General features: G+C 38.8%; 5 protein-coding genes across 6 annotated transcripts; 1 reads left to right on the plus strand and 4 right to left on the minus strand.

The window, feature by feature from the left end:
- Positions 1-6,581: 6,581 nt before the first annotated feature.
- LOC140860059 (uncharacterized) lies at positions 6,582-18,524 on the plus strand. The gene is made up of 16 exons (XM_073262822.1): positions 6,582-6,901; positions 7,658-8,258; positions 8,513-8,642; positions 8,760-8,961; positions 14,941-15,027; positions 15,112-15,171; positions 15,284-15,370; positions 15,755-15,826; positions 15,901-15,956; positions 16,384-16,469; positions 17,136-17,226; positions 17,293-17,450; positions 17,582-17,673; positions 17,752-17,826; positions 17,930-18,003; positions 18,119-18,524. Exons 2-16 carry the CDS (start codon positions 7,700-7,702, stop codon positions 18,192-18,194), a joined length of 1,905 nt encoding a protein of 634 aa, XP_073118923.1. The 5' UTR covers positions 6,582-6,901; positions 7,658-7,699; the 3' UTR covers positions 18,195-18,524.
- A 183-nt stretch (positions 18,525-18,707) lies between these two features.
- On the minus strand, positions 18,708-20,585 carry LOC140865261 (large ribosomal subunit protein eL28z-like). 2 transcript variants are annotated; one of them, XM_073269840.1, is made up of 4 exons: positions 20,456-20,585; positions 20,204-20,369; positions 19,479-19,639; positions 18,708-19,087 (listed from the first exon to the last, which is right to left on the minus strand). In XM_073269840.1, exons 2-4 carry the CDS (start codon positions 20,349-20,351, stop codon positions 18,965-18,967), a joined length of 432 nt encoding a protein of 143 aa, XP_073125941.1. In that variant the 5' UTR covers positions 20,352-20,369; positions 20,456-20,585; the 3' UTR covers positions 18,708-18,964. The 2 variants fall into 2 exon arrangements, with proteins under 2 accessions (XP_073125941.1, XP_073125942.1); XM_073269841.1 differs by having other exon boundaries at positions 20,204-20,353; positions 20,456-20,534.
- A 754-nt stretch (positions 20,586-21,339) lies between these two features.
- Positions 21,340-25,245, minus strand: LOC140866217 (ELF3-like protein 2). The gene is made up of 5 exons (XM_073271143.1): positions 24,479-25,245; positions 23,522-23,708; positions 22,761-23,418; positions 22,600-22,651; positions 21,340-22,477 (listed from the first exon to the last, which is right to left on the minus strand). The coding sequence occupies exons 1-5, from the start codon at positions 24,719-24,721 to the stop codon at positions 21,590-21,592; spliced, it is 2,028 nt and encodes a 675-aa protein (XP_073127244.1). The 5' UTR covers positions 24,722-25,245; the 3' UTR covers positions 21,340-21,589.
- Positions 25,246-25,831: 586 nt separating this feature from the next.
- On the minus strand, positions 25,832-29,037 carry LOC140860065 (IAA-amino acid hydrolase ILR1-like 4). The gene is made up of 5 exons (XM_073262829.1): positions 28,566-29,037; positions 27,986-28,111; positions 27,181-27,495; positions 26,680-26,808; positions 25,832-26,410 (listed from the first exon to the last, which is right to left on the minus strand). Exons 1-5 carry the CDS (start codon positions 28,920-28,922, stop codon positions 26,003-26,005), a joined length of 1,335 nt encoding a protein of 444 aa, XP_073118930.1. The 5' UTR covers positions 28,923-29,037; the 3' UTR covers positions 25,832-26,002.
- A 2,028-nt stretch (positions 29,038-31,065) lies between these two features.
- LOC140860064 (uncharacterized) lies at positions 31,066-38,385 on the minus strand. Its single transcript, XM_073262828.1, has 10 exons — positions 37,953-38,385; positions 37,435-37,677; positions 33,931-34,092; positions 33,334-33,443; positions 32,851-32,959; positions 32,197-32,352; positions 31,984-32,099; positions 31,736-31,902; positions 31,485-31,615; positions 31,066-31,404 (listed from the first exon to the last, which is right to left on the minus strand). Exons 1-10 carry the CDS (start codon positions 38,331-38,333, stop codon positions 31,297-31,299), a joined length of 1,683 nt encoding a protein of 560 aa, XP_073118929.1. The 5' UTR covers positions 38,334-38,385; the 3' UTR covers positions 31,066-31,296.
- Positions 38,386-72,089: the final 33,704 nt, after the last annotated feature.

Genomic DNA, 72,089 nt, shown 5'->3' on the forward strand with positions numbered 1-72,089 from the left:
TATTTGTTTTTGAATGAGAACCTTTCATTTGTCAAACACAACTTTTGATCATAATCACATTATGATTACTTTTCATAATAAGCATATCGTCTATGTATAAATATACTATGATGAAAGATTCAGGTGTGTCTTTGAAATAACTTCATTTTCATACTCGTTTATCTTGAAACTATTTGACAACATAGTTTTGTCAAATTTCTCGTGCCAATGTTTTGGCGCTAGTATCAATTCGTAAACGACTTAACGAGTTTACACACCTTATGCTCCTGTCCGAGAACCACAAACCCTTCAGGTTGTGCTATATATATTTCTTCATCCAATTCACCATTTAGGAACGTATTTTTCACATCAATTAGATGCATCTCAAAGTCTTGCAATGCGGCAATGGCGATGAGAACTCAAATGAAAGTAATCCTAGTCACTGGTGAATAAGTATCAAAGAATTTCAGGCCTTATTTTTAATTGAAGCCTTTAGCCACCAACCGGGCCTTATAATTGTCTATAGATCCATCAACCTTGTATTTTCGTTTTAGGATTCACTTGCATCCTAAAGGCTTTGTTCTTTGTGTAATATCCACCAATTCCCATGTATGAATTTACATGATGGAGTCTATTTTTTTATTAATAGCTTTTCACAATAGAGCCTCGAGACTTGATAATGCTTTCATTATTGTTCGAGGTTCATTTTTCAATTCATAAGTCAGAAAGTCAGGACCAAAAGTCTTTTTCTTTCTAGACCTTTTACTACGTCTCAATTCGTTATCATTTTCATGATTTTTCGCAGTTTCATTTCCTCTTATGTTGCTACGATTCTCTTTAGTAGCAGTTTTTTTGTTATATTCAAGAAGAGGTAGTCCATTATCATCCATATTTTATCTAGGATGAGTTTCACAGACATTTTTATCCACGTATTTGTCGTGACAACATTCTGTCTCATTCTTGTCCTGATACATGTTGCGACATGCTTCGGGACACAGTTAATTTTTCTCTTCTTTGTTAGGAAATGTATCCTCAAAGAGCACAAATTATGTGAATCAATTGTCGTCCCTCTGTGGACATCAGGAATGTTTGACTTGTGCACCAAAAATCAATATGCAGTACTATTATTGGCACAACCAATAAAATACAATTGATTGTCTTTGGTCCAATTTTACTTGTTGCGGCTTAGGATTTCTACCTTAGCCAAACACCCCCACAATTTTAGATATTTGTAGGCAGACTTGTGGACTTTCCACAATTTATAAGGGGTCTTATCTATTTTCTTGTGTAGTTTAAATTATGAATACAATTTGTAAATTCAATCGCTTCCCCCACATTTTTGGGTAATCATAGCTTTTTGAATTATAAGCATTAAAACTTAGAAATCCAAACTCAAGATTTTATATCTTGTTAAATTTGGATTTAAGCATGATTGCGTAAATAATTCAAAGATCATACATTGTCACCAAATTTGACAATATTGTATTCTCCAATTTATCACTTCACTTGTTATAGGATTGGTGTTCAAACTTTCAAGTTTTCCAAATTTAAGCGTTATAGCTTTAAAATTCTAAATTCAAGATTTTATGTCTTGCAAATTTAGATTAAGCGTGATTGCTTATCAAATTTGAACTTGAACTCTCGAGTTTCATTCGCAACATGAATTTTAAGCGCAAAATACTTATAAAACTTGATTCAAGATTTTATTTCTTGTAAATACAAGTTCTAAGCGTACAAAGTTTACAAAATTCACTTCGAATGAAAAGACAAGTATCACAACAACTTGTCACAATAATACAACATTTTGTATATAGTTGACACACCGTTCCACTTGGTTTCAACAAGTTTTTCATCAGAAATAATCAATAATGAAGTCTGTCTCACAGTCTGTCTCACGACATGTTGCGACAAGATATGTAACAGTCATGTTAACTTGACTTCGTTTGCCTTTATTTGGACGATAACAGTCTTTGGCCACGTGATTTGGCTTATCACAATTACAACAGTCCCCATAGAACCTTTTGACATTGCACTTGTTAGGATACTAAATCTTTTTGCTAGAATTTGTTTCAACCAAATTAGCCCTTCCATATATATGGATAATTTCTCTTTTGGTTCAGATTTCTTGCGTTGTCATATTCAATACGCAGTCAAACAATCAGAACCTTGAGACCAATTTCCTTTGGTTTATGCTTTCAATAATTTTTGAAATTCATCCACGAAGATGAAAATTTCTCAATTATTGTAGCAACTTAAAATGGTTCACTTATTTGCATACCCTCGACATGCAAATTATTTCATAACACTTGCGATTCCTGCAATTGGATCATAACAGATTTGAAATCAACCATTTTAAAATTGAAAAACTTACCGATTTTTTTTTCATACTTCATAAGCCATTATTTTTCCACTATCAATTTCCTTATCGGATATTGTAGGAGCCCTCTCATGCATAAACTTCACCAGAAGCAATGTAGTATGATAGAACATCATCTTTTCAAAGTTATGGCCTCCAAACTTCTATAATTTCTCAATATGTGTTGCTGGAACGGGCAGGAACATGGGCAGTAGATTAGGATGACATTTCATAATGCACAGTCAAAATTCGTCTTAAGATTGTTGGTGTCGGAGTACTGTGCAAATATAAGATGATTTTCTGGTTGTTGTCTTGACTGATGTCGGAACACGACTTGAGACAAAGACAGAGATTTGATCTGAAATTTTTAGTCGAGGCTAGAGTTAAACTCTATGTCCTTAAGACGAATTTGCCCCACACACGGTGCTTATGGAATATGACAATCATCTCCCAAGATACAACGACTTTGTTTTGTAATAGGAGTACTCCAAATTACAAAACCCGAAGAACTTTGAAAATGTTTTTTGAACTTTCTGAAAAATGATGAACAAATATTGAATGCAACAATATGAACAGTACAAAATTACTGTATATTCGAATTTTCAGAATATCTCACTTTTTTCATTAAACATATGGGTTTTATTTATAAAGACTGAAAGACTTGAATGAAAAGGTGCAACACATCAATTAAAACTCTTTATCAAAAGATGTCAAGTAAGCATAACTACCCCTCACATGCAACCATTCGGCTGAATGGATATTTTCAATATGAATTGCCGAATTCAAATTTGAATTCAAATTCAATTTCAATTTAACAAATCCAATTTGATTTGTTACAAGAGGTTTCGGTGGCCTTTGCCACTTGTTGCATTTTTCATTTTCTTTTTTTTAATAATATATATTATATAATATATAATATATAATATTTTTCTATTCAATATTTTCACTCGATAAAATTCGAACAATTATTTGTGAACATTTTATTAATTTCTCATTCACCCTTAATTGGTAATCGAGAAATAATTTATCACAAATATTTTATCGATTTTAAATGAGTACACAACCCAATTTTTCCAACAACAAACCCTATAACATATATATCTGCCATAAAATTTTAATCGGATGTGAGGAATGTACAAAATCCTTGTACGATATATATAAATAATTATAATGAAATATTATGAGATTTACCGTATTGTTTCTTTCTGTTATTGTGATTGTGATATTATATATTCAAAGCTAAGAAAGGAAAATCACATTCATTTCAGACTTCGTTCGAATGCGACCAAATATTCGTATTCTTATTATGTTAGCCACGATATTTAATTTACAAAATCCAATTAATATATATATATTTGACCACGCCGGATGCGGTTGCTAGTCTCATACCCCTTCCTAGCTATATAAAGACCTTCCGTGGGGCTAATTAATAAGAAAACGAAGGCCGCTACTCAAGAACACTGCATATATATTAATTAAGGGTCATCCTCTCGACCCTATATTTTTACCACAATTATTATTAATCCAGAAATGGACAATAAATATCACCCCTTGACCCTATAAATATTTATAGGCCGAGATCGAGACTTCCAATCTAGCCTTGCGATTTGCTCCAAACGCCACGTATCATGCTCCTAGGAAATGGAGAGTCACTGCCGACACCATTTGTCCTAGACGTACAAGTTTCTTCTGTAGTTTCTTTAACACTCCAGTCCAGTGTGCATATGGTCAACATATATTGAAGTTCAATTATTTTTGAACAAATACAGTCATTAATTTATAAGTCATAGATAAGTGAATTAATTAAATTATGATAATTGATAACGAATATATTACGAATAATAATAATATCAATAATAAAAATAACAATAAATAACGAGAAATATATTGATATTGTTGTTAATAATACAAATAACACATTTGAATCTACTTTTTGACAATGCTATATGTACAATGTGAATTACAAATTGAGTTACATATAATTCACTTTGAAATATCAAAATTTAAAGAGAGCAGCGAGTAAGGACCGAGCTATATCAAAAAAAAGAGGCGTAAAAATCATGCGAGTAACAATTTTAAAACATCCAAGCTGCAAGAAAATCACCAATCTTTGGTCAAGAATTTGTCATGAGTTGTTACTCATCTTGGTTGATGTATATAGTTATGTATTATTTATCTAATGCATAAAATGATACTTTCTTAAAAAAATGATAATAATATAATAGGTGAAATCTTCTTCTCCACCTTTTCTTTGAATTCAGCATAATTAATTAATAATATTAGAAATAAAAAATCATGACTAGATGTTTTGACAATACTATTTTGCTTTTTATTAATAACTAATTTTATCCGTGCATGCACGGTATATATCGCATGGGTATATAAATGTATGTGGTTATTATTATAATTCGTAAATTTTTATTAACTATTTAAAATTATCATTATAATATAATTAATATTCAAAATTTAAATTTTATTATAAAAATATTTATGTCATTTGAGATAAAACTCAAATGCAATAACTCAACATTTTTTATTTTTCATTTATTTTTTAATATTATTTAATGTTTTATATGTTAAGATATATCCTGATATTTATTTATTTTATTAACTTGTTATTTTGACACCAATTTACTTTTGTTATTTTATTACATATGTTTATGCATAAGAATATATGTATTTTTAATTTTAAATTATCAATTTGAATTTATGCATTCATACTATCTATATTTTTTGAAATATTACATGATATTTTTTCATATATATATATATATATTTATATATTTATTTATTTATTTATTTTTGAAACATGTACCATACATTTTAAAGTCTAAATTTATATGATGACTTTTGATATATTTTGCCACCATAATTAATAATACTTTCTATTCATACTATTAATTAAGTCATACTTGCATTCTATAAAACAATTTATATATACAGTTCAAAAAACAGTTCAAAAAACTATATATATGTGTGTGTAGATATTTTGAGTGAGTAGATTATAAGTTACTAATAAAAATAAATAATAAATTAATTTTAAAAATCACATATTATTTTATTTTTCAAAAATTTACAAAACAAATATTTTTTTAAAAAATAAAATTCAAAATGATGACCAAAATAAATGATATATAATAATAAAATGTAAATACGTAAATATAAAATTATATTTTCAAGGAATTTCACATGCTAATTGTTTTTATAAAAAAATCGATTTTGATTAACACTTTGCATTATTTGCTTTTTATTTTTAAATATTTAATTTGAAAAATATAATTATATATTTTGATAATTCATTTTAAAAAAAAAATGTGAGTTTGAGAGAATTTGTTATTTTTTACATTTTTTAACAAAAGAATCCTTGGATTATTTAAATCATATTAAAATTTAAAATTTAATTATATATTATTTAAACTCTATTACTATTATTTATACATATTTTTTAGTAAAAGAATCCTAAAATTATTTAATTCATATTAAATTATGAAATTTAATTATATGTATATATTACTTAAACTCTATTACTATTGTTATTATTAAAAATAAATATTTTGAATATTTATGCAAAATCCAAAATATTTATTTATTTTGTTTTGGAATATGTGTAAAGTAGTTTTCAATGATTAATATATTTCACAATAATTTTTTTTTTTTTTCATTAAGTATCTTTCTATATTGTGAGTTTGAAAAAACTTGTTATTTTTCACAATAGAATTCTTGAATTACTTAAATCTTATTAAAACTTTAAATTTAATTATATATATATATATATTTAAACTCTATTCTTATTATTATTATTATTATTATTATTATTATTATTATTATTATTATTATTATATATTTTTTAACATAAGAATACTTGAATTATTTAATTCATCTTAAATTATAAAATTTAATTTATATATTATTTAAACTCTATTATTATTATTATTTAAAAATAAATATTTTGAACATTTATGCAAAATTCAAGAAGAAATTTATTAATCTTGTTTTGAAATATGTGAATAGTGTAATTAATATTATTCACAATAATTTATTATTTTTCTATCATTAATTATCTTTCTATTTTTAGTAGAAAAAATTTGTTGTTACTTTTTTTGGAAGACTATTTTGTTTGTATATATAATAATAATAATAATAATAATAATAATAATAATAATAAAGATTTACAAATAAAATCAATTTCATATATGTTCAGGGTTGGGACTTTTATCAGTTATATATATATCAAAGAGTTCCATTTTCTTACCAGCTCAATATATACTGTATAATATCTGGGTCGTGTTCGCTCAATCTTTAGGGTCACTTGCCCCTAATAGTTTCGCAAAATCACCCCCTTTCTCCTTTATTCAAATTGAATTCGCATCCTTTTTTTCGAATGCTGACCCCTTCTTGTTCTTGGGATTACTACTTTGGAATCATTTTCCACTTAAGATAATCCGATCCCGGCTTGATTCGGTTTCACCTTGTGTAGACACGATCCTTTTCTTTAACTTATTTATAGCATTTGAAAGATTTTAAGTCCAGTATCGTCACTGGACTTCTTCAAGACTTTGATTTCAGGTACAATCTTTGTTTTTTTTCTTTTTCAACTATTTGATTTTGTGTTTAGAATTTGGAGGTGTGTATGTATGTATTTTTCTAGCATTGGGATAGTTCGAAGATGTGGCTTGCCGCTTTGTTTAATTTAATGTAAAGTTACTTTCTTTAATAAGAGTAATTCAATTGGAAAAACTTCGTTTCTGTTGTATGATTAAATAGGAAATCATAGAATATTTTATGGATTTCTCTCCTTTTTATTGATGTTGATCATGATGCTACACCACCTGATATTGCAAATTCCGGGTACAGAAAATTACAAGTCAGTTTCGCATGGAGTGATGCACAATTACATGCTACACTAACAAGCTTCGACGAAACCATACATCATTTTTAAGGAAGATTGTTGTATATGTCATTAAAATAATTGTGTTGCATGTTCATTGGTGTGGATGATGAGCAAAATTTTAGTACAAACATTGGATTTACATGATAAATGTCATACCCTGTGCATAACACACAAATTTCAAATACAAAATTGTGACGTTATAGTCTCTGGGCCCCCAGAGAAGTGTCAGGGATGATTAACTCAAGATTGTTCAACTAGGCTTTTTTTCTATTGCATGAGAAGAGGGTCTCATCTTCCCACTGGATTGAAGTAGGATATGTATGAAACATGCTCATCCTCATTTAAAGAGCAAAGCCATGATTTATAGTGGCAGGGAAGTTTCAGTCGGCGCTGATTTATCCATGAAGATTTGAGTGTGCTTGTTTTTGCAGAAACTAAAACATCATAGCTCAATAGTCAAATTGTGATGCTGAATGTTGCTTCCAGCTGGTGGGGTTGGGATGACTTCTGCAATGGATGATATAAATTTGATCCAGCAGTCTCAGAGGCATCATCTTGTTGTCAGGGAACTTGGTGAAGAAATTGACTTGGAAATAGGCCCTGGAGATGATGACCCAACTTTTCACCAGAACTCTCTTCTTGGTGTTCAGCCGCATGAATCCTCTGCCAAAGAGCTCGCTGAAAACAAGCATTTGATGGGTTCTCAACTTGCCAGTGAGGATCAAGATTTGTCGAAGTCACAGACAGGAAAGAGGAAAAAGAAGGTTGTGAAAAGATGGAGAGAGGAGTGGGCTGATACATATAAATGGGCATATGTTGATGTAAAGGAAGGGACAGCGAGGATATTCTGTTCTATTTGTCGAGAGTATGGAAGGAAGCACAGGCGAAACCCTTACGGAAATGAAGGCAGTAGGAACATGCAGATGAGTGCGCTGGAGGAGCACAATAACAGCTTGCTTCACAAAGAGGCTCTCCGTCTGCAGCAAGCATCTGTAGAAAAAATAATAGTTGATAAGCCTATTTATGTGAAAAGTAAGTTTTTTGCCTTATTTCCTGATAAAAGCCTTTCGTTTTGTTCAATTATGTTATTCTTTAACTTATTGGGGATATGGCACCTGCATTTTTTTCCTCTAAATTCGGGAAAAAAACACATTCCTTAGTTTTTCTGCACTAAAAGCCAAATTATAAGTGAATAGGTGATTTAATTTCTAAATCAAATTTTTGTGATGTTTGAAGTGATCTCAGTAATTTTCTTGGCTCTCTCACAATGGTTGAACTCGTTCCAGCTCTTATGTCTAAAACGGCTGGATCAATTGTTGAAACTGCATTGAGAAGAGACCCTCATGAAGCTGAGTTCATACAGTCTGTTCAAGAAGTGGTCCATGCTTTAGAAAGAGTAATTTCAAAAAATTCCAAGTAAGTTAGCTTCGCTTCTATATATATTGTTGAAGCCAGCTTTAAATATTTCAGATGCTCATGGTCTACTAGATGATTATATTAATTGTTGTGACAAAAAAGTTAACCATATCGCAGCTATGTGAATACCATGGAGAGATTATTAGAACCTGAGCGCATAATTATCTTTCGGGTTCCATGGCTTGATGATAGAGGTGAAACACATGTTAACCGTGGTTATCGGGTTCACTTCAACCAGACACTTGGCCCATGCAGGGGTGGTCTGCGTTTTCACCCATCAATGAACTTGAGTGTTGCCAAGTTTCTTAGTTTTGAACAGGTGTTTCTCATTCTGTTATGCATTCATTCTGCGGGGTTTGATTTCATGTATCAATTGCTTAGGCCCTTTTTGGTAAAATGGTGCATAATTTTATCCATATTTAGCTCAGATTGCCCGTGTATCTTTCAGAATTTTTGGTAAACATTGGTAGCGTTTTTTAATGTTTTAGGGAAAATATGGAGAATATGTCAGTGCTTTTGGTTTTAGTTCTGCAAGACATTTTTTTACTGTAGATACCATATCGTGCAATAATCTGTTGGATGTCGTATCATATATTTTGTTAGTGAAAGAAAACTGAATTACAAGTAATGGTTGTATTTTGAGATGTACGATTGAAAGAAGATAGAATTTTGATAGTGTTAGGCTAGTTTATGCAAACTGATAGTATCTTCCCAACAACACACAATAAAACAGTAAAGGAAAATGAGAAATATATTTGATATTGCTATCAAATCCCCAGAGAACTCTCTGTATATTCCCTAGCAATGCTAGTACAAAGTAAACACGATGATATCAAAATCATTCCTAACTAACTCCTTCACTCCCTGCCCTATAATATTCCCTCATCCCACGTGCATTCTTAATGGGCCATTTAATTGGGCCTCTTGTGCCTTCTGGTGTATATATATTTTATTTTGGGCTTAGGATTCTCATCCAGGCCTCTAACAATACCCTCTCCCTCAACATTAGCCTTGTCCTCAAGGCTAAAGCTCGGAAATTGAGATGAAACTTCCGCTGCATCTTCCCATGTAGCTTCTTCCGTAGGTCGACCTTTCCATTCAACCAACACCTGCAATCTGTCTTCGTCCCCTGTTTTTTTGTATCTATTCGCGAGAACCCTTTGAGGTTCAAAACCCATTGCAAAATCTGTCTCCAGACCCTTTGGCAGCTCCTGCGGTACCTGCCCCACCCTTACTGCCTGCTTCAACAATGACACATGAAAAACTGGGTGCACTTTTGAGTTCTCAGGTAGTTGCAACTTGTATGCCACTGCACCCACCCTCTCCAACACCTTGAATGGACCATAAAACCGAGGAGCCAACTTCTGAAATACCCTCCGGCATACGGATTGTTGTCTATGTGGCCTTAGTTTGAGGAATACCCAATCCCCTACTTGGTACGATACATCTCTTCTCTTAGCATTGGCATACTTTATCATCCTCTGTTGTGCCCGTTGTAGATTATATTTAAGCTGTCTCAACACTTCATCCCGATCGAGAAGCTCAAACCCCACTGCCGCCACCTTAGTTTCACCTGGCACAAATTGTGTCAGTACCGGCGGCTTCCTCCCATAAACCACCTCAAAAGGTGTCATACCGGCTGAAGAATGATAAGTGGTATTGTACCAAAACTCAGCCCAATGTACCCAATGAGCCCAATCTCTTGGTTGTTCAGCAGAAAAACACCGTAAATAAGTCTCGAGACTCCTGTTCAACACTTCGGTTTGGTCATCGGATTCAGGGTGATACGCTGAACTCATTGCTAATCGAGTACCATACAACCGGAATAGTTCGGTCCAAAAGGTGCTCATAAAAATAGGATCACGGTCGCTTACAATGGAACGGGGAACTCCATGCAAGCGAACCACCTCTCGTGCAAATATATCAGCTACTCCTTTCGCATTGAAAGGATGTTTCAACAGGAGGAAGTGGCTGTACTTAGATAAACGATCCACTACCACCATTAACACCTCGTACCCTTTGGATTTGGGCAACCCCACAATAAAATCCATAGAAATGTCTTCCCATATAGCCCCAGGAATAGGTAGGGGCTGCAATAATCCTGCCGGGCTCATTGCTTGATACTTCTGTGTTTGACAAATCTCACACGCTGCAACCATCTGCAACACGTCTTTTTTAATCCCCACCCAATAAAAATTGCTAGCTACCCGCTTCAGTGTTCGCACAGCACCTGAATGTCCTCCCGTTGGGGTTATGTGGCACTCCTCCAATAGCTTGTGTGCCCATGTCGACCCTTTTGGGATCACTAATCTGCCCTTGTGTAGTAAACATCCATTAACCAGCGAATAAGGGCCAGTGCTCCCGTTGTTTATTATTATCTTGTGAATGACTTGTTGCAAACTAGGATCCTTGTTTACCGCGTTCTTCAACTCATCAATTTCTGCCCAGAGTGGTACTGAGATGATGTTCAATTCAGCAGCCTCGTCCAACGCGTCGGCTGCCCCATTTTGCACCCCTGCTTTATATTTGATCTCAAACTTATACCCCATTAATTTAGCTAACCAATGCTGCTGATTCGGGGTGGTAATGCGCTGTTGTAATAGGTGTTTAAGTGATTTATGGTCGGTCATTACGGTAAACCTCCGACCCAACAGATAGGGGCGCCAGTGTTGTATAGCCAACACTAGGGCCATCATTTCTTTCTCATAGGTAGATTTGGCTAATGCCCTTTCGGCCAACGCCTTGCTAAAATATGCGACGGGCCTGCCTTCTTGAGATAAAACCGCCCCGATTCCTCTTCCCGATGCATCACATTCGATCACAAAATCTTGGCTGAAATCTGGTAGTTTCAATATAGGAGTTGTGCTCAACAGTCTCTTAAGTTGCTCAAAAGACTTCTCTGCCCCTTCATTCCATCCAAATTTATTTTTCTGCAGCAATTCTGTCAGCGGTTTTGCGATCTTGCCATAATCACGGATGAATTTCCGATAATACCCCGTCAAACCCAAAAAGCCCCGAACCGCTTTTACATTCATAGGCCTCGGCCACAACTGAACACTGTCAACCTTGCGAGGATCCACTGCCACCCCTTCCGCAGAAAGAATATGTCCCAAATAATCTATCTTCCGGACCCCAAAACTGCATTCTTTTTATTTAACAGTAATTTTTTGTTGAACAGTACGTCGAGAATTACTTGAAGGTGATACAAGTGCTCGTCCCACCCTTTACTGTAGATGAGGATGTCGTCAAAGAACACTAGTACAAACTTCCTCAGATAAGGCCGCAACACATCGTTCATTGTGGCTTAAAAGGTCGAGGGTGCGTTTGTTAACCCAAAAGGCATTACGAGAAACTCGTAATGTCCCATATGTGTCCGAAAGGCAGTCTTGGGTACATCGTCGGGTTGTACCCTAATTTGGTGGTACCCCGACCTCAAATCCAATTTGGAAAAATACACCGCACCGTACAACTCATCCAACAGCTCATCAATGACTGGTATTGGGTACTTATCTGGAATTGTGATCTCATTTAAAGCCCGATAATCCACGCAAAATCTCCAACTCCCATCTTTTTTTTTAACCAATATGACTGGGCTCGAGTAAGGACTACAACTAGGTTGTATCACCCCTGCTGCTAACATCTCGGCCACTAACTTTTCAATTTCATCTTTTTGCCGGTGAGCGTACCTATAAGGTCTCACTTGGATCGGACCACACCCCTCTTTAATCCTGATTGCATGGCTATGATTTCTCTCCGGTGGCAATCCCTGTGGACTCTCAAATACCCCTCCGAACTGTCCCAGGATACTTCGTAAATCTGGAGGTTGTGACATTTCCCCATCTTCATTGTTCTCCCCTGCATTCGTTTGATTAATCGAAAGCAGAGCCGCACAAAACTCTATCCCTACCGTTTTCACAAGGGAACGAAAGGAAACCAGGGACCGTTGCAAAGTAGGATCCCCATGCAGCACTACTTCCTCTCCAGCCTTCACAAAAGTCATCCGCATTTTACCCCAATCGACTTTTACCTCCCCTAAAGTTCGCAGCCAATCAACACCCAAAATCACATCGACTCCCCCCAATTCAAACAAGTACCCAACAAGATCTAATTGGCATACCCCGAGGTTCAAGCCAAGATTTGGGCAGACCCCTTGACACGATAGCCTGCACCCATCCCCCAAGAATACCCCGAATTTCACAGACTCGTCTACCTTCAAGCCCAACTTCTCAACTAAGGTTTTTGATACAAAGTTATGGCTAGCGCCACTGTCGATCATCACTATCACCTCTTTTTTCCCAATCCAGCCTCTTAATTTCATCGTTTGGGGGTGAGAGATTCCACCCACCGCAAATAACGGCAATTCCAGTGTGCTGTATTCTTTGATGGGCTCTCCTTTGATCTCACCTTCTTCAAAAAAACCTTGCTCTCCTTCTGACTTTTCTTCGTCCTCCACTTCGTCCTCTGCTAGTAACGTCACCCGTAGAGATTTGTGAGGACATTTATGGAGTGGGTGAAAAGGCTCACCACACTGGAAACACAAACCCTTCTCTCGACGATGCATGTATTTTTGGTGGGAGACAATTTTTCCATCTCGCGGTGTTTGATTCTCTCCCCGACCTCCGCTATTTCGATCTACGGCATAATTTCCACCAGCCCATCTCGCTGGCGTATAATTGGGGGACTCACAAGGTTTTGGGCCCTAGAATTGGAGTAATTGGCTCCTTTCTCACCTTTTGGGCCGACCTCACTGGTTGGGCCGAACAAAGAATTGTGCTTATATTTTTCACTGTCACTTCTCCCAGTTCTCAGCGTCGATCCATACCCCTGATCATGTCCCCTACCTCCCCGATGGCCTATCACCGAATACCATGACCTAGAGGAGCCCTGATAACCGACGAGCTCTTCCTCAATCGCCCGAGCTAAATCCATGGCTCTCATAATTGTTCTTGGTTCATGAATCCCTATGCGGCGGTGGATCTCCTCCCTTAACCCACTAAGGAAGTAACCCAGACATTGCTCCTCTGGAAGATCACCTACTTGCGCCAGAAGCACTTCGAATTGTTCAATGTAAGTCTCCAGCGGTTGATCATCCTGTCGCAGCGAGGATAACAGCACAAATGGATTAGCTGCTTTTCTGCCCCCATAACGTTTAATCAACTCCTCTGCAAATCTGTCCCAGTTCATGCTCGGGATTTTCTGTCGAAGCCACTGGAACCAATGATATGCAGGACCCTTCATATGAATGTGAGCCAACCGTAGACGATTATGCATTGGTGTCCCATGTAGTTCGAAGTATTGCTCAGCCCTTCCCAACCATCCTCTAGGGTCAACACCATCGAAGCCAGGTATGTCAACCCGCTTCAACGCCTGTCTCATTTCATCGTCTTGGTAATATTTTTTTTCTTCTCGATACGGCTCTCGTCCTCCACCTCCCATAGAACCGCCGCCCATCTCCTCGTTCTTTCCTCCCTCTGTCTCAAACGGATCCTCTGAATCTCCTTTCACCTTGCCGAACACCCACTGTTCCATTTTCGCCTGGGCAGCAAACATTTTTGCCTGAGACTCGGCGAAGCTGGCTACTGCCTTGGTGAGTGTATTGATTGCCTCCTGCATCTCATTCACCGTCTTCTCCAGTACTTCCACTTTTACTTCCGATCGCGTCATGGCTATATTTTTCTCGATCGGATCCCGGCGGGTCGGACCAAATTGTTAGGCTGGTTTATGCAAACTGATAGTATCTTCCCAACAACACACAATAAAACAGTAAAGGAAAATGAGAAATATATTTGATATTGCTATCAAATCCCCAGAGAACTCTCTGTATATTCCCTAGCAATGCTAGTACAAAGTAAACACGATGATATCAAAATCATTCCTAACTAACTCCTTCACTCCCTGCCCTATAATATTCCCTCATCCCACGTGCATTCTTAATGGGCCATTTAATTGGGCCTCTTGTGCCTTCTGGTGTATACATATTTTATTTTGGGCTTAGGATTCTCATCCAGGCCTCTAACAGATAGATTATGGAAGATTATGATACATGTTAGGTTTTATTTTAGGAGAATTAAAACATTACTAAAAATGTTTCCTTTAGTTCTATGTTGGGCGCCTACATTGATATATGTCTTAGTTGAACGATCGTCTACTTGTGTGGTTTGCACTACACGTCGAACTTGATATGTAACATTGAGCATCTGAAAAAGTTGATAAAATGTATGATTTAAGCATCTCAGTATTGAGGACTTTTTTAGCAACTCAGTATTAAGCATTTCATGCTTGATTTTTTTGTATGCAGACGCTAAAAAATGCGCTATCTCCATATAGACTTGGAGGCTCTTCTGGTGGGAGTGATTTTGATCCAAAAGGCAAAAGTGATAGTGAGGTTATTTTTGTGGCAGTTATTTACAAAGGTTTATCTTTGAAGTATTGGTCTTTTTCTTATGTGGGTCCTGAACAACACTTGTAGATCATGAAGTTTTGCCAGAGCTTCATGAGTGAGTTGTATCGGTATTTGGGGCCTGACAAGGTTTGCAAGATGATTTCTTTTCAAAATTTTGAAGCCTTCTGAGATATCTTTTTTTTGTTTGGAACATGTTTCTGAGATATCTCTGATTGCTAACCTTTTTCTTGTAACCTAGGATCTTCCTTCGGAGGATATGGGAGTTGGAACCCGTGAAATGGGTTATTTATATGGTCAATACAGGCGCCTGGTCGGTCACTCTCAGGTTAAAGCTGTGTACTTTGTAGAGACAGTCACTTTACTTACTTATTTTCACACCTTTTTGTTGCCAAGGATCCCTGATGGCCTGATCCAATGTATTTTTCTTTCTGAAATAATTGAAAATTATTGTTTCATTGTAAAATCTGTTTTAGCTTTTGTATTTTCAATTTAAATGACTGGTAAGTACTTCATTGAAGATGGTACATCTAGCGGTCTTCCATGTTGGCTTAGATCTGTTAAATTGAGGATGAGTAGAAACCTGTTCAAGTGATTCTTTTATCTTTGTACTTGGTCATGGTTTTAATTTTTTTTCATCACCAATCTTCCTGCAAAAGAATTTTATGGTTCATAAAATGATGGTCTCGATGTGTCTGCTTCAACCATGCAGGGAAGTTTTACTGGTCCAAGAATAAATTGGTCTGGCTCTAGTCTTCGAACTGAAGCTACTGGATATGGATTGGTGACAAACTTTCCGCTGTAACTTCTTTGCTTTCATGTCTGTTTTTATTGATTATATCCTCTTGTTTCTTGCAGGTATTTTTTGCCCAACTTATGCTTGCTGACATGAATAAAGAACTGAAAGGGCTAAGGTGCTACATATTTACTTCTTGTCCTTGGCTTGTACTTTTGTTCTCCGAAGCTGTACTTATAAGAATATCTATGGTCTTGCTTTTGTTTTTCCTTCCCCATGTCGGTCACCCAGCCTGTCTTATTATCAGTTATCGCTGTCTCATGTAGACAATTGAAATGATAATCTGCTTTGACTGATTCATGTAAGTTTATTTATGGATGACTGTATCAATAGGATGTAATGAAGGAGAAATCAAGATTATTCTTGAGTCACAAGCCTTTTATCAGGTCTTTACCACTCTTGAAATTAGTATGGCTATTCATTGCATAAAAGTCATTTTAGGGAACAAATTTTACCGCAGGAAATCCGTTTGAAAAATAAATTAGATTCTTTATGTATGAAGTGTCATGAAATCTATTTTACCTTATTAATATCTTCTTCACTAGATGTACTGTTAGTGGCTCTGGAAAGATTTCTATGCATGTCCTGGAGAAACTTATTGCTTATGGTGCTCTTCCTATAACGGTATCAGGTAAAGCACTGTATCTTCCTTATTGGTATTTTTCTTTAAATTTATGATCATGCAGTTCGATGCTCTGAAATTTTTTCGTCTTCTGATTCAATATCTTTGTGTACCTGTTGATCTCACTATATTAAAGAATTAAAATGAGTAAATAAATAAAAATGCAAAAATATATCCATTATTGCTTCCCATTTAGATTGTAGGCACTTTGGAGAGCACTCTTGTAGTAATTTTCTGTTTTTCAAGTATAATGCTCTGCAGTAAGCTCAATTTTCCGTGTTATGAGAGAGCTTATATTCTAACATTTAATATCAGCACCTCTTGATGATACTCTTCTTAGGATAAACCTTCACTAATTTCTTGTCCCTATGAATTTAATCATTTTTAATGTTGTGACGAAGTTGGTTAATTATTTTTTTTTTCTCTTCATCAGTGTGACCTGAACGCAACATCAGTGCCTAATCCTTGAAAACGTGATTTCTACCACTAATTAATTGGTGCCATCGTAATATGCGTAAAGTTGGATGTGAAAACATGTCTGCTTTTCATGTGGATTTCTAACCACCAAGATTTTATCTTTACATTAATGTCTGAATGCTTAAAGCATGGAAAATGATTTTTTTCCGTTTCTTCTATCTGCATATCATCCTGTATTCAGTCTGTTTGTATATACAGATTCGAAGGGTTATTTAGTGGATGAGGATGGATTTGACTTCATGAAAATATCCCTTTTGAGAGACATTAAGGCTCAGAATAGAAGTTTGAGGTTTGTACGTTTCCTGCCCCTTGCTTCAATTTTCATTGTTCATCAGCTTATAAGTAATGTTTTCAGAGAATATTCAAAAACTTATGCCCGATCAAAGTACTATGATGAAACGAAACCTTGGAATGAAAGTTGTGATGTTGCATTTCCATGTGCTTATCAAAATGAGATTGATCAAGCTGATGCCATCAATTTGGTAAACTCAGATTGCCGGATACTTGTAGAAGGTAGGTACCTGTCACGGTATCTTATAAAATTCTATTTGCGGACTTCCTCTTATTTACGGAATCTTCATTGTCGTCTTTTGAATCCGTTATTGTCTTCAGATTGTAGCTAACTACCTTCATAATGTTTTTAGGCTCGAATATGCCATGCACCCCTGAAGCTGTCGATATTTTGAGAAAAGCCAATGTTTTAGTTGCGCCATCTATGGCTGCTGGTGCAGGAGGGGTACATCTTTTAGTCCTCTAGATACGGTCTGCAACAACTGTCATGCTGTGTAGGTTTATCTACCGGAATTTTTTTCAGGTAGTCGCAGGGGAACTTGAGCTTAAGGAGTGTAGTTTGAATTGGTCTCCTGAAGATTTTGAATCTAAACTACAGGTTAGTACTACTCTTTTCTGTTGGGGAAGTACTTTGTGTGCGGTTTTTCGTTGAGACTTGAAGTTATTTCATCCATGTTAAGTTTCATTTTACTTAATGACAGGAAGCAATGAAGCAAACATATCAGAGAGTGCTTAAAGCAGCAACTGATTTTGGTTACCAGAAAGAAAGTCCCGAGTAAGACTATTCCTTTTGATTTTGCCTCAATGCTGTGGATCATAGAATTTTGATCCCAGATCTGGTCATATAAATTGCCTTGTTTATTGAAATATTCATTTTTCCTTCGACGCAGGGCTTTGGTACATGGAGCAGTCATCTCTGCTTTTTTGACGATTGCAAGTAATATGACCGATCAAGGTTGTGTGTAAACCATCTGCTTTCTTGATGATCACAAGTGAAATGACCGATCAAGGCTCGTGTTTAGACCACCTTGACACTGTAACAAGAAGCCGCTGAAATAATGTGGTCAAAGATCATTTGCCAAATAATTTACGGATTTCAAATATTGTAAATCCTTCTTGTAACTTGTTTTGTAACTTCGACAGCTTAGGCTTTTATCATTGTCTGTGACTTGAAAGAAACAAATTGTTATTTTATAGAATGGGGAAATGATTCGGGTGTAGAGGATTGGTATTTATATGTATGGGGAAATGATTCTAGTGTAAATAATTGGTATTTATGTGTAACGATTTACATTCCGCACCGACTATCGTTTTTGTTCAATACGTCTTTTCCTATAATTTGGGCTCAACGTCAGTTCCTTTAACCTTGCCTTTTTCTCTCTGATCTAATCACTACTTAGAATGCGTCATGCAGTATATAACTTTGAACTTTTTACTTAGAGGTAATCGATGGAAATTAAGGAGATAAAAACAAGTTAATAAAAAAAATAATAATCAACGAAGCTCCAAGCCTCCACCATCGAGCAAAACAAGAATATCAGCCAACTTAGCCAAGTGCATCAATCACATCACAACATTTCAATCAGAGAGGATCCAAAAACTAAGATCAAACACAATTCCATTAAAACTCAAAAATGGAGAGGGGGTCGAGATTTAATTTAGTCCATAACAGTGTGCCGCGCAACTTAGAGAAGTTGTGAAAGGGGAAGAAAACTCCATTAACATAAGAAACTATATCAAGCAGCCTGCCTGTTCCTCTTCTTGACTCCAGACTTGGCAACTTTGAGACTTCTGTTAACAACACTCAACCTTGCAAGGGCTGCCTTCTTCAGATCTGGCCTGTAATAGTTATCTGCCACCTGCACTCAAAGAGGTTTAATTACTACACGGCCATATCTCAAACCCATAATTTGCTGAATGGCGCAAGTGAAAATTAACCCAGCGTGCTTTTCTCCACAACAAATATCTGACGTGAACAAATATCTAGGGCATTAGATACTTTTATCTTTTACAAGTAGAAGTCATTTTAAAGAACAGTCATGCACTTTAGGCAGATTGCATCTGGATCAAAGGAAAGACTTTCTGCTGTTTGCTGGTCAAAAGTAGAAATCATAGCACATTAACTTTTGAAAGAAGACTGGAAAGTATATAGATCTTTTCCAACACAAACACAGATTTAAATAAGAAAAAGCAGTAATGAAGTATTTAAGATAGAAAGCAAACAAAAAGGAGTCACTGATGACTATGTACCTGGTTAGAGACAGCCTTGGCCATGCGACGGAACTCCTTCTTCATGACAGACTTGTGAAGCAAATGGCGAGGCTTGTTCTGTTTCTTGGTCTTTGCAGTAGCAAGCAAAACCGACTGGTCCTTGCTAGGTTGAATGGTCACAGTTTTCTTGTTTGCCAAACCTAAAATAATCCACGAGAAGGCATAACAGAGAGTTCAACTGCAAAGAACCATAGCAAAATACTCTCTTCCAAAAAAAATAAAATATAATAAAAAGATTCTCATTATGAATACAGAAACTTCGTGCGTCTTCATTTACAAGCAAATGCAATTCATATTCAGAAAAACCAACAGAGATTAGTCAAGCTAGAAATTGGCATAGTTGTTATAAAAGTTATGAGTAACAATAACATCAAGAGGTTCTCTCCGTCTCTAATTTGTATGATATGAAATATGCACTAACAATCGTACAGTAAAAATCATTTCTTTACGTTAACTAAACCTAGAAAACAAAAAACAAGGCGAACAAAAACCATATTCCAATAAATCTGGGATAACCATATTTCCATTCGATTTTACTGACAACAAATGTAGCAAATACTCCCACACAAACTGCTAAACAATCAACGGATCTCTATCCCCTAACACTAAGGTAAAATTTACCTTGAAAACAAAATAAGTCATTATTTTCCATATCAGACAAGTTCAAGTAAAACCGAACAAAAATTCCAGCACATGAAACTTACCAGAGTACTTGTATGAATGGATGTTGCACAGATTGTTGGGTTCCTTGCTGAACTTCACTCCCGCGGTTCCATTTCCGAATTCCTTCACCAGGAAACAGTTGTTTTTTTTCACGATCTCCCAGATCAACTGCCCTGGCACTGTCACCATCTCTAACAAGCAGAAAAACTAATTGGAGGAGAAGAAAACAAAATCCAACAAAATCAAAAGTTAGCAATAACAATTCCACAATTTGCTGGGGAGCTAGAGTTTACCTGGAGATTGATTTTGCTGGGACGGCTAGAGCAAGGAGCAGCAGCTGGTTTCGGAGGAAGCAAATATATATGAAGGGACGTTAATCAAAGCCCTAGTGATAGAGCTGTCAACGGGCGGGCTGTAAATGATTCAACGTGGGTCACAGGTAGGCCCGAGACCCGTGCCTCTGGCCCAACCCAATTTAATTCTATGGTGTCAAAAGCCCAACCCAAATTGATGGTTCGTCATGAACTGAATGATCCAGATTAATTTTTAATTATATTGTAAATGATAAATAATGACGACTTAGTTTTATTTTAGTATAATCTCTAAAAAAATAATTTTCGTATCTTTCAAAACAAATTAATTTTTAAAAATTAGTGTATTATTATATTTATTAAATTTTAAAAAAATAGATTTAATTCACCATGAAAATAATCAAATATTATATATGACCAACCAACAAATTGTTGCTACTATTTGAATTTCAATATAATGATAAAAAAATCCTCTAAGTTAAGTTTCTGACTGATATTTTTTTTTTGTGAATTGGGAATGATTTCCAATCAAGAACTTGTGATTGGAGAACTTGATGAATAGTTTAACTCTATAGTCTATAGCCTTTATCCACGGTAGAAATAAAGCCAATATTATTGATCTTGAAAGATGTTTACAAGTACAAGTTTTGATCTCTATAGTTTCTGATTTTAAACTCTCTCTCTCTCCCTTGGATCACCATGCAATCTCTTGTTTTTACAGTTGCGCGAAATAACTTGTGTCTCTCTTCCTCTGGTTGCACCTCTATGCATCTAAACTCGTGCTTCCAAAGGCACATTCTTCAACATTATTTGTTAGAATGAATACATGAAAAAAAATGTTATGTCCACCAAGAATTGAGCTGATACCAACTCTGAATAAGAGTGTTAGAGTGAGCACTCACATAGAAGTCACAAGCCGTTTTGGACTAAAATGGTTTACAGTGTCAACTAACACATATTGATGAGAGTCGTAATAATTCACTTGAGCTACTTGAAAAAACAAAAATATACTCGACTCAACTCTAAATTTCTCTTTGACCCAATGTGGCTTCATCAGGGGTATGGATAAAAAAAATAAAAATAAAAGGTTTTGATCAAGAAAAGCTTCAACAAAAGCTAATCTAGTCTCTTTCTTTCTTCTTGTATAGACCGGAAAATCCGAGCTGCTGATTCTGGTGCTGATTTGGGGTTGTGAGGCACAACCTTTATCGCTTGTATCCTCGGCTCATTGCTCGAATCCTTTGTGGACGGTGTGGTAGGAAAAAGAGGTAGCACATCTACTTCCAACTGCTCGGCAGGACTACTTGTTCTACTGCCTTCGGATCCATGAAGTTTTTCACCAACATCAGAAAATACACCACTCTGCTGGCTCGACCCATACGAGTTTTTCTGAGGTTCATGCAATGGGATTGCTTGCTTGATTTCAACATTTGAACCACCGGTACTCGGTACAGGCATGGTGTATTGTTGGAAATAGCTTTGCCGGAGTGGGACGCCAGAAAAACGTCCATTACTCTGATGGGTCAATGCAGGAACACCATAAGCTGTTCCACACACTGTGCTTAAACTTAAAGGTGTGTAGTTTCCATATACAGACGCCATGAAGCCAACAGATGGAGGACACAGCCCTGCATAAGGCTTGTAGATTAGCCCCTCGGAAGGAGATCTTACCGGAACTAGCCATTGATTTCCGGGTGGTGGGTAGAAACCCCAAGGTGCTAGTTTACCATCTGTGGGAGTGGATGCTGGTGTAGATGGTGTATTTGAAGCTGATGGCTGAGTAAAATGTCGTTTTTCAGCAGCGTTTAGGGGCGGTGGAAGCTTTCCATCCTTATCAGGATTTGACTTTACTGCATCTACTTTTGGTTTGGCGACAATCGGAGAAGGATCCAGAGGAGTAACAAAGAGAAGCTTATTCATGGGGGGGAACTTGATAGATGGCTTTTTGAGATTGAAATTGTTTTCGAATATCACTTCTGGTGATCCTGCTATTAGTTTCTGCACCTGTTAATATTATCACTTGGAGATTAGTAAATAACTAAATATATCATTCGAAGAGTGAAACTAACACAATTTGGACAGATGTGCCACAGAAGAACTGCTTAGTTGAACACAAGCGCACTTACCTTTAACAGTCTGTGCAACTCAAATATCTGAACCGCGAATATTTTTTGCTGACTGCAAAAAAATGAGTGCAACAGAAAGACTAAAAGTTCAATAAAACAGGAGGATAACCTCAAATCTGAACAACTTTTCTGCTGCAAGAACAAGCAACCGAAGTACTTACTGCGCAATTGTTCGCCTTGCTTTCCAGAAGAATCTCTGACCAATCACTCCTGCTACATCATCAGGAGTTAAATGCAGACCATGTATACAGTCTTCCACAGAAGTGTCTGAATTTTCTTGCTTCTTGCCAGTACTTCCTAAATTCATTGCGTCAGAATCCTTATCTTCATAACCCTCCCCAATCCAGTCAATCCCAGGTGGCCTATTGTTGTCGCTAAATCGTGAAAAGGAATATGTCGAATCATCCATTTCAGAAGCATGTCTTTTCCTCATCGTTGTTTCAGCCTTGTTCTCTTGCAGAACTACTTTACATTCTTGAAATGGTTGTGCATAAGAATCATATAATCTGCTAGAATCACAGATCAAGCTAAGGTCTCTAGTGTCCGTTGAGATTTTATTTTCACCAAGAGAGGTTGAAGTTGCATCTTCTGAAGTTTTCTCAACTATTAATATCATGGGTTTTTTTTCCTCTTCATCATCAATATTTTCAAAAAAATTACTGATTTTTGCAGTGTGATTTTGTTGAGCCGCAGCACATTTTGTCTCGTCTGGTTGATTCAACTGAATATTATGGAGTTTCCCAGAAGCAAATGAACTAAAGGTAGCATTTCTTTCATTATCCAAGCATAATTGAAGTTTGCAATAATTTTGTGCCTTATCTGCTCGAAAGAGGAAAACTGAGATAGTTAGCATCTACATCTCCAGACAAGTTAGCATAGCTATTATTGAAAGCTGGAAAGACCATAAGGCTGAAAGACTTACAGTCGTTGATCTGTGTTGAATTTCCCAAAACTCGGGGATTTGGATCATTTGTATTCCCTGAAGTCGGTGGCTCGGATTTCATTAATGAAATGTTCAAATTTAATCCACTAGAATAATTAATCATGTCCGCTGAGTGAGAAGATCCTGACAAACTACAGAGAGGAGGAAATGCTTTGGAATTTCCAGCCTGTTTTCATCAAGAATTTGAGAGACATCACGGAGAATGTTCGAGTTTGGGGAAGAAGTAAGGATAAAGAATTTGTTCTTTAATGAAATGTTCAAATATCCACTAGCATTCTTGGTAATCATTAGCTAAATAACAGGAAAAATTGTTCATTGGCAACGACTTGCCAGTCCATGAACCTTCGATTTCTTTGTTTCTAGCTTAAAACATTTTGCCTCCCTTTTTAGCATCCACTCAATTCTTTCCTAGAGTCGGATACTTGAAATAACATCCTTCGATTCTCGTAGAATAGGATATGATCGAGCAAGAAGGTAAATGAGGATGCTGATATATGTGTACTTGTGAATAATATCTTTGAAACACGGGAAGACTCAATAACTAGTACGGGACTGGTTCCAATGTGCTTGGGGGCGAAATCTCATTTTTTAGACAAGTGTCTCATAAAATATAAGTTTTTCAACAGAGGAAAGCGAGTGTCAAGTTCATTCACCTCTCGCTGAATCGAAGTACATGTAGCTATCCAAATGCAATCAATGTCAGCAAGTAATGACAATGCTGTTTCAGCTGTAAGATTCATGGGGTAAATCTTCCCTTTAAATGCCCAACGAATGCAAAGTTCACACATTTTGATGAACATACATAAACTTCAACCAAAGACACTCATGCAAATGATTCAAGCAAATCCTCTGATACAGACAAATGAACTCAATAGATAAAGATGAAAATCATGATAAAGGGAAAAATAATAAAGATCGGCGATTTTCATAGCTTACATTGCTTGAGGATGGTGGCTGGACATAGGTACTATATCCGTTACTCGGTTGAAGAGGCAGCAGTTTCATGGATCCAGACTTGCACCTCGGATTTTGAGTAGGTAAATTATGCTTATACTGTTCAGAAAGAGCCATTTTATTCCTCGGGGGGCCCCTTAGCCCTCCTCTATCAGCATCATTGACATGAAATCTGGGAAACAGAGGATGATCCATTTGTTTCCCTTCATCTATTACACCATTCATCTTACAATTATCTCAAAACTTGAACAAACAAATCCCACTTATGTCATATACAAATCCACCCTTACCAAGTTCTAAAAACAGCCAAAATTAAGGAACTGGAGATAAAATATGAAACTTGGGCAACCAATCGACCTCAGAACTCAGTTCACGTGGCTTGAATAGCAATGAGCAAAGCACGTGAAATGACAAGACAAAATCTATTCTTGAACGCAAAATCAAATCTTCAAACAAAAAGAGCACGGACTAAATATCAAGTTTCTAGGTGGGATATTTATTATTAACGCATGATCCCAGATACACTCACTTCAAGAAAACCCAACTTCCAACCAGTAAACTCACACGGGTAGGCCCCAAAAACAAGAAAACTATCCCATCACTTTACGAATCACCAAATGTAAAACAACCCCAGTTAAAAAAAACAAAGGCTTTTAACTGAAACCAATAAAAGAAAACGCAGCACTATATGGGACAGGAGATCATGTCATACAAAGTGAGAGACAGGTGGCTAGAGTTAAGGCCTTAATCCACAGGTGGAGAAGATAGATAGATGAGAATCAGCGAAGGACGAGGGTCACCTTAGAATCTCAAAAGATCGCAATGCAAAAAAGTGGAAGAGAGATAAATTTGTTGAGGAATTTGTGGGGTCGGTTTTTCGTTTGGAAGTCCCCAAAATGGAAATCTTCCTTGGTTATAGTTAGAGAGAAAAACGAAAGATATTGACTTTAGACTCTTTTTGCATTTCTTTTTATTTTATTTATCTCCATGCAAAAAGTATATATAAAGAGATATTTTAGAAAAATATTTCTATCACATGATTTTAATTATTATATTATAATATTAAAAATTAGAAGCAACAGTTTATTTGGTTATGATTCTAATTTTTTTAATGTAGAAAACCGAAGTCTAAAAATCATAATTTCTTCTTCTTCTTTTGTTTCCAATTATTAAAAAGCTTTCCATTTCTTTTATAATATATAATATTATAGCAGAATTATTCAATTTCTCCCTAACAAATTACAATAAATCAAGGTCCACTTGCTCGCTCTGTCCTCACGTGGTTGGGACAACATAAAGGTATATAGATATTTGTAACTTGTGACACCAAAGAAATGAATGAGAAATCTCCATACAGATAGTCTTCTTGTAGGTTGAATTCCCTTACATACACATAATTCTTCATTTTACAATATAATCATCAAAACTAAAAATCAGAATTTCCATTATTTTATGGTTCTTGATTCACTTGCAGTAAATTTTCAGAAAAGTTGATAAAAATGTGCATCACAACTCGTCGTGATAGTATCCATTATAAGTGGTTGTCTTGGTCTGGCTCTCCTCAAGGTATCTAACAACCAACGATGCATGAAATGCAGCACCAAAAGGAAGTGCAGCTTCGTTGATTCTGAAATAAGGCGAGTGAGCATACGTTGGCTGCTCCAGCGTTTTATCCTCCATTCCGAGAAAGAAGAAGTAACCAGGAATAATCTCTTGATAGAACGAGAAGTCCTCAGATCCCATTAATGGCGGCATATCTTTAATCCCGGTACTGCCTAACATATCACCTGCAACTCTGTGAAAGAGTTTATGCAGGCTGTCATCATTTACAGTAGGAGGGAAGAAGATCCTGTCTTTTGAATCAAAAGTTACGGTTGCATTGCATCTTTGTACTGCGGCTTGTCCAATAATAACCTATGAGCGATAGGAACAAGTTTTTATTATTCTCTCCAACTTGTATATATAACAAAGCAGAAGATACGAGTACAGGGAATGCAACCCGACTTTCGGCAGGAAAAAGTACAATTACAAGCTAGTGTAAAAAGGAAAAAGAGGCTGAATAGCATCAAAGAATTTCAGAGCTGCCAAATATTACGAGGTACACAGAGCAAGTCATACATATGTGAGGGAACAGGGACAGACGAGAAATGTTTCGATGGCTTAAAGCTACTCTGAGATGTTACCTCTTTAATTCTCTGCTTAAGTTGCTGTAAGCTCTCCCTTGAAAAGGCTCGGAAAGTTCCACCGATGGTAACTGAATCTGGAATGACGTTAAACGCAGAACCTCCTTGGAATTTAGCAACTGTAACTACCTGTACGATTGAATCTAGTAGTTAAAGTCATGCATTTAAGCTTCATCATTTAAGGAGTCAAGAAATTGACAGCTTTATCGATGATGAAAGATTCAGAAGATTGATGGTTTACTATATAATAAAACTGCATGGATTATATAGGGCATTAAGAATGCTTTTGACGTTTTGAGAACAATTCCAATTTATATAATGTTTCAGGGAAAATGTCGAATTCTAATCTAATTGGCAAAACAATCAGAGTGGTAACTATGGCATTTTCCAATTACAATTCACTAAGGAGGTTTAATCCAGCTTTTTTCAAGATTGCTTTCGGTCATCAAATTCTATCTGCAATAAAGTGCAGCCCAAACATATGTAGAGGCACGTGAGTACCTGAGAGTCAAGAGGATCAGCTTCTCGTGAGACAAGATGTTGTAAACTGACAATAACACTTGATGCAGCTAATATGGGGTCTATTGATTGTTGAGGAATGGCTGCATGGCCCCCTTTCCCACTTATTACGGCTTCAAAAAAGCCACTGCCTGCTAAAATAGGACCAGACCTTGACGCCACCTCACCCAATGGCAATAGAGTACTGGAATGGAGACCAAAAATGGCTTCCACATTCTGAAGTGCTCCAGCTTCTATCATCTTTTTGGCTCCACCACCTCCTTCCTCTGCTGGTTGAAAAACAAGAACCACGGTTCCCTGTTGTGATTCAGGAAGATTTCAGAAAAGTTTGACTCAATCATTCAGGAGGGATGCAGTTGATGGCACGAGGTCCATTTTAAAGTGAACTCACTGAACTGGCATCTGACTTTATTTTCAGTTTGTAATGGAAGAAAAAGTTTCTGAAACTATAATTTAATCCATACAACTTGGGATAGGACGGTGATGGATATAGCTACTCTAGTTTATCACAGGCTATTAACACATGTAACAAATTATATAGAATTCCAAAGCAGCCGAAAAAACAGAAACTAGAGAAACAAGATGTCGCAATGAATTGTCATATTGACTACAACAGAGTCATTAGACTATACTTATCAACTCCAACCTCGGCGGCGTATTAAGATAATCTACCACGTGCAAAGTACTTTCAGTGCTTGAAGTATCATTCAATACCAATGGAATAAATTAATCAAGTAAAACGAAAAATGAGAAAACCACAAAATCAAAAGGTGATGGAGACACAAACCTTCAAAGAATCACGATGCTCTTGAAGTATTTTTGCAGCACCCAGAAGCATTGCGACATGTGCATCATGTCCACAAGCGTGCATTTTTCCAGGATTCTTACTCTTGTGCTCCCACTCCACCAATTCCTATGCAAAATGAACTTGATAAACTGAGTAATAATACATAAAAGTAGCACATCTCTAGCACAAATCTTAAAGCCTCAAATTCGTAAATTCATCTTCACCACAGAAAGTGTCAACATAAAACTAATAATAATGAAGAAGAAAAAGTCTCAACATTAAATCAAACGGTTTAATAAACGGCATTTCAATCCTTAGAAGCAACAAGGGTCGTCAGTCGTCACCCATTATTTATAATTCATAATTTATAAATAAATAATAAAGAAAATTTTCAGAAAACCGAGATTCACAAATAAAAGAAGCTCTCCAGCTGAAAGCCTCAAATTCAGACATTGATCCAATCGGAGAAAAATTAAAATCAATACCAAACAGTAAAAATATCCAAGATTTTGATAAGAAATAAATAAATCGCAATCTATGACCTTAGAACTTCCAACAAAACATTAAATTCCATGCCAACCTGTAAGGAAAGAGCATCCATGTCAGCTCTTATTGCAACAAATGGAGGCTTTCCCGAACCAATAAAGCCGATCAAACCAGTACCTGCAAGAGGATACTTGTATTCAATCGCCATCTTTTCCAGTTCCTCTCTAATAAGCTTGCTGGTCTCAAATTCTTCATAGCCCAGTTCAGGATTCTCATGTATCTTCCTCCTAACGCTTACCATCCAATCAAAGACTTCAGCTTTCTTTGCAAATTGGAGGAATTTCAAGGGAATTTCAGAGACCTCCTTTGAACTAAAACTAAGCTCTGACAAAATGGGTTTGAATAAAATCAAGGAAATAATGGAAATCCAGAAAGCCCGCTTGGAATTCATAATTATTTGACCTCTTTCTCCCTCGATTCTCCTATCTATAAATCTTTAGCGTTTGCTTTCCTCTATTGGAATGGTGGGAGACTTCTCTGTGGTGAATGTGTGCGCCTCTGGTCTCTCTGCAGAGCTTAAAATGTGTGGAAACGTGTCAAAATAAAAATATTTGTTTTCACCACGTGATCAAAAAAAATATACAGTTTTGGAAAAAATATTTAAATTTTAAAATATTATGTATTCTATTTTTTATCTTACTATCTTACTTCCCCTAATTATACTAATTGAAATGTAAAAAAACCAAAACAAAAAGATAAAAAAGGTAATATTTTATTCTCACTATCACATTTTCTCAACCTCTCTCTCATGTTCATCACCACTATTATAAAAACATAAAACATTTCATTTCCTTTTATCTTTTTTTCACTCAAATTTTTCTTTCAATTATTATATTTTATGTAATTTTCACACACAAAAGTGTGCTTTTTTGCTAATTTATATAACATATGGACTTGGATCAAAATTTATGTCCTTATATTGCAATAAATCTTTCACTCACAATAAAAAAAATAAAAGGATTTTTTAAAGACAAAACAAAAGGTCTACATTTTTTTGAATGGTATTTATATTTATAGTTTTTTAAATTTTTAATTTGTTTAAATCCGTTATGTGATTTAATTAACTAATGAGGGCTCGTATTAACTCATAAAAAACTCATCTATATTTACCTAAGTTAAACTTTAAACCTTGATGATTTATCACAAATAAATTATGTGTTAAATAATTATTTTTAACTAATTATGTATCCAATTGAAACTTACACTAATATCCTTAATTTACTTGCCAAAAAAAATAATATATGAAAACCCCATTTAAAAAAAATTATATAACATGAATATAAATTTCAAATACTTTAAGATATATTAATACATTTCATTTAATTTTAATATACGAAAAATTCATTTAAAAATTATAAAACATGAATAAAAATTCTAATAATTTAATATATGATTAATACATTTCATTATATTTTATCTTTATACATGGAAAAAAATTTAACTCAATTATTAATTTTTATTTTAAAAAATAAATAATTTTTATACTCAATAATTTTGGTCAACATTCTTCAATAAAATCATAATCTCAATTTTACAAAAAAAAAAAAAAAAACTTAAAATAAGATTATATATTATAAACAAAGGGCAAAATTATAACTCGTCACTTTATAATAATATCAATCACAAAATTGATTCATCAAAGTAAACATGTGATTGTTTATGTATCATCATTTAACATCTTATAAAATTAGTTTAATAGTCTTAGTATTATTTATCTATATATAATTAATCTCACTAAGTAAACACAGTCTAACGGTACGCACGCGTATTATGTGAGCATAATTATTGTATTAATAAAATAATATTTTGTTATTAATAATTTTTAATAGTACATGATTGATTTAATTTGAAATGAAAAAAGTGTTAAATGATTTGTATAGAATGAGAGATTGAAAAATGAAATTAGGGAAAAGGAAAGTGGTAGAATTTGGAAGTTTGGGGTAATTATATAAAAAAAGTTTCATCAACACACCAAATATTTAATATTGAAAGTTGAACTTCAATATAGTACCATAAACGAAGAAACATAAAATTAAAAAAAAAAAAAAAAAAAAAGAGAGATTGATCAACACCACCACAAGTGTTTAAAAAAAAAAAAAAAAAAAACACCACCACAATGAAAATATCTAGGTGTGAGTCACTTTGTGGAAGTCCTTGTAATTGGAAAAGGATGAAAGTAATGTGAAAATGACTTGTTTGTATGTTATAATCCGGTTCCTGAAATTCGGAGAGTCAATATTTGAATGACATAGTTTAAATTTAATATGCTGACATTAGTATAACAAATTCATTCTTTAAAAAAATATATTAAGAACGTCGGGACACAAGTTAAGTTCAACCTAACATTAGAACATTGTATGAAGTATGTATCCAACAATCCCCGTTTAACGAAATATGTTTCTTTTGTAAACCAATGTATGTTCATGTTCAACAATAATGTCTTCCAATCCATGCTTCGAATAATGCAAGTGGTTTTATTTCTATTTCACCCATTTAAGAAGGATGGAGCACAGAGGACAAGGAACTCTAAGAGGAGAAAAATGCTATATTTCATTAACTAAGAACCACCATTTTAAATCCTCGTATAAACCAATGCTTAGCTAACCTAGTACGTCTCAGGATTAAGAATTCATTCTTTTACATATCAAGTTCTTAATTAGACCATGCACATTTTTCCCCCTGTGCGGTACCAGTAAAAGTCTCGAAAGAGTGGTGCCAAAAGTTCGAATTGAAGGGACGTATTTGGAGATTTGTGAAAGGATGGATCAACGAAGCTCCAACAAGCAAACACATTCAATGTGAGGCGTGTGCGGGAACATGTCCACAGGTTGCAAGCTTTTGAGTTCGTAGCATCCGCTGATGTTTTGTTCCGGCTGCATCCAAGTACAATTTTTGACATGGGGAGTCTCAAACCAATGATATAGCCAACTTTTGACAGACTAATGTCACTTACCACGCCATGGCAGAGATAATCAAGATCACGAGCACAAGTGGCAGGATTGCACGAAACGTAGACAATGCGTGCAGCCTTAAGTTTAAGCAGAAACTTGATCAATTTCATGTGCATACCTGGACGATTCGGATCTGCATCATTTTATACATTGTTACAGATGAAATAGTATGCAACATTGAGCCTTTCTTTCAAGATTATTGCACCCACATAAAGACATTATAGATGCATTGCAACTAATGAAAAAGATAAACCTGTAATGACCAGATCAGGATTGGGAAAATATTCTCCAAAGTTCTCATCAATTTTGTTGAGATCCCCTTGGACAAAAGTGGCGTTACATATGTTATTAATGCTGGCATTACGACGTGCATCTGATACGGCTTGATCAACAATCTCAAAACCATACACATGTCTCACCCTAAAGAACATGGAACAGGAATTGGGAAAAACAGCGGTAGCCAGGCTAATCATCAAATGGAATAAGAAAGGGAAATTTTACCTATTGGCAAGGGTAAGACCGATGGTTCCAGTCCCACAGAAGAGATCCAAAACTACTTCTGACCCATCTCCTTTCAGGCAGGCACACTCCTCAATTAGCTTATACAAAATCTCAGCCTATAAGGTGCCAATAGTCATGGATGTTAAATACTGCATCTTTAAGCAACAATACATATCTGTAAGCCAAAGCCGATATGTATGTTCAATTGCATACCTGATGTGTATTTGTCTGGAAGAAGGAGTTGGCTGAAATTTGAAAAATTAGTCCTCTCAAGCATTCAGTAATCGTCGATTTACCAAGGAGTGTGTGCTCCTCCTCTCCGACGGATGTGTTGCCCACAGAAGTATTTACATTGTTCATGATACTTACCTATAACCCCCAAAAAACGAAAAACGGACAATATGACAAACAATGGCCCATTAAGAAAATTCCAATACGTTTATACAGTTAACAAGAGATGGCTTAAAATGCATCTATCAAGCTGAATCAGCTCATTAGGAACCGTGGAAACTTATGCTAAAACATAGATAATCAACATAAAACAATTTCATATCAAATTCAAGTTAGGTTAAAATGTGAAACAGCATGCAATACCATGCATTCTTTTTCTCAATTAGCTGCCTTTCTAGAGATAAAGAACAACTTTAATTCAACAATCTTCTCGACTTCTTATGCTCTAAATTTATTGAAATGCACTGTTTATGAAGAAACACAATATCTCATCCAAAGTCTGGACAACGATCAAAGATAGAATTAATAAAGCATTTCAGAAATCTTCTGAGTAATTTTTAATTAGTAAAAGATAACGAATCGAAACCTCTCTTAAACTTCAGAACAATAGAAAACCCAAATTAGTCTACTTCTTACCACATTAGGTTGAGTTTTAAGTTTCTCAACAAGGGGAATCAGAAGCTCAGGCTTGTATGATGAAGTCACAAAATTAACCATTAGCTCAGGCCTACCGGTTTCCATATTCCTGAGACAGAAATAAAACAACTGAGCACAGAATTCTGAAGCAAAAAATTCATAACAAGTACAATTCACGTCGGAAGCTTCTTCAAGAATTTTATTTATTTATTTGGGTAAGATTTCAAGCCCAAAACATTAACAATGTCAGAAATCCTTATCTCATAAAGTATCACGACACAAAAATCAATTAGTGTCGCGGAAAAATATGAAAGAGTATTTAGATGATGCACGAGGACATAAAAAGGAATTGTGCAAGGGTTCTCTTCTAGAACTATTATCAAAGAAATAAGATGATAATCCATTTTTTGCTGATTCTTTTTGCACTACTGAGCCATTATCGCACTCCTATGTTAAAAGAGATTCATCACATGATGCCACTACCTGCCTGTTCTGAGCATCAAATGCTTCAAAAATCCATGATGGGAGTGCACATCATATGGAGATAGACCAAATTGTGGATCTCTCCAAAAATCTTGAATAGCTGCAAGGACCTAGAAATTAGAGATGAAATTTAAATGGAAAGCTACAGGTATATTATCGGGTAATTTGGTTCGTATCAACTATTTTGTTGCACCAAGCAAATAATGGAACAGCTGAATATTGAATAACAAAGGCATATGCATAATCAACACTAAACAGAAATTTAACACCTCGAAGAACACATTTTGAAAGACAAACCAGCCTAACATTTGTTTTATCATTGTCATGTAAGTCCCAGGGAAAAATTGTAAGAGAATTTGATTTCCTGAAAAAGAAAATGGTGAATGTGCGGGAAATGACATATAACAGAATTTTAATCAGCTGATGCACCAAGTGTTCATTATTACACTTGTTTTGCATGGTGCCTCATGACAGCTTGAAAATCAGAATTGTCCAGTAGCAATTGTACTTAATGTTTAGACACTACAAGATGATGAGCTTGAGATGGTAATGGCGGATAAACAAGCATCTTTAAGAAGAAAATCATAAACACCATACCTCGTTTGCTGGATCACTTTGTAATAGGCATTTGTTGATATTCAGAACCTTATCAAAAAATCCAGGAGCATGCAACCCCAAAGCATGTTCATCTTTTTCATCACATTTTTCCAGTAACTGCTCGGCAGGTACCCATTTTTTTGTGCCAAAGGAAAATTCCATCTACATCATGATAAAAACAAATAATAATTATTTAGCTCCTCCACCAAAATCCCTCTTCTGCCCTAATTTATGGTCATCCCATTTTTTGCCATCCTTCTCTACCCGAAGACGCTGAGCCTAAAGGAAATCTATGCATTAGAGTAGAATGACATTATTTTGAAAATCAGAAGAAAGGTGTTAAAATACTTGTTGCACTTGCACATGCTACTGGCATTTTCAATCTGAGATGTCCTTAAAGAAAGTGTCTAAATTGAGGAGGAATTTATCAGTGTATATGTGTAACACCCGGAAATTTTAAAACGTAAATCCGCATTCATAATTAGGAGAAATTAATTTTTAATTAAGGTTTAAATGTATTTATGTGATATTATTTGATTTATATGCATGATTTAATTTATTTTAGCATTTAACCCATAATTATGAAAATTCTAGATTTTTAAGGAATTTATTATTTTTGATCGCGTAGACGGGACCGTGGACGGACGAGATACCAAAATTCTTAGCCAAAAATATTTTATGAGTTTTATGAGCCTTAAAATAATATTTTAAGGTATTTTGTCAAGAAAATTTTAGTATTTACTTATATATTTATTTAAGAATTAATTTTTGGCCAAAATAAGTCATTTTAATGACTTTTATTGATCTTTAAAAATCCTTTAATATTATATTTCGGGATTTATTATTATATATCAGATTAGTAGGTATTTTTAAAAGTTTAAAATCTTATATTTATGTTATATTATCTACCTAATTAATTTATATTAGTTATTATCCTAAATCTACCCAAAATTAAACCCCAAAATCACTCCCTACCCTACAACTAATCTGATCAGCCGCTTCCAACCCCTTTCTCCAACCTTTCTCACGCCTCTTTTCCAGAAACACAGCCTCCATAGCCAATCAAGCAACTTCCTTTGGTGATTTTGGTCCGTTCATCGTCCCGGAGACCCGTAAACGCATCAATTTTCATTCAAAGATTTAAAGGCATGTCTAAAACTTTTATTTGACCATCATATAAGCTATTATTCATGCATGATATTTTTATTTCAGAATTATTCATGAATATTTCGAATTTTATGGGAGTTTTGTTGCTTGTTGCATAATTTGGTGGACTCATGGTCATACTCACGTTTTTAACCAACATGGCTCGGTCCAGAGGCTAGGGCTCGAGTCAGAGGGATCCTAAGGTGCCTTAGGGTCGAGCTGGGTCCAGTGGTTCAGGCTGGTTCACGGCTGGGTACAAGCTGGTGCAAGGTTTGGTCATGGAGGGCTTGTTTAGGGTTCTTGGGAAGAGGCCACGGCTGGTTCATGCTAGGCCATAAACCAGCCGAGCCATGGCATGGTTCGAACCGGCAGGACCATAAACCAGCCGAGCCATGGCATGGATCGAACCGGCAGGACCCTGGGAAGGTCCTGCCGGCGGCGGTCCGGCCAATTGTAGCCGGACCGAAGGGCTGCTGCCCCTCTCCCCAAAGGGAGAGGGAAAGGGGGGTGTCGGGTTTGGGCTGGGTCGGGTCTGGGTGGTCCGGGTCGGGTCTGGGTGTAGTGGGTCGGGTTAGGTCGGTCCGGGTCCGGGTTAGGTGGGCCGGGCTTGAGCCTTTTAATTTTTTTAGTAATTTATGTTTTAATTGGTTTTTGGGCCAATTAATTAGAAATAAAATTATTTGGGCTTCCAAATAATTTTATTTGGGCTTTCAAAATTATTTTAAGTTAGCCCGATGATTTTTATGGGCTTGTGGGTCCATAGGAATTTTTGGGCCAGTCAGTGATTTTATGGCCAGTTCAGGAATTTTTATGAATTAATTAGTTAATGGGCCTAAATATTTTTATTTAAGCCCAATAACATTAAAGTATTTTATTTTAGTAAAAATTATAATTTTTAAAATTATTTATGAATTATGGGGTTAAGTTAGATAATGGGCTTTAAGTCAGTTAAGGGGTATAGTAGAGAGACCAGCAGACTGGACCGAAACCATGAAAAATCCCTAAGTCCGAAATATATATTTAATTATTTTAGTGCATGAAAATATTTTAAGTATAAGTATATATTATGACAAACTAATTAAATATATATCAAGGACAAATTTTCAGTGCATGCATTCATGAAATTTTACATGCTTATGATTATGAATGTGTTGAGCAATAAAATATTTTCATGATGGAAATTGAAGTAGTGTGACATAAGGGTGGTTATCCACCATATGATTTATGAGGTAGTTTACTACCATAGGAGGTGATTTATCACCGTCACGTACGTTGGTTCATTAGACTGATCAGTCGGCACAGATAAGCGTCACACTTACGGATAAGACCGTAGACTGCTTCAAAAATACCATGCTCAACTATGTTATGTATGATGAAGAAAGATGATGTTTATGCTTAAGATTTATGATTCAACATTTATGTTATGAAAAATGTTTCCATGCATGCTCATGTATCATGTATATGTATTAGTATGATTATGTGATGCGTTATTTTAAACCTTGATATCCAAGTTTAGACATGTTGAGCCCCTAGGCTCACTACGCTTATATGGTGCAGGTGAGTCAGATGATACTTATGTAGCTCCTACCGGTGGTGAGGATGTATGAGCTCACGGAACAGTGGCCCCGTGACCGTTGCAGTTTTTAGATGATGTTTTAAGATACATTTATTTTTATGACGTTGAGTTTTTAAAACAAGTTGCATATTTCTATTTTATTATTTCCCCATATGAGAGTTTCAAACATGTATTATTTACTATTTTTGTTTCATACATGAAACCCTTTTTAATTATTTATTTGTTTATTTTTATTTAAGTTATTACTAAGAAGTAGTATTTTATTTTAAATGTGATACATATATGTATGGGCATATATGTATTGTTATTATTTTTTTAAAAAAAAAAAATTCCGCATTTAAGTTTAAAGAGTCTTAGATGTTTCAGTATGTGCTTGATCTCTCAAAAGACATAGATCGCAAGCACCTAGTAATCATCAGATTACAAGCATTCTCACAAAACCGTTGCCGAGGAACACATTCAATGCTCTAAATCCAAGCTTTGCACATATATTTACTGCTCAGCTTGAGGAGTGTATATAATTTGAGTTCAAATTATACAATGCGTTATTAATTAGCCTGTTTCCTTTATCATAGATGACGGAAGATAAGTTATTAGTAGTTCTACTACGGGAGTTGACGCGTATAAAATATTAGTGTATATATTGTTATAACCTCAGTTTTTTAATACAAGAAAAAATCTTGGTTCTCAAAAATTTTAACAGTACTCAAAACTACTAAAGTTGTAACAAGTTCCTCTAGCCAAAATCAACAACCTTTACTAAGGGTGATGTCTTTACTAACCTTGTTTCGATAATGGAATTGGATATCACAAGGAACAATGGGCTTCATGATGCCACCCATTTCCAGGTCTTTACCAGAAAACTTGCCAACATGAACAATCAACTCGTGCACCTGTTGCTCCTTTGCCCTCACTTGGACTTCATACAACAAGTTCTGCGTTTTACAACCTCCACAATGTGACGAATATTCACAAGGTGCTTCTACATAGTCCCAGTGTGGAGTAATCGTTTCCAGTTTCTTCACCTGCCACCCTTGCAGTTGCCAACAACAACAGTAAGCCGACTAGACATTTCATCAAACAGATCAATCACTCGTTACAAAACGAAATACTACAAAGACATCCTTTAAATTCACAGAAAGATAAGCCAACTTAATCAGCTCAAGTATCAACAATTTCACTTCACATCAAACATTTTATAAGCATATCAGCTGTTGAACAAGTAATCAATTTGAACTGGACGGACAATCACCAAAGATAATAATAATAATTATAAACATATATATATGAGTAGATAAACCTCGGCATAATTATCTTTCTTGCGGGTGACACGACCAATGAACTTCTCGCCTGGCAATGCGCCATCGCACATAACTACATAACCAGTGTCAGCGACTTTGCACACGCCCCTGCCTTTGAAAGCCAAGCTTTCGCAGACTAGCTCTAAAGTCTGGCCTCTCTTAGGGAAATACGAAGCTTGAAACTTTTCCGGTTTACTAGTCGTGCGAAGTTCGGGTGTAGCAGCGGTGGCAGATTCTTCTTCAGAGTGTTGGACTGAAGAAGAAGAAGAAGAAGAAGAAGCGACGAGTGTGGAGAGCACACGAGATGTACAGCGGAGGCTTCTCAGCCACGGCCGATGGTGGAGAAGACGCAGGCCGCCGGAGGGAGTGGGCGCCGCCATTCGCCGACTGTAATTACTATGGTTTCCGATAAAAATCGATTCCCTTACATTATCGACCGCTACCCAACCTTATATTTCCCAATTATTATTTTTATTTTTATTTTTATTTTTATTTTTATTTTTTTAAAATGTCGAGTTTCCTTTAAATTATACAAATCTAAGTAAAATTTAGTACTAAAAATTAAACTGAAAACATATTTTTGATTTTTAATATTACATCATGATACCCGGAGGAGGAAGCCACCTCAGCTCATGATGACCCTAATATAAAAGGAACATCCCTAATCAACCAGAACTGGTTCAGGAGCTCATCTCGTGAGCTCAACCAAGCTCCTCCACCATCACCTCCAGCTTGGGTCGGGAGCTCAGCTCGGGAGCTCAGCCAAGCTCCTCCACCATCACCTTCAGCTCGGGTCGGGAGCTCAGCTTGGGAGCTCAGCCAAGCTCCTCCACCATCACCTCCAGTTCGGGAAGGAGCTCAGCTCGGGAGCTCGGGAGCTCAGCCAAGCTCCTCCACCCTCACCTCCAGCTCGGGAGCTCAGCCAAGCTCCTCCACCATCACTTCCAGCTCGGGTCGGGAGCTCGGGTCGGGAGCTCAGCTTGGGAGCTCAGCCAAGCTCCTCCACCATCACCTCCAGTTCGGGTCGGGAGTTCAGCTCGGGAGCTCGAGAGCTCAGCCAAGCTCCTCCACCCTCACCTCCAGCTCGGGTCGGGAGCTCAGCTCGGGAGCTCAGCCAAGCTCCTCCACCATCACTTTCAGCTCGGGTCGGGAGCTCTGGAGTTCATCTCAACCCCGATATCAGTAGGGAGTTAGCTTAGTAGAGGGGTTGGACAACCTTGATTAGCTAGCTAAGATGTTAGGATCAGTGTTCAGGTTGAGTTCAGGGGTTCAGCAATAACTTACTCATCCCTTTTCCATATGACCCCAGGGAGAGCAGCAGTATAGCGTCCTCATGATTACAGTTCAGCTCAGATTAAGTGTATTGTTATTTCCTTTGTCAGACAAGATTCGGGCGAGATCTCAGCCTAAATATTCGGGATTGTGATCTCGGGATTCGCGGATTCTTGATAAGGAAGGTAGGCGCTAAATCCGGAGCTCTCTCCTATAATGTAGTGACCCTTACCCGGATCACCTACTAAACAGAACTTAGGCATACAATTAACTTAATAAAACAGATATCAGAATAAAACTGCGGAAACCAATAACATTATACAATCCCAAGAAAAGGAATCTGTAATTATCCAAAAATATACAACCAAATCGAATAGCTGTATAAACCCAAAACAACAGTAATAAAGCCTAGACGAAGCTCCAGCTGGCCAACCACTGACTAGCCCCTCCTGGATCCACCCTCCTCGTCCAATCGCAAACCTGCCCCATGGAATAGGGTGTCCAGAAAATACAGAGTGCGAGACGTGAGCATAAAACGCTCAGTGCGAGAGTATGAGTATACATGCATGCAAAGTGAACTCCCTATAGACTCGAGGTCAAGGATCAGATAACAGAGACAGACCGGGCCCTGGTATGTAGCACGCTGTGCCGTCGCTTCAGGAGGTGGCTCCCATACCGAGATAACCGTGGAAACACCGGACCCAAATCGATGGAAGTCCATCCACTAACAGGATAGGGTACAACCCTACTAACAGACATCTCGAAGGAGATACAGCAAGATGCAAATGAATGCAGCATAATATCATGGCATATAAATCATGCGGTCACATAATACATGCATACTCAGTCAGGATATCTCGAACAGTACTTTCGTACCTCAAATACCAGGTAGGCACTACCAGCTCTAAGTCCAAGCCTAAAGTCCGCCTACACAGCGAAATGATACTACTATCATTACAGTGCTCTAAAAGCCTTAACTAAGCTATTGCATACTCCTAAATATTTATAGGAAGCAAAAGCTATACCTTCGTCCGTCGTTAGCCCTTTGATGTCGATGCCTCCAGAACTTGGGCACAACTCCGCTACGACTATCGAACGCCTCTCCGACCTCCGGAACAAGCCTAAGAAGACTAGAACAGCTCGAATATGACTGGAAATAGAGAGGAAATCCGGAATTGGCAAGGAGAAATGAAATCTCGGCCTTCTATTTATAGACAACGATCGGAGCCTCCGATCCTCGATCGGAACGTCCGAACCTGGATCGGAACGTCCGATCCTGCCATCGGAGCTTCCGAAGATCCTGATCTGCCACGTGTCAAAATATCACTTGTTGACTCCGGATAGGGGTGATCGGAGCCTCTGGTCCTGATCGGAGCTTCCGATCCAGCCACACGTCATGGATGATGTAATATCATCGGTGCCTCCGATCCCGATCGGAGCTTCCGATCGTCCCTTCGGAGCTTCCGATCCGTCCAATCCCCAATTTATTTAATTAGCATTAATCCTTTAATTACTCAATTAGGGTCCGGGCTACTACATTCTCCCCCACTTAAGATATTTCGTCCTCGAAATCAGATCTTAAGTACCGAACGCAAATACCGAAATCAGAAACATTCTTTATTCAAATCAAACGTTTACAGAGTTTGCAACTGAATACAACTTAAAGAATGAAATCAAAACAACTCAGGATGGTCTTTACGCATCCTGTCCTCAAGCTCCCAAGTAGCTTCCTCAGTGCCTCGGCGCTGCCACTGAACTAAAACCAAAGGAATGACTTTGTTCCGTAAAACCTTATCCTTAAAATCAAGGATGCGAAGAGGTTTCTCAACATAAGTCAAATCCTTGTCTACCTGAACCTCAGACCGCTGCAGAATATGAGATTCATCCGCCACATACCGTTGCAACAGAGATACGTGGAACACGTCGTGAATGCTGGATAGATGCGGTGGCAATGCTAGTCGATAAGCCAAATCGCCAATGCTCTCCAAGACCTCAAACGGACCGATAAATCTGGGAGACAACTTGCCCTTAAGGCCAAATCTGAGAATCTTGCGGAAAGGTGACACTCTCAGAAACACTTTCTCCCCGACCTCGAACTGCAAAGGCCTACGCTTGATATTAGCATAGCTGGCCTGACGATCCTGTGCAGTCTTAATCCGTTTCTTGATCTGATCAACAATATCTATCGCCTGCTGGATAAACTCCGGTCCCTCAGCCTGTCTCTCCCCCACTTCTTCCCAGAAGAGTGGAGTACGACAATGTCGCCCATACAACGCCTCAAAAGGTGTCATCCCAATACTAGTGTGATAGTTGTTGTTGTAAGCGAACTCGATCAACGGCAAATGATCCTGCCAGGCTGAACCAAAATCCAAGACGCACGCTCTAAGCATATCCTCTAACGTACGGATAGTGCGCTCTGACTGACCATCAGTCTCTGGATGATAGGCTGTACTCAAACTGAGAGTAGTACCCATCGCACGCTGAACACTCCCCCAGAACCTAGAAGTAAACCTGGGGTCCCGATCGCTGACAATGCTCACAGGCACTCCATGAAGTCGGACGATCTCCTGAATGTACATCCGTGCCATGCGATCCACAGAGTACTCTCGGCTATAGGCAATGAAATGCGCTGACTTGGTGAGTCGATCCACCACAACCCAGATAGCATCACAGTTCCTCGGGGATACCGGCAAATGGGTCACAAAGTCCATAGTGATAAACTCCCATTTCCATTCAGGAATAGGCAGACTGTGAAGCAATCCTCCAGGTCGTCGGTGCTCTGCCTTGACCTGTTGACACACCAAACATCTGGAAACAAACTGATAAACACTGCGTTTCATTCCCTTCCACCAGAAACGAGTACGTAGATCCTTGTACATCTTGTTGCTCCCAGGATGAATACTCAACTTAGTGCGATGTGCCTGAGACAAAATCTCTTCTCGCAACTCTTCATCCTGTGGAATCACAAGCCTACCAGACAAACACAGAAAGCCATCTGACTGATAATGAAATCCAGACGAGCTACCCTCGTTAGCTAGACGAGCTAAACGCTGGGTCTTCGAATCAGACATCTGAGCATCTCGGATCCGCGAGTACAAGGCTGGCTCAGATAATATCGCAAACATCTGGATACTCTGCATACCTTTCTTATGCTTGAAGGTATAACCTGAAGTACAACAGTCACTGATCGCACTAGACATCAAACAAGTCTGAAGTGCGGATAGTCGCACCTTGCGACTCAAAGCATCAGCGGTGAGATTAGCAGCTCCCGGATCGTACTTAATTTCGCAATCATAGTCCTTAAGCAAGTCCATCCAACGTCTCTGTCTCATGTTCAATTCTGCCTGAGTGAACAAATACTTGAGACTCTTATGGTCGGTGAAGATCTCAAATTTCTCGCCATACAGATAATGACGCCAGATCTTCAAAGCGAACACAATGGCTGCTAACTCCAAATCATGGACTGGGTAGTTGTCCTCGTGAAGCTTCAGCTGTCTAGACGCGTATGCGATCACATGCCCATTCTGAGTCAGGACACAACCTAACCCCTGAAGAGAAGCATCCGTGTAAACTACATACCCTCCAGATCCTGACGGTAATGCTAACACCGGCGCAGAAGTCAACCGCCGTCGAAGCTCACGGAAATTCTCCTCACACTCGGAGGACCACTCGAAATCCACACCCTTGCGGGTAAGCTGCGTCAACGGTCGAGCTAACTGAGAGAAGTTCAGAATGAAGCGACGATAATACCCTGCTAGACCCAGAAAACTACGGATCTCAGCAACCGTCGTCGGACGCGACCAATTAAGTACCGCTTCAATCTTGCTTGGATCAACAGAAATCCCCTCCCTGGATATGATATGGCCAAGAAAAACCACTCTATCCATCCAGAACTCACACTTGCTCAGCTTGGCGTACAATTGCTCATCTCGAAGAGTCTGTAGTACCAATCGCAAGTGAGAAACATGCTCTTCCGTATTACGCGAATACACCAAGATGTCGTCAATGAAGACCACGGCAAACTTGTCCAAATACTCCCTGAAGACACGGTTCATCAGATCCATGAATATAGCCGGTGCATTGGTCAAACCAAATGGCATCACTAGGAACTCGTAATGCCCATAGCGAGTACGGAATGCAGTCTTGGCTACGTCCTGATCACGGACTCTCAACTGATGATACCCAGATCTCAAGTCAATCTTGGAGTAAACTGACGTGCCCTGCAGCTGATCAAACAAGTCATCAATACGAGGCAACGGATACTTGTTCTTCACAGTGACTCGATTCAGCTGTCGATAGTCAATGCACAGCCGCATCGACCCATCCTTCTTCTTCACGAAGAGAACAGGAGCTCCCCAAGGAGATACACTAGGACGAATGTACCCCTTGTCCAAAAGATCCTGTAGCTGATTCTTCAACTCACGCATCTCTGACGGAGCCAGACGATACGGTGCTCTAGAAATAGGCGAAGTACCCGACATCAACTCTATGCCAAACTCGACTTCCCTAGCAGGAGGAAAACCCGAAATCTCATCAGGAAACACATCTGGAAATTCATTCACAACAGGAATGCTCTCTATCCCAATACTCTCAGCGGACAAATCAACTGCATAGATAAGGTAGCCTTCCCCGCCAGACTCCAGAGCTCGACAGGCTCTCAAAGCTGATACCAAAGGCATCGGGGGTCGCGCTCCCTCACCATAGAAAAACCAACTCTCACTCCCTTCCGGATGAAAGCGTACTAATCTCTGATAGCAGTCCACTGAAGCTCGATAGGTAGTCAGCACATCTATTCCCAGAATGCAATCAAAGTCGTCCATCGCCAGGACCATGAGATTCGCTAACAGAATGTTCCCTTCGAACTCTAAAGGGCAACCCATCACTAGACGCTTAGCCAAAGCAGATTGGCCCGTCGGGGTAGAAACAGACATCACTACGTCTAGTGCAATGCATGGTAATTTATGCCTCTTAACAAAACGTGCAGAAATGAAGGAATGAGATGCACCAGTGTCAATAAGTACAAGAGCAGGTATACCATAAAGCATAAATGTACCTGCGATGACTTTCTCATTCTCCTCCACAGCCTGATCATGTCTCAGGGCAAACACCTGGCCAGAAGCTCGTGGCCTCAAATGAGAACTCCCAGCAGACTGTCCCTGCGACCTCTGCTGAACGGTGGCCTGAGAACCCGATCCTGAACCAGAACCAGAACCGCCTCCCCCAGACAGTGGACAATCCCTCCGGATATGACCAGTCTCTCCACAACGGAAACAAGCTCCAGAAGCTCTTCGGCACTTGTCGGATGGATGGTTCTTCCCACAGTGATCACACTTGTCCTTCTTACCGAAACGGACAACACCTCCCGAACCAGAGGAAGAAGTAGACCCGGACTTCTTGAATGACTGGGCACGGGGACCCAAAGAACTAGCAGGTCTCGACTGAGAGAAAGACCTGTTCCGCCGAATGCTGTCCTCCACCTGGTGACAACGGCTCACCAAACCCTCGTAGGACATGTCGTCACCAACCGCCACACGGTCATGGATCTCAGGGTTAAGGCCCTGAAGGAACAGATTATACTTCATCTCTGAGCTATCAGCAATCTCGGGGCAATAGGATAGCAGATCAAAGAACCTCTGCTGATACTCATCGATAGACATAGTTCCCTGTCGCAGACTCAGTAGCTCGCCTGCCTTCGACTGTCGGAGTGCAGGAGGAAAATACCGCTTTTGAAAAGCTGTGCGAAACTCGGCCCAGGTGGCCACTCCTCTCGCCGTAACAAAAGGTGCAGAAGTAAACCTCCACCACCTGCGCGCACGCCCATCCAGAAGATAGCCAAGGGTCTCCACCTTCTGCTCATCAGTGCATTGGAAAGTCTGAAAAGTCGTCTCCATGCGGTCTAACCAGTTCTCCGCATCCTCCGGAGACTCACCTCCAACTAAGGGCTTAGGACCCATAGCTAAGAATCGACGCACAGTGAAACGCTCGTCGTCATGGTGACGATGACGCCATTCTCGACGAGGCTCCCGGTCGGCAACACCCCAACGCCCACCAACACTGCCATGAGAACTCTGGTCGTCACGATTTGACATCTACAAAAATACCTCAAGATGAGACTAAATCCCAAGAAATCTTTTGCATGCTCTGATACCATAAATGTAGTGACCCTTACCCGGATCACCTACTAAACAGAACTTAGGCATGCAATTAACTTAATAAAACAGATATCAGAATAAAACTGCGGAAACCAATAACATTATACAATCCCAAGAAAAGGAATCTGTAATTATCCAAAAATATACAACCAAATCGAATAGCTGTATAAATCCAAAACAACAGTAATAAAGCCTAGACGAAGCTCCAGCTGGCCAACCACTGACTAGCCCCTCCTAGATCCACCCTCCTTGTCCAATCGCAAACCTGCCCCATGGAATAGGGTGTCCAGAAAATACAGAGTACGAGACGTGAGCATAAAACGCTCAGTGCGAGAGTATGAGTATACATGCATGCAAAGTGAACTCCCTATAGACTCGAGGTCAAGGATCAGATAACAGAGACAGACCGGGCCCTGGTATGTAGCACGCTGTGCCGTCGCTTCAGGAGGTGGCTCCCATACCGAGATAACCGTGGAAATACCGGACCCAAATCGATGGAAGTCCATCCACTAACAGGATAGGGTACAACCCTACTAACAGACATCTCGAAGGAGATACAACAAGATGCAAATGAATGCAGCATAATATCATGGCATATAAATCATGCGGTCACATAATACATGCATACTCAGTCAGGATATCTCGAACAGTACTTTCGTACCTCAAATACCAGGTAGGCACTACCAGCTCTAAGTCCAAGCCTAAAGTCCGCCTACACAGCGAAATGATACTACTATCATTACAGTGCTCTAAAAGCCTTAACTAAGCTATTGCATACTCCTAAATATTTATAGGAAGCAAAAGCTATACCTTCGTCCGTCGTTAGCCCTTTGATGTCGATGCCTCCAGAACTTGGGCACAACTCCGCTACGACTATCGAACGCCTCTCCGACCTTCGGACCAAGCCTAAGAAGACTAGAACAGCTCGAATATGACTAGAAATAGAGAGGAAATCCGGAATTGGCAAGGAGAAATGAAATCTCGGCCTTCTATTTATAGACAACGATCGGAGCCTCCGATCCTCGATCGGAACGTCCGAACCTGGATCGGAACGTCCGATCCTACCATCGGAGCTTTCGAAGATCCTGATCTGCCACGTGTCAAAATATCACTTGTTGACTCCGGATAGGGGTGATCGGAGCCTCCGGTCCTGATCGGAGCTTCCGATCCAGCCACACGTCATGGATGACGTAATATCATCGGTGCCTCCGATCCCGATCGGAGCTTCCGATCGTCCCTTCGGAGCTTCCGATCCGTCCAATCCCCAATTTATTTAATTAGCATTAATCCTTTAATTACTCAATTAGGGTTCGGGCTACTACATATAAATACCAGGTTCACTTTCATTATTTAGATCCTAATTTTTCACTCGTGTGCACATACCACTCTCTATATTTCGCTATCCTAGCATCTGACTTGAGCGCCGGAGGGGATACGCCGGAACACCTTCCGGCCCCCCTTAACACTCTTGTTAGTGGTTTCAGGTCAACAGCAGTTCACCTTTTATTTGGAGGAGCTTCTTCAGCTCATCCAAGGAGATCACTTTATTGAGGTATATCAATTGGCGCCGTCTGTGGGAATTTCAAGCTAAGGCGTAAATATGGCAGGAAGAGGAAGAGGAAGGGGAAGATGTAATGAACTGGGCTGGCCCAGTTCATTCTTGAACTCATGATCTTCTCCCCCTGGTGGGGAGGTTTTGCCCTCCCCAGGATTCGAACCTTGCACTCCAGGTCATAAATGCAATGTTCCCTTAATCCTGGTACCATTGAGCTAAAATTGTAACACCCGAAAGTTTTAATACGTAAATTTGCATGCATAATTAAGAAAAATAATTATTTAAAATTTATATTTGGGTTAAATGACATTTATGTGTTATTATGTGGATTATATGCATGATTTAAATTTATGAGATCATTTAACCCGCAGTTATTGTATTTTTAGATTTTTGAGAATATTTTTGAGTCGATCGCGTAGATGGGACTGTGGACGGACGAGATGCCAAAATATTTAGCCAAAAACATTTTATGAGTTTTATGAGCCTTAAAATAATATTTTAAGATATTTTGTCAAGAAAATTTTAGTATTTATTTATATATTTATTTAATAATTGATTTTTGGCCAAAATAAGTCATTTTATGGACTTTTATTAATTTTTAAAAATTCTCTATATTATTATTTCGGGATTTTTGATTTGTTATCAGATTGTTAATATTTTAGGAGCTTAAAATTTTTATCTTTAAGGTATAATATCTATATATTGATTTAATGGGATTTTAAACATATTATCTACTCAAATTTAAACCTAAAGTAAATCCCTATGACCGATTAAAAAACCATCAGCCGCTTCCAACCCCTTTCTTCAACCTTGTTCACGCTTTCTTCAGCAGAAAACACCCATAGCCAATCCAACCAAGCTCCATCTTTGAAGATTTTGGTCCGTTCGTCGTCCCGGAGTCCGTAAACGCATCTATCTTCGTCGATTTAATTATCAAGGCATGTCTATTCTTTCGTTTGAACACCATATAAGCTACTATTCACGCATGATGGTTTTATTCCAGATTTTTATCATGAACTTTTTTGATTTATGCATGTAGGTAAGGTTTTGATGCATGTTGATGATTCTTTCACTCATGGCTCACGTTTTTAATTGCATGGTTCGGTCCAGAGGCTAGGGCTCGATTCAGAGGTGGGCTAGGGTCCTAGGAAGCGAGCCATGATCGGATTACAGGGGCTGGAGTCGGCTAGGTTCAGGTCTAGGGTCGAGTTGGTCAAAGAGCTGCAGTTTAGGATTTTGTGGAAGGTTGGATCGGTCAGGGGCTAGGGGCCATGGCTCGGGTTGAGCCATGGTGGGTTAGCACCGACCAGACGTGGGCTACGTCTGGGCGGCGGCGCTCCGGCCAGGGGTGGCCGGAGCTGGCCGACAGCAGGCCTTCTCGCGGCCGAGGAGGGCTGGGAAAGGGGGGATCGAGTTTTGGGGCTGGGGCTGGGTTTGGGCCGGGTCTTGGGGTCCGGGTTGGGTCTGGTAGGTCTAGGGTCGGGTCAGGTGGTCCGGGTCTGGGTTAGGTGGGCCGGGCTTGGGTATTTTAATTTTTAAGTATTTAATAGTTTAAGTGTATTTTGGGCTTTAATAATTAGTTAGAAAATTATTTGAGACTCCAAATAATTTTATTTGGGCCTTAAATAATTTATTTAAGTTAGCCTAATAATTTTTATGGGCTTGGGAGCCCATGAGAATTATTGGGCCATGTTGGAAAACGGTGTTCAGATCAATTAGAATTGATACCCGATGCAGCGGAAGTTTTAAAATTTTATATGGAACGATTCCATATCATGGGTATCAAAACTTTACGATTAAATTGTGCGTCTAAAAATTAAATAACAATTAAATTTTTACCTTGAATCTCGAAACGAGATTATGGACACCAACAGATTACTCTGCTCTTGTTGTATATCCCAGGAACTGATGGACGAACAATTCTTCAATCAGGTCCACGAACAGAAGTTTAATCCCTCTGATAGAATGCACTAGAAAATCTATCAGAAGTTTCTACGAAGAGAATTAACGAATTTGATCCGTTAAACCAGACTGCAAATTCGAAATTCACAGACTGGATTTCAGAGAGAAAACACAGAGAGGGGGCGGCCACTATAGGTCTCAAAAACCCTAGTGTTCGAAATTATGAGCCTCTGTTCTGATATAAGAAGTCCCACTTCTTTATTCACTAAATTTAACTCTTTAAATTTAATTATCTCAACGGGGATTAAAAATCCATTACTTGTGTGACCCTCAATAGTTCAGGGATACAGCTAGCCGTGGGCTCACAACTCCTTGTGACTCGGAACAACAATTTCCGACTTGCCCATCGAATCATGGTAAGAGCGCCTAGCAACATCGCCCCATGATTCCCTAGGTATCACTGATAGTGCCTGCAAGAACCAATAGATTTTGGTTAGCGTACAGCACGGTCCCTTCATCCATATATCCCGATCGAATCAACAACCATTGGTAAATCGAGAGTCGTTCGAGATTCGATAACTATGCAATGCATCTTGAAGATCAAATAGTGACATCGCATGTGCTACTAAGAAACCATTTCTTAAAACACATCATGTACTCTGGCCAGAGATTCGTCACACTAATATCTCCTCAGATTGCATAGGATATCCACACTAGCAAGTATGTGGTGAATCCTTGACAACAAAGCATCGACTCCTATATGTGTCGTAACTGTACCCAATCCCGACACCTGATGACCCCAATAGAGTCGGTAAACGAGTCAAAGTACAGTACTAGCATATAGAGTCTCAATGATGTTTCAAGTAGTAAGGACTAATGGTGTACAACCAAAACTGCGGACTTCATCCACTCGATAAGTGATAACCACTTGGAAAGTCCGGATAGGGTAGTTCGATCATTCATCGTATGAATATCCATTTGCATGCTTTGAACATCTCTATGTTCCATACCAATGAAACGTGGTACTCGGCATCGCAAATGCTAATCTCAATCTCGAGCGATCCTTATCCTTATTAACGGACGGCTCAATCGACTAGGAACTGTTTAGAATATACAGTGACTATAAGATGTGTTTCATGATAGCCATCCCCATGTGCTACCACATCTTACATACACTATAGTATATTCAAGGTCTTCATCTAAACATCTTATAGTATGTCACAACATAATAATATGATAAAAGATAAAGTAAACGCCATTATAAAAGTGTAAATTATATTAAACAAAATATTGTTTATACATAGAGTCATAAAAGCCCTTAGCCACAAGTTGGCTCACCGGGCACCCACTCTTTCAATCTCCCACTTGCCCTAAAGCCAACTAGTCATACTACGCAGTCCCATTGCTTCGCGATGTTTGTCAAATAATGGTCCTGGCAAGGGCTTAGTAAGTGGATCAGCGATATTGTCTACAGAGACCACTCTCTCGACAGTGATGTCTCCTCTTTCCACGATCTCCCGGATGATGTGGTATTTCCTCAGTACGTGTTTGGATCTTTGATGAGACCTTGGTTCCTTTGCCTGAGCAACGGCACCCGTGTTGTCACAGTACACCGGGACTGGACCAACAACTTCAGGAATGACGCCCAACTCTTGGACGAAATTCCTCATCCAAACGGCCTCTTTAGCAGCAGCTGATGCCGCAATGTATTCTGCCTCAGTGGTGGAATCCGCTGTGGTGTCCTGCTTGGAACTCTTCCAAGAAACAGCACCTCCATTGAGCATGAACACAAATCCAGAGGTTGACTTCGAGTCATCCACGTCACTTTGGAAGCTAGAGTCGGTATAACCTTCCAATTTCAGTTCTCTTCCTCCATATACCATGAACATATTCTTAGTCCTTCGTAAGTACTTAAGAATGTCCTTCACGGCTTTCCAATGCATTTGATCGGGATTGGCTTGATATCTGCTCGTGACACTCAGAGCAAATGCTACATCCGGTCTGGTAGATATCATCTCATACATGATACTACCTATGGCTGACGCATATGGTACATGTGTCATTTTCTCTATCTCTTCATCAGTCTTGGGACACATGGACTTGGATAGAGAAACTCCATGACACATAGGTAGATGTCCTCTCTTGGACCCATCCATTGAAAACCTTTTCAATATTGTGTCGATGTAGGTTGCTTGAGTGAGTCCTATTATTCTCTTAGATCTATCTCTATAGATCTGTATCCCTAGAATATAGGATGCCTCACCCAAATCCTTCATCGAGAATCTACCTGATAACCATATCTTTGTTGACTGCAACATCCCTACGTCATTCCCAATGAGTAGGATGTCATCAACATAAAGTACTAAGAATGTCACAGCATCCTTAACTATTTTCTTGTACACGCACGGTTCCTCCGGGTTCTTGATGAAACCAAAATCCTTTATTGTTTCATCAAATTTCTGGTTCCAACTTCTTGATGCTTGTTTGAGACCATAGATCGATCTCTGAAGCTTGCATACTTTATGCTCGCTTCCCATGGATGTGTATCCCTCAGGCTGCCTCATATAGATCTCTTCCTTAATGTTTCCATTAAGAAATGCAGTCTTCACATCCATTTGCCATATCTCATAGTCATACCAAGCAGCTATGGCAATAAGGATTCTTATGGACTTGAACATTTCAACTGGTGAAAATGTTTCATCATAGTCAACTCCTTGTCTTTGAGTATAACCTTTCGCCACCAATCGTGCCTTGTAGGTCAATACCTTACCATCAGGCCCAAGCTTTCTCTTGTAGATCCATTTACACCCTATTGGAACAATTCCATCGGGAGGATCTACTAAAGACCAAACTTGGTTTGTATGCATCGAATCTATTTCCGACTGCATAGCTTCAAGCCATAAATTTGAATCCGCATCAGAAATTGCTTCCTTGAAGTTTCTTGGATCACATCCAACATCGGGTTCATCTTGATCCCCTTCAAGAAGAAGACCATATCGAATAGGAGGTCTAGAAGTCCTCTCGGATCTTCTAGGTATAGGCGTGTCCATCAATGGTTCCTGAGGTGTAGGATCATTATTTTGTATCTTGGGTTCTTCTCGAATTTCTTCGAGTTCCATCATCTCGCCTTTCTTATCCAATAAGAACTCCTTCTCCAAGAAGGTGGAATTCCTTGAAACAAACACTTTTGTTTCAGTAGGATGATAGAAATAATATCCGATTGAATTCTTCGGATACCCTACAAAATAACATAAGGTGGATCGACTATCCAACTTATCTCCCACTGTCTGCTTCACGTAAGCAGGACATCCTCAAATCCTCAAGTACGAATACTTAGAAGCTTTGCCATTCCATAACTCGTATGGTGTTTTATCCACTGCTTTGGTGTGGACGTTTTTCAACAACAATACCGCCGTTTCAAGCGCGTAGCCCCAAAACGAAGGTGGAAGCTCAGTGAAGCTCATCATGGATCGAACCATGTCCAACAAAGTTTGATTACGACGCTTCGATACACCATTCAGCTGAGGTGTCATAGGAGGAGTCCACTGAGAGAGAATCCCATTCTCTTTCAGATAGTCCAAAAACTCGGTACTTAAGTATTCTCCACCTCGATCCGATCGAAATGCTTTAATACTTTTACCTAGCTTGTTTTCTACTTCAGCCTTGAATTCTTTGAACTTTTCAAATGCTTCAGACTTATATTTCATTAAATATAAATACCCATACCTTGAATAATCATCAGTAAAGGTAATGAAGTAGGTGTGGCCAAATTGAGTACCAATTCTAAATGAACCACAAACATCTGTATGGATCAAATCCAACAGATTTTGACTACGCTCAGGTTTCCCCTTGAATGGAGATTTAGTCATTTTTCCTTTCAGGCAGGATTCACAAGTAGGTAGAGAGTTAATATCAGACATATCAAACATGCCCTCTCCCACTAGCTTGTTCATCCTCCTTGAGGAAATATGACCTAGCCTAGCATGCCAAAGGTTTGCCGGGTTTTGACTATCGATTTTCCTTTTGTTCGTTGTTATCGGTTTATCAACATAATTTATTGGAACGTCTTTTAATTTTAAGTTATATAGATCGTTTTCAAGTTGTCCATTTCCAATCAAACATTCATTCTTGTAAATATTGCAAATCCCATTCACAAAATTGCAAGAAAAACCATCTCTATCAAACATAGAAACAGAAATAATGTTTTTAATCAAGTCTGGAACAAATAAAACATCTCTCAAAAGTAACTTAAAATCGTTCTGCAAAATTAAATAAACATCTCCCACAGCTTTGGCTTCAACTCTAGAACCATTTCCGAGTCTCAGCTGGGTCTCACCCATTCTAAGCTTGCGACTTCTTGTCATCACCTGCAAATCATTGCAAATGTGAGATCCACATCCGGTATCCAATACCCAAGAAGTAGTATTAAGTGAAACATTTATTTCAATATAGAACATACCCTTCGCAGTTCGCAACTGCTCTAGATATTCCTTGCAGTTACGTTTTCAATGACCGGGTTTCTTGCAGTGATGGCAAACATCCTTGGACTTTTCCATGTTTGAAGCCTTTGTCTTGTTCTTCTTCTCGGGTCCGGTTTTCTTGGATGGAGCAGAACGTTTCTTACCCTTTGTACTTGGCCCCTTCTTAGCAGAAGAAGAGGAGCCCACCAAGAGAACTGATTTATCCTTCTTTAAAGTGGCTTCATATGTTACAAGTATATTGATCATCTCTTCAAGGGAGGCCTCTATCTTGTTCATATTGAAATTCACCACAAAACCGTCAAACGATGAAGGAAGAGAGAGAAGTAATAAGTCCACATTGAGTTCATGCTCCAATACCAAATCAAGCGTTACCAACTTCTGAATGAGCCAAATCACGCGTACCCCATGATCACGGACCGAAGTCCCTTCACGCATGCGACACGTCATTAACTCTTTTACAGTAGCGAACCTTTCAGCTCTCGATTGAGCCCCAAAAAGTTCCTTGAGTTGTACGTGAATGTCAGCAGCATTCACGGTATCCTCAAATCGCCTCTGGAGTTCATCAGACATCGAAGCTTGCATATAGCATTTGGCCTTGATATCATGGTCCCACCATACATCAAGTTTGGCCAACTCTTCCGGACTTATATCAGCTGGTGCTTCCTTCGGAGGAGATTTTTCTAACACGTAGAGCATCTTCTCCGAGGTCAAGACAATCTTCAACTTACGAAACCATTCCGTATAGTTTGTGCCAGTCAGTTTATTTTGTTCGAGAATAGAGAATAGTGGATTGCGCGAATTCATCTTAATGAAATACTAAAAAGAAACAGACAATAATCAGTGATTGTTTAATTAATTTACTAAGACATAAAATAGGCGAAATTTATTTTATGAATCTCACTCCCACTATTTTAACGATTTCACTACCCTCTAGTGAAAACGGGAAACTGTTTTCCTTAGTGGGAACATGGAGTCCAATTGACAAATTATGGTCCCGAATAATATCAGCCAACCATAATTTTCAAAAGGTAGAGCCCAATTGCTTCCAAAGCAACCTCCACGTTTTTACCTCATGTCCAATAAGGGCCCAATAATATGACGTCGTTTATTGTGACACGTCAAGATGACCCATCAATATTAAGTTGTGATGGACGGTCGTCATGTGGATCCCCCAATAATATGAGCCGATACCATGGGAGTTCCACCCAACTTACAACATGTGTCGATCCAATGTACAGCTTTCCGACGAACGGGCCCCCCCAATAATATGCGCCGGACCGTATCCGCGGGTAGCATCTCATACATTGATCGTTGATGGAAGGTAGGAACATTTAAACAATATTTAAATTTCCTTTTAATCTTGATATCAATTTTAAATCATATTTAAAATGAGGGATTTTAATTTTGAAAATTTTTCTCATCATTTAAAATTTGTATGCTTGCGGGATTCATACAATTTAGTCTAAAACATGCATACAACGATAATATCATATATTATATAGGATGATCGATTCCATTTCTAATCGACCCGTGGTTGCCAATCACGAGTCTAAGTCCAATCCTAGGTAATATGCAAGTATGCAATGCAATCCTATTACATTGTGCTTCCAATTTACATTTCTTCAGTCTTTATTGTCTGCTGGGCCCACCACGCTTCCAATCTTCATCTCCCACTAAGTATAATGTATTTACAATAAATAACTATGACAAGTAGGGGATACATTTTAAGGGGTGGGAACGGGCCATAAACCAGGCCCACTTTTATTACATATGACAATTCATATTGGGCCATAAACCAGGCCCATTAATAAATCCAACAACAATAAAAACAAATGTAAATTCCCTAACATACACCTACAAAATTGGTCATGGCAATCGATCATCCTTATCCAATAATATTTAATTCAAAATTAATTTATTGGATAACATGCAATGGCAATTAAATTTAAAAAGGATAAAATCATATTCCATATATAAAATCTTATTTTACATACAAAATCATATTTTATCTTTTTATCAAATAAAATCATATTTTACATATAAAATCCAATTTTATACATAAAATCATATTTTACTCAATATTTTCATAAGATCATATCTTATCATCAATTGTACCAAAAATAATTAATTTCATAAAATCTGATTTAACGGATAAAATCTATAAATTTTCCAAAAATTCAAATTTATCCAAAAAGCAATTTTAAAATTTTCGGACTCGAACAATTCGATCCGACGCCTCGTGGACCAATCAAAAACAATTTTCGATCGGACCAAAAATAGAATTTTAATATATTAAAATTTTAATTAATAAATTAAAAATAAATTTTCCCGGGCCGCCCAGGACTATCCCGGGCAGCCCGCGCCCCAAAAGGGGCTCGGGCCGGGCAGCCCGTCGCTGCCCCTTGGGCAGCGACGATCGCTGCCCGTGTTTTGCCCGTCGAAAAATTTAATTTTAAAATTTGTTTTGTTTCAAAAACCGTGGCTTAAAATTTTTTGTACAATTGATTAATTTAATCGCTTGATCTGAGCAACCTGGCTTTGATACCACTGTTGGAAAACGGTGTTCAGATCAATTAGAATTGATACCCGGTGCAGCGGAAGTTTTAAAATTTTATATGGAACGATTCCATATCATGGGTATCAAAACTTTACGATTAAATTGTGCGTGTAAAAATTAAATAACAATTAAATTTTTACCTTGAATCTCGAAACGAGATTATGGACACCAACAGCTTAATCTGCTCTTGTTGTATATCCCAGGAACTGATGGACGAACAATTCTTCAATCAGGTCCACGAACAGAAGTTTAATCCCTCTGATAGATTGCACTAGAAAATCTATCAGAAGTTTCTACGAAGAGAATTAACGAATTTGATCCGTTAAACCAGACTGCAAATTCGAAATTCACAGACTGGATTTCAGAGAGAAAACCCAGAGAGGGGGCGGCCACTATAGGTCTCAAAAACCCTAGTGTTCGAAATTATGAGCCTCTGTTCTGATATAAGAAGTCCCACTTCTTTATTCACTAAATTTAACTCTTTAAATTTAATTATCTCAACGGGGATTAAAAATCCATTACTTGTGTGACCCTCAATGGTTCAGGGATACAGCTAGCCGTGGGCTCACAACTACTTGTGACTCGGAACAACAATTTCCGACTTGCCCATCGAATCATGGTAAGAGAGTCTAGCAACATCGCCCCATGATTCCCTAGATATCACTGATAATGCCTGCAAGAACCAATAGATTTTGGTTAGCGTACAGTACGGTCCCTTCATCCATATATCCCGATCGAATCAACAACCATTGGTAAATCGAGAGTCGTTCGAGATTCGATAACTATGCAATGCATCTTGAAGATCAAATAGTGATATCGCATGTGCTACTAAGAAACCATTTCTTAAAACACATCATGTACTCTGGCCAGAGATTCGTCACACTAATATCTCCTCAGATTGCATAGGATATCCACACTAGCAAGTATGTGGTGAATCCTTGACAACAAAGCATCGACTCCTATATGTGTCGTAACTGAAAGAGTGGGTGCCCAGTGAGCCAACTTGTGGCTATGGGCTTTGATGACTCTTTGTACAAACGATCTTTTGTTTAATGTAATTTACACTTTTATTAATGGCAATGACTTTATCTTTCTTCATATTGTTATATTATGATATACTATTGTTGTTTTGATAAAGACCTTGAATATACTATAGTGTATGTAAGATGTGGTAGAACATGGGGATGTCTATCATGAAATACATCTTATAGTCACTGTATATTCTAAACTGTTCCTAGTCGATTGAGCCGTTCGATAATAAGGATAAGGATCGCTCGAGTTTGAGACTAGCATTTGCGATGCGGAGTACCACGTTTCATTGGTAGGGAACATGGAGATGTTCGAATCATGCAAATGGATATTCATAGGATGAATAATCGAACTACCCTATCCGGACTTTCCAAGTGGTTATCACTTATCGAGTGGATAAAGTCCGCGGTTTTGGTTGTACACCATTAGTCCTTACTACTTGAAACATCATGGAGACTCTATATGCTAGTACTGTGCTTTGACTCGTTTACCGACTCTATGGGGGTCATCAGGTGTCGGGATTGGGTACAGTTACAACACATATAGGAGTCGATGCATTGTTGTCAAGGATTCACCATATACTTGCGAGTGTGGATATCCTATGCGATCTGAGGAGATATTAGTGTGACGAATCTCTGGCCAGAGTACTTGATGTGATTTAAGAAATGGTTTCTTAGTAGCACATGCGATGTCACTAATTTGATCTTCAAGATGTATTGCATAGTTATCGAATCTTGAGCGACTCTCGATATACCAATGGTTGTTGATTCGATCGGGATATATGGATGAAGGGACCGTACTGTACGCTAACCAAAATCTACTGGTTCTTGTAGGCACTATCAGTGATACCTAGGGAATCATGGGGCGATGTTGCTAGGCGCTTTACCATGATTCGTTGGGCAAGTCGGAAATCGTTGTTTCGAGTCACAAGGAGTTGTGAGCCCACGGCTAGCTGTATCCCTGAACCATTGAGGGTCACACAGTGTAATGGAGTTTTAATCCCCGTTGAGATAGTTAAATTTAAAGAGTTAAATTTAATGAATAAAGAAGTTGGACTTCTTAAATAAGAGTAAGGGAGTAGGATTTCCTAAAATGACATAGGGATGTACATTTTTGGAAACCACTGAATTCGGATTCAGGAAAATTTATCTTGACTTTAAAATGTGCAGAAATGGTTTTTGTGCACATTGGTAAAATCGGTTTATCAATCGGAGTCACGATGAATTTTATATTAATTTCTGAACATGCGGGCTTTGCTTGTCGGGCCTCAACTTATGACTAATGGGCTAAGGTATTAGTGGCCTGCATTATAAATAAGTTATTGCAGTACAGAAATTACACACAACAGGTCATAATTTTGAGAGAAAAATTTCGAATCCCTAGCCTCTCTCTCAAATATTTCGGCCGAACACCCTCCCTCTCTCTGTCTGAGAAATTCCGGTCTGTGATTTTGAATTGCAGTCTGGAATAGCGAATCAAATTCGTTTATTCTCTTCGCAGAAAACTTCTGATAGATTTTCTAGTGCAATCTATCAGAGGGATTAAACCTCCATTCGTGGACCTGATTGAAGGAGTTCATCAGTTCCTGAGAGAGACAACAAGAGCAGAGAAATCTGTTGGAGTCCAATAATCTCGCTTCGAGATTGAAGGTAAAATTTAATAATTGTTATTTAATTTTACACACACTTATAATTTAATCGTTAAACGGTTGATACCCACACTATGGAATTGTTCCATAATAAAATTTTTAAACTTCCGCTGCACCGGGTATCAATCGTGATTGATCTGAACGCCAGTTTTCCAACAGTGGTATCAGAGCCAGGTTGCTCAGATCAAACGATTAAATTAATCGATTGTACAAAAATTTTTGAGTCTTGTTTTTTTTTAAAAACAAAATAAATATTTTAAATAAAAAAAAAAAATTTTTCGGGCAAAACCCGGGCAGCGATTGGATCGCTGCCCGGTGGGGCAGCGACGGTCGCTGCCCCGGGCGGCGCACGACGCCGCCCAAAGGGGGCGCACAGCGCCGCCCACGGCGGCGCACGTTGCCGCCCAGGGGCGGCGCTCAGCGCCGCCAGGGCAGCGCTCGGCGCAGCGCAGGGCAGCGCTCGGCGCAGCGCAGGGCGGCGCACGGCGCCGCCCAGGGCAGCGCACGGCGCCGCCAGGGCAGCGATTGTCGCTGCCCTAAAGGGGCAGCCGGGCTGCCCCGGCCCGCGCCCACGGGTGCGGGCCGGCCCGGGAGTGTCCCGGGCGGCCCGCGGGAAAAATTATTTTTTTTATTTAAATTAATTTTAATGTGTTAAAATTTTATTTTTGGTCCGGTCAAAAATTGTTTTTGATTGGTTCACGAGGCATCGGATCGAATTGTTCGAGTCCGAAAATTTTAAAATTGATTTTTGGATAAATTTGAATTTTTGGAAAATTTTAATATTTTATCCTTAAATTGAATTTTGAAATCAATTATTTTTGGTACAATTGATGATAAGATTTGATCTTATGTATATATTAAGTAAAATATGATTTTATCTATAAAATTAGATTATGTAGATAAAATATGATTTTATTTAATAAAAGGTAAAATATGATTTTATATGTAAAATATGATTTTATATATAAAATATGATTTTATCCTGTTTAAATTTAAATTGCCATATGCATGATATCCAATAAATTAATTTTGAATTAAATGTTATTGGATAAGGATGATCGATTGCCATGACCAATTTTGTAGGTGTATGTTAGGAATTTACATTTGTTTTATTGTTGTTGGTTTTATTAATGGGCCTGGTTTATGGCCCAATATGAATGTCATATGTAATAAAAGTGGGCTTGGTTTATGGCCCGTTCCCACCCCTAAAATGTATCCCCTACTTGTCATTGCTATTTATTGTAAATACATTAGATTTAGTGGGAGATCAAGATTTGAAGATGGTGGGCCCAGCAGACAATAAAGACGAAGAAATGTAAATTGGAAGCTAATGTAATAGGATTGCATTGCATACTGCATATTACCTAGGATTGGACTAAGACTCGTGATTGGCAACCACGAGTCAATTAGAAATGGAATCGATCATCCTATATATAATATATGATATTATGATTGTATGCATGTTTTAGACATAATTGTATGAATCCGGCAAGCATACAATAAATTGAAAAATGATGAGACAAATTTTCATAATTAAAAATCCCTCATTTTAAATATGATTTAAAATTGATATCAAGATAAATAAAGGAAATTTGAATTTGTTTAAATGTTCCTACCTTCCATCAACGGTCAATGTATGTGATGCTACCCGCGGATACGGTCCGGCTCATATTATTGGGGGGGCCCGTCCGTCGGAAAGCTGTACATTGGATCGACACATGTTGTAAGTTGGGTGGAACTCCCATGGGATCGGCTCATATTATTGGGGGATCCACATGGCGACCGTCCATCACAACTTAATATTGATGGGTCATCTTGACATGTCACTTTAAACGGCGTCATATTATTGGGCCCTTATTGGACATGAGGTAAACACATGGGGGTTGCTTTGGAAGCAATTGGGCTCTACCTTTTGAGAATTATGGTTGGCTGATATTATTCGGGACCATAAGTTTGTCAATTGGACTCCATGTTCTCACTAAGGAAAAAGTTTCCCGTTTTCACTAGAGGGTAGTGAAATCGTTAAAATAGTGGGAGTGAGATTCATAAAATTAAATTTCGCCTATTTTATGTCTTAGTAAATTGCTTAAACAATCATTGATATATGTCTGTTTTTCTTTTCAGTATTTCATACGATGAATTCGCGTAATCCTTTATTCTCGATCCTCGAACAAAACAAGTTAACTGGCGCAAACTATACGGAATGGTTCCGGAAGTTGAAGATTGTCTTGACTTCGGAGAAGATGCTCTACGTGTTAGAGAAATCACCTCCGAAGGAAGCACCAGCTGACGTAAGTCCGGAGGAATTGGCCAAACTTGATGCATGGTGGGACCATGACATCAAGACCAAATGCTATATGCAAGCCTCGATGTCTGATGAACTCCAGAGGCGATTTGAGGACACCGTGAAGCTGCTGACATTCACGCTCAACTCAAGGAACTTTTTGGGGCTCAATCGAGGGCTGAAAGGTTCGCTACTGTTAAGGAGCTGATGACGTGTCGCATGCGTGAAGGGACTTCGGTCCGTGATCATGGGGTACGAGTGATTTGGCTCATACAAAAGTTAGCGACCCTTGATTTGGTGTTGGAGCATGAACTCAACGTGGATTTACTGCTTCTGTCTCTTCCTTCTTCGTTTGACGGATTTGTGGTAAATTTTAATATGAACAAGATAGAGGCCACCCTTGAAGAGATGGTCAATATGCTTGTGACATATGAATCCACACTTAAGAAGGATAAGCCAGCTTTCTTGGTGGGCTCCTCATCTTCTGCTAAGAAGGGGCCAAGTATGAAGGGCAAGAAACGTTCTGCCCCACCCAAGAAAGTCGAGCCCGAGAAGAAGCACAAGACAAAGGCTTCAAACAATGGAAAATCCAAGGATGTTTGCCATTACTGCAAGAAGCCCGGTCATTGGAAGCACAACTGCAAGGAATATCTAGAGCAGTTGGGAACTGCAAAGGGTATGTTCTATATTGAAATAAACATTTCACTTAATACTACTTCTTGGGTATTGGATACCGGATGTGGATCTCACATTTGCAATGATTTGCAGGTGATGACAAGAAGTCGCAGGCTTAGAATGGGTGAGACCCAGCTGAGGCTCGGGAATGGTTCCAGAGTTGAAGCTACAACCATTGGAGATGTTTGTTTAATTTTGCAGAACGGTTTTAAGTTATTTTTAAGAGATGTTTTATTTGTTCCGGATTTAATTAAAAACATTATTTCTGTTTCTATGCTAGATAGAGATGGTTATTCTTGCAATTTTGTGAATGGGATTTGCAATATTTACAAGAATGAATGTTTGATTGGAAATGGACAACTTGAAAATGATCTATACAACTTAAAACTAAAAGACGTTCCAATAAATTATGTTGATAAACCGGCGACAACAAACAAAAGGAAAATCGATAGTCAAAACCCGGCAAACCTTTGGCACGCTAGACTAGGTCATATTTCCTCAAGGAGGATGAACAAGCTAGTGGGAGAGGGCATGTTTGATATGTCTGATATTAACTCTCTACCTACTTGTGAATCCTGCCTAAAAGGGAAAATGACTAAATCTCCTTTTAAGGGGAAACCTGAGCGTAGTCAAAATCTGTTGGATTTGATCCATACAGATGTTTGTGGTCGATTTAGAGTTGGGACTCAACATGGCCACACCTACTTCATTACCTTTACTGATGATTATTCAAGGTATGGGTATTTATATTTAATGAAATATAAGTATGAAGCATTTGAAAAGTTCAAAGAATTCAAGGATGAAGTAGAAAATAAGCTAGGTAAAAGTATTAAAGCACTTCGATCGGATCGAGGTGGAGAATACTTAAGTACCGATTTTTTGGACTATCTAAAAGAGAATGAGATTCTCTCTCAGTGGACTCCTCCTATGACACCACAGCTTAATGGTGTATCGGAGCGTCGTAATCGAACTTTGTTGGACATGGTTCGATCCATGATGAGCTTCACTGAGCTTCCACCTTCGTTTTGGGGCTATGCGCTTGAAACGGCGGTATTGTTGTTGAACAACGTCCACACTAAAGCAGTGGACAAAACACCATACGAGTTATGGAATGACAAAGCTCCTAAGTATTCGTACTTAAGGATTTGGGGATGTCCTGCTTACGTGAAGCAGACAGTGGGAGATAAGTTGGATAGTCGATCCAGCTTATGTTATTTTGTAGGATATCCGAAGAATTCAATCGGATATTATTTCTATTATCCTGCTGAAACAAAGGTGTTTGTTTCTAGGAATGCCACCTTCTTGGAGAAGGAGTTCTTATTGGATAAGAAAGGAGAGATGATGGAACTCGAAGAAGTTCGAGAAGAACCCGAAATACAAAATAACGATCCTACGCCTCAGGAACCATTACTGGACACGCCTGAACCTAGAAGATCCGAGAGGACTTCTAGACCTCCTGTTCGATATGGTCTTCTTCTTGAAGGGGATCAAGATGAACCCGACATTGGATGTGATCCAAGAAACTTCAAGGAAGCAATTTCTGATGCGGATTCAAATTTATGGCTTGAAGCTATGCAGTCTGAATTGGATTCAATGCATACAAACCAAGTTTGGTCTTTAGTAGATCCTCCTGATGGAATTGTTCCAATAGGGTGTAAATGGATCTACAAGAGAAAGCTTGGGCCTGATGGTAAGGTATTGACCTACAAGGCGCGATTGGTGGCGAAAGGTTACACTCAAAGACAAGGAGTTGACTATGATGAAACCTTTTCACCAGTTGCAATGTTCAAGTCCATAAGAATCCTTATTGCCATAGCTGCATGGTATGACTATGAGATATGGCAAATTGATGTGAAGACTGCTTTTCTTAATGGAGACATTAAGGAAGAAATCTATATGAAGCAGCCGGAGGGGTTCACATCCATGGGAAGCGAGCATAAGGTATGCAAGCTTCAGAGATCAATTTATGGTCTAAAACAAGCATCAAGAAGTTGGAACCAGAAATTTGATGAAACAATAAAAGATTTTGGTTTCATCAAGAACCCGGAGGAACCGTGCGTGTACAAGAAAGTAGTTAAGGATGCTGTGACATTCTTAGTACTTTATGTTGATGACATCCTACTCATTGGGAATGATGTAGGGATGTTGCAGTCAACAAAGATATGGTTATCAGGTAGATTCTCGATGAAGGATTTGGGTGAGGCATCCTACATTCTTGGGATACAGATCTATAGAGATAGATCTAAGAGAATGATAGGACTCACTCAATCAACCTACATCGACATCATATTGAAACGGTTTTCAATGGATGGGTCCAAGAGAGGACATCTACCCATATGTCATGGAGTTTCTTTATCCAAGTCTATGTGTCCCAAGACTGATGCAGAGATAGAGAATATGACACATGTACCATATGCGTCAGCTATAGGTAGTATCATGTATGGGATGATATCTACCAGACCGGATGTAGCATTTGCTCTGAGTGTCACGAGCAGATATCAGGCTAATCCTGGTCAAATGCATTGGAAAGCCGTGAAGGACATTCTTAAATACTTACGAAGGACTAAGAATATGTTCATGGTATATGGAGGACGAGATCTGAAATTGGAAGGCTATACCGACTCTAGCTTCCAAAGTGACGTGGATGACTCGAAGTCAACCTCTGGATTTGTGTTCATGCTCAATGGCGGTGCTGTCTCTTGGAAGAGTTCCAAGCAGGACACCACAGCGGATTCCACCACTGAGGCTGAATACATTGCAGCATCAGCTGCTGCTAAAGAGGCCGTTTGGATGAGGAAGTTCGTCCAAGAGTTGGGCGTCATTCCTGAATTTGTTGGTCCAGTCCCGGTGTACTGTGACAACACGGGTGCCGTTGCTCAAGCAAAGGAACCAAGGTCTCATCAAAGATCCAAACACGTACTGAGGAAATACCACATGATCCGGGAGATTGTGGAAAGAGGAGACATCACTATCGAACGAGTGGCCTCTGCAGACAATATCGCTGATCCGCTTACTAAGCCCTTGCCAGGACCATTGTTTGACAAACATCGCGAAGCAATGGGTCTACGTAGTATGACTAGTTGGCTATAGGGCAAGTGGGAGATTGAAAGAGTGGGTGCCCAGTGAGCCAACTTGTGGCTATGGGCTTTGATGACTCTTTGTACAAACGATCTTTTGTTTAATGTAATTTACACTTTTATTAATGGCAATGACTTTATCTTTCTTCATATTGTTATATTATGATATACTATTGTTGTTTTGATAAAGACCTTGAATATACTATAGTGTATGTAAGATGTGGTAGAACATGGGGATTTCTATCATGAAATACATCTTATAGTCACTGTATATTCTAAACTGTTCCTAGTCGATTGAGCCGTCCGATAATAAGGATAAGGATCGCTCGAGTTTGAGACTAGCATTTGCGATGCGGAGTACCACGTTTCATTGGTAGGAAACATGGAGATGTTCGAATCATGCAAATGGATATTCATAGGATGAATAATCGAACTACCCTATCCGGACTTTCCAAGTGGTTATCACTTATCGAGTGGATAAAGTCCGCGGTTTTGGTTGTACACCATTAGTCCTTACTACTTGAAACATCATGGAGACTCTATATGCTAGTACTGTGCTTTGACTCGTTTACCGACTCTATGGGGGTCATCAGGTGTCGGGATTGGGTACAGTTACAACACATATAGGAGTCGATGCATTGTTGTCAAGGATTCACCACATACTTGCGAGTGTGGATATCCTATGCGATCTGAGGAGATATTAGTGTGACGAATCTCTGGCCAGAGTACTTGATGTGATTTAAGAAATGGTTTCTTAGTAGCACATGCGATGTCACTAATTTGATCTTCAAGATGTATTGCATAGTTATCGAATCTTGAGCGACTCTCGATATACCAATGGTTGTTGATTCGATCGGGATATATGGATGAAGGGACCGTACTGTACGCTAACCAAAATCTACTGGTTCTTGTAGGCACTATCAGTGATACCTAGGGAATCATGGGGCGATGTTGCTAGGCGCTTTACCATGATTCGTTGGGCAAGTCGGAAATCGTTGTTCCGAGTCACAAGGAGTTGTGAGCCCACGGCTAGCTGTATCCCTGAACCATTGAGGGTCACACAGTGTAATGGAGTTTTAATCCCCGTTGAGATAGTTAAATTTAAAGAGTTAAATTTAATGAATAAAGAAGTTGGACTTCTTAAATAAGAGTAAGGGAGTAGGATTTCCTAAAATGACATAGGGATGTACATTTTTGGAAACCACTGAATTCGGATTCAGAAAAATTTATCTTGACTTTAAAATGTGCAGAAATGGTTTCTGTGCACATTGGTAAAATCGGTTTATCAATCGGAGTCACGATGAATTTTATATTAATTTCTGAACATGCGGGCTTTGCTTGTCGGGCCTCAACTTATGACTAATGGGCCCTAAGGTGTTAGTGGCCTGCATTATAAATAAGTTATTGCAGTACAGAAATTACACACAACAGGTCATAATTTTGAGAGAAAAATTTCGAAACCCTAGCCTCTCTCTCAAATATTTCGGCCGAACACCCTCCCTCTCTGTCTGAGAAATTTCGGTCTGTGATTTTGAATTGCAGTCTGGAATAGCGAATCAAATTCGTTTATTCTCTTCGCAGAAAACTTCTGATAGATTTTCTAGTGCAATCTATCAGAGGGATTAAACCTCCATTCGTGGACCTGATTGAAGGAGTTCATCAGTTCCTGGGAGAGACAACAAGAGCAGAGAAATCTGTTGGAGTCCAATAATCTCGCTTCGAGATTGAAGGTAAAATTTAATAATTGTTATTTAATTTTACACACACTTATAATTTAATCGTTAAACGGTTGATACCCACACTATGGAATTGTTCCATAATAAAATTTTTAAACTTCCGCTGCACCGGGTATCAATCGTGATTGATCTGAACGCCAGTTTTCCAACAGTAACTATACCCAATCCCGACACCTGATGACCCCAATAGAGTCGGTAAACAAGTCAAAGTACAGTACTAGCATATAGAGTCTCAATGATGTTTTAAGTAGTAAGGACTAATGGTGTACAACCAAAACCGCGGACTTCATCCACTCGATAAGTGATAACCACTTGGAAGGTCCGGATAGGGTAGTTCGATCATTCATCGTATGAATATCCATTTGCATGCTTTGAACATCTCTATGTTCCATACCAATGAAACATGGTACTCGGCATCGCAAATGCTAATCTCAATCTCGAGCGATCCTTATCCTTATTAACGGACGGCTCAATCGACTAGGAACTGTTTAGAATATACAGTGACTATAAGATGTGTTTCATGATAGCCATCCCCATGTGCCACCACATCTTACATACACTATAGTATATTCAAGATCTTCATCTAAACATCTTATAGTATGTCACAACATAATAATATGATAAAAGATAAAGTAAACGCCATTATAAAAGTGTAAATTATATTAAACAAAAGATTGTTTATACATAGAGTCATAAAAGCCCTTAGCCACAAGTTGGCTCACCGGGCACCCACTCTTTCAGGCCAGTCAGTGGATTTTGGGTCAGTCTAGAATTTTATTGTGTTTAATTAAGTTAATGGGCTTAAATATTTTATTTGGGCCCAGTTAAGTTTAATTAAGTTATTTGGGCTAAAAATATGATTATTGGGTTTTATTTAAGTTTAATGGGCCTAGATGAGTGACCAACAGTCTGGACCAACCCATGAAAAATAAATAAGTTCGGAATATATATTTAATTATTTTATGCATAAAGTTTATATTTTAAGTATAAGTATATTTATTATGAAAATAAATTAAATATATATTACGAACATATTTTCAGTGCATGCATTCATGAAATTTCTTATGTATATAATTATGTAAATGATGAGCAATAAAATATTTTGGTGGAAATTGAAGTATGTGTGACATATGGGTGGTTTTCCATCATATGATTCGGTAATTTTACTACCATAGGGGTGGTTATCCACCATATGATTCGGTAGGTTACTACCATAGGAGGTGATTTATCACCGCCATCGTACGTTGGTTCATGAGAATGATCAGTCGACACATGAGCGTCACACTTATGGATAGGACCATCTGCAGGTTTCAAAAGCATTGCTCAAGTATGTTATATATGATGAAGAAATAATATGGTTATGATTATGGTTATGATACATTTTATGATTCAGCAGTTTTATGGTGTGATGAAAATATTTTTATGCATGCTCATGTACATGTATATGTATTAGTAATTATGTGATGCATTATATTTAACCTTGTTATAAATGATTAGACATGTTGAGCCCCTAGGCTCACTACGCTTATATGGTGCAGGTGAGCATGATGACGTTTATGTACCTACCGGTGGTGAGGACTTATGAGCTCACGGAGCAGTGGACCCCGTGACCGTCACAGCTATTTAGTTTATTATGTTGAATTTTGAAACATGTTTTATTTTATTATTGTTTCCGCATATGAGATTTTTCAGCAGCATTGTTTATTATTTTAAATTGATGCATGAAACATTTTTAAGGATTTATTTATTTAATATTTTTCAGGTTATTTAAGAAAAAGTATGTTATTTTTATATACATATATGTATGAGCATGTATGTATAGTAGTATTATTTTAAAAAAAAAATTCCGCATTTATTAGTAGTAGGCGTTTCATTTGGTATCAGAGCGCGGTCCTTGGAGGGTGTCTACTGTCACGTGAAGCTCAGAAATCTCACTATCGGTCTGTAAGTTTTAAATGTTTTCTTATGAATTATAAGGAGCACATGTAATGATTTAAGATTTTCATGTTAGAAAAGTTTTAGAACCCTTAAGTTATGCATTGCGATTTACGTAAAGAAATATGTGGTGGTGCAGAATGCCTCCGAGACAGGTTAACAGACGCGGGGGACCTCCACCTCCACCTCCGCAGAATCCGCTTTTAGAATTGGAGCAGGCCAATGCGAATATGATGGCTGGGATTACTGCTCTGTTGGAGCAGCAGGCGGCACGTCCTAGGCTCACACATGATGAGGATGTTGCCGAGCGGTTCCAGAAGAAGGGACCTAAGGAGTTTGTCGGCACCACTGATCCACTCATTGCTGAGGGGTGGATTCGATCACTGGAGTCCATATTTGACTACATGGGGATCACTGATGCTAACAGGGTGAAGTGTGCAGTGTATATGATGAGAGGTGATGCAACCTCTTGGTGGGAAGGTGCGGTTCGAGGTGTGAATCTACCTACATTGACTTGGATAGAGTTCAGACGCATGTTCTATTCCAAGTATTTCACTGAGGATGTGAGCAGTCGCATGATCCGGGAGTTTATAAGTCTCCGCCAGGGAGACAAGTCTGTGGTGGATTACATCACCCAATTCGAGAGAGGGTGTCGTTTCGTGCCTCTTATTGCTGACAGTGCGCCGGATAAGTTGAGGCAATTTGTGGATGGTTTGCGGGCTGACATCAATCATGACGTTCGCATGTTGGATGTCACTACTTATGAGGCGGTAGTTAGCAGAGCATTACGTTCTGAGGAAGGGAGGTGAGAGATGCAGCGAGAGCAGCAGAGTAAGAGGCAGTTTCAGCCAGGGTATCAGAGGGCGACTTCGCAGCCTCCTGCGAAGAAGCCGTATACTGGGCCGTCTAAGGGCCCGAATCAGTAGGGACAGCAGCAGAGGCCTCAGGGGCGTCAGCCACAGCAGCAGCAGAGGGGCGGGGCCCCTAATACTGGAGGAGTTCCAATCTGCCCGCAGTGTCAGAAGCCGCACACCGGGAAGTGTCTAGTGGGGTCCAATGTATGCTATGTTTGCAAGGAGCCAGGGCATGTTTCATATAACTGCCCGAAGAGGAAGAACACCACTGGGCGGGTGTTCGTCATGCAGGCTAAGGAGGCAGACCCAGATACCTCCTTAATCACCGGTATTTCCTAAACTTCTTTTTTTAAGAAATTTTTGGGAATTTACTTCATGATTTTAAATTGCATGAATTATCTGTTTGTTTGGTTAGAGTAGGATGTTCATTTTATTCGTGTTTAATTAAGAGAAATATTTTGTAACTTGTATTGGGAGAAAAGTAAGTTTAGTATGCGATTGTTGGAATTTTCTGCGTGCAGGGAGAATTTTAGTGGGAGAAAATTCCACGTTTGCGTTGCTAGATTCAGGAGCCACGCATTCGTTCATCTCCCTAGAGTTTATCAGGCGGGTAGGCATCAAGCCTGAGGTTGCTGTTACAGGTTACGATGTCACTATGCCGTCTGGTCAGATTCTTACTACCACTAGCGTCTGCAGAGATTTGGAGATGGAGTTACAGGGACATACTATCAGAGCAGATTTTGTGGTTTTACCGTTGACTGGATTCGATCTGATTTTGGGTATGGATTGGTTGTCAGTCAACGGAGCAGTGATTGATTTTCGGCAGAGGACAGTGGCAGTGAAACCATTGGTAGGCGACCAGTTTGTTTTCTATGCATCCCCGAGCAGTGAGATCTCGCCTGTTATCTCTTATACACGTGCAAGAAAGTTATTGAGACGTGGTTGCCAGGGGTTTCTCGCCAGTGTAGTCACTTCATCAGAACCACCTAGCAGATCATTGTCAGACATAGAGGTGGTTTGTGACTTTTCAAATGTCTTTCCGGAGGACGTTTCGGGAGTTCCACCAGCTAGAGATGTGGAGTTCAGTATTGATCTGATACCAGGTACTGTGCCTATCTCTAAGGCACCGTATCGACTTGCTCCTACCGAGATGAAAGAGTTGAAGGAGCAGATTCAAGAGTTGTTGGAGAAGGGCTTTATTCGTCCTAGCTTTTCTCCTTGGGGAGCTCCAGTGTTGTTTGTGAAGAAAAAGGATGGTAGCATGAGACTTTGTATCGATTACCGAGATCTCAATAGGGTCACTGTGAAGAACAAGTATCCACTGCCGAGGATTGAGGATTTGTTCGATCAGTTGCAGGGAGCTTCGGTTTTCTCTAAGATCGATCTGCGATCTGGCTATCATCAGTTGAGGGTCAGAGATGCAGATGTGTCCAAGACTGCTTTTCGGACATGCTATGGGCATGACGAGTTCTTAGTAATGCCGTTTGGATTGACCAATGCTCCAGCGGTCTTCATGGATCTCATGAACCGCGTATTTCAGCCGTACTTAGATCAGTTTATCATAGTCTTTATTGATGATATCTTGATCTACTCGAGGAGCATCGAGGAGCACAGACAGCACTTGCAGACAACATTGCAGACTTTGAGGGAGCATCGACTGTTTGAGAAATTCAGTAAGTGCGAGTTTTGGCTAGAGTAGGTGGCGTTTCTTGGCCATGTAGTTTCGAGAAATGGGATAGCCGTTGATCAGACGAAGGTGTAGGCAGTGCAGGATTGGGGAATTTCGAATAATGCTTCAGAGATTCGCAGTTTCTTGGGTTTAGCAGGCTACTACCGGAAGTTCATCAAGGGTTTTTCTTCTATTGCAGTACCCTTGACTTCCTTGACCAAGAAAAATGCGAAGTTTGTATGGAGTTCAGACTGTCAGAGAAGCTTCGATCGACTTAAGGAAGCACTCACATCTGCGCCAGTGTTGGCGATGCCTGTTCCGCATGAGGAGTTAGTGGTTTACACGGACGCGTCTAAGCTAGGGTTGGGCGCCGTATTGATGCAGAGTGACCGAGTCATTGCCTATGCGTCGAGACAGTTGAAGATTCATGAGCAGAACTATCCGACGCATGACTTGGAGCTAGCAGCAGTGGTTTTTGCTTTGAAAATCTGAAGGCACTATCTGTATGGTGAGAAGTGCAAGATTTTCACAGACCACAAGAGTCTCAAGTACTTCTTCACACAGAAGGAGTTGAACATGAGACAACGCCGATGGTTGGAATTAGTTAAGGATTATGACTGTGACATTAGCTACCATCCGGGTAAGGCTAATGTAGTGGCTGATGCGTTGAGTCGGAAGACTTCAGTGGTATCTTGTGTGACAGTTCAGTTGCCACTTCAGGAGATTCAGAGATTCGAGCTGGAGTTGTACTCGAGTGGTCAGGCACCGAGTTTGGCAGTGTTAGTGGTACAGCCGAATCTTCGGAATCGTATTAGAGTTGGACAGCCTGCAGATGAGGAGTTGCAGCGATGGAGGCAGAGAGATGAAGCCAAGGGCGGGCTTCTCTATACAGTTGTTGATGGTATCGTTCAGTAACGTGGTCGTATGTGGGTACCGAACTTTGATCAGTTGAGGATATCTTGACAGAGGCTCATACATCTCCGTATTCCATTCACCCCGGAAGTACGAAGATGTATAGAGATTTGCAGTCATTGTATTGGTGGCCCGGAATGAAGAGAGATATTGGTCGATTTGTATCAGAGTGCTTGACTTGTCAGCAGGTCAAGGTAGAGCATCAGCGTCCTGCAGGGTTACTTAAGCCTCTACCCATTCCGGAGTGGAAGTGGGAGAAAATCACGATGGACTTTGTAGTTGGCCTTCCGAGGAGTACTAGAGGATGTACAGCTATTTGGGTGATCGTGGATAGACTCACCAAGTCAGCTCATTTCTTGCCGGTGAGGACTACTTACTCATTGGCGCAGTATGCAGAG

The sequence above is a fragment of the Henckelia pumila genome, chromosome 4 (genome assembly GCF_033568475.1).
Source record: "Henckelia pumila isolate YLH828 chromosome 4, ASM3356847v2, whole genome shotgun sequence".
Classification (NCBI taxonomy): domain Eukaryota; kingdom Viridiplantae; phylum Streptophyta; class Magnoliopsida; order Lamiales; family Gesneriaceae; genus Henckelia; species Henckelia pumila.

Bases quoted from the DNA above. Each gene is read 5' to 3' on its own strand.
- LOC140860064 (XM_073262828.1), bottom strand. From the start codon at position 38,333: ATGGCGGCGCCCACTCCCTCCGGCGGCCTGCGTCTTCTCCACCATCGG. The intron at 32,353-32,850 runs GTAAGAAGTAGA...TGGGGGTTATAG, and splicing joins TTAAAACTCAACCTAATGTG to GTAAGTATCATGAACAATGT. The intron at 31,903-31,983 runs GTAAAATTTCCC...CATGTTCTTTAG, and splicing joins GGTCTTACCCTTGCCAATAG to GGTGAGACATGTGTATGGTT.
- LOC140865261 (XM_073269840.1), bottom strand. From the start codon at position 20,351: ATGGTGACAGTGCCAGGGCAGTTGATCTGGGAGATCGTGAAAAAAAAC. The intron at 19,640-20,203 runs GTAAGTTTCATG...GGATTATTTTAG, and splicing joins CCATTCATACAAGTACTCTG to GTTTGGCAAACAAGAAAACT. The intron at 19,088-19,478 runs GTACATAGTCAT...CTTTGAGTGCAG, and splicing joins CCAAGGCTGTCTCTAACCAG to GTGGCAGATAACTATTACAG.
- LOC140866217 (XM_073271143.1), bottom strand. From the start codon at position 24,721: ATGAATGGTGTAATAGATGAAGGGAAACAAATGGATCATCCTCTGTTT. The intron at 22,652-22,760 runs GTAAGTACTTCG...ATTTTTTTGCAG, and splicing joins GCAAGGCGAACAATTGCGCA to TCAGCAAAAAATATTCGCGG. The intron at 22,478-22,599 runs GTAAGTGCGCTT...TAATATTAACAG, and splicing joins AGTTGCACAGACTGTTAAAG to GTGCAGAAACTAATAGCAGG.
- LOC140860065 (XM_073262829.1), bottom strand. From the start codon at position 28,922: ATGAATTCCAAGCGGGCTTTCTGGATTTCCATTATTTCCTTGATTTTA. The intron at 27,496-27,985 runs GTTTGTGTCTCC...GAATCACAACAG, and splicing joins AGCATCGTGATTCTTTGAAG to GGAACCGTGGTTCTTGTTTT. The intron at 26,411-26,679 runs GTAACATCTCAG...TATCGCTCATAG, and splicing joins TTAAGCAGAGAATTAAAGAG to GTTATTATTGGACAAGCCGC.
- LOC140860059 (XM_073262822.1), top strand. From the start codon at position 7,700: ATGTTGCTTCCAGCTGGTGGGGTTGGGATGACTTCTGCAATGGATGAT. The intron at 8,643-8,759 runs GTAAGTTAGCTT...ACCATATCGCAG, and splicing joins GTAATTTCAAAAAATTCCAA to CTATGTGAATACCATGGAGA. The intron at 15,028-15,111 runs GTTATTTTTGTG...CAACACTTGTAG, and splicing joins AAGGCAAAAGTGATAGTGAG to ATCATGAAGTTTTGCCAGAG.